The 72,089-nt window shown below is 38.8% G+C and overlaps 1 protein-coding gene and 1 pseudogene across 2 annotated transcripts; one reads left to right on the forward strand and one right to left on the reverse strand.

The window, feature by feature from the left end:
* Positions 1 to 31,000: 31,000 nt before the first annotated feature.
* On the reverse strand, positions 31,001 to 33,206 carry LOC148013972 (uncharacterized; annotated as a pseudogene).
* An 18,628-nt stretch (positions 33,207 to 51,834) lies between these two features.
* LOC148013973 (polypyrimidine tract-binding-like protein) lies at positions 51,835 to 55,246 on the forward strand. Of its 2 annotated transcripts, XM_087666831.1 has the most exons (5): positions 51,835 to 52,137; positions 52,409 to 52,707; positions 52,789 to 52,907; positions 53,455 to 53,700; positions 54,374 to 55,246. In XM_087666831.1, exons 2-5 carry the CDS (start codon positions 52,551 to 52,553, stop codon positions 54,674 to 54,676), a joined length of 825 nt encoding a protein of 274 aa, XP_087522957.1. In that variant the 5' UTR covers positions 51,835 to 52,137; positions 52,409 to 52,550; the 3' UTR covers positions 54,677 to 55,246. The 2 variants fall into 2 exon arrangements, with proteins under 2 accessions (XP_087522957.1, XP_087522956.1); XM_087666830.1 differs by having other exon boundaries at positions 52,409 to 52,907.
* Positions 55,247 to 72,089: the final 16,843 nt, after the last annotated feature.

The following is a 72,089-nucleotide window of genomic DNA, read 5'->3' on the forward strand; positions in this document are numbered from 1 at the left end:
AAAGTAAAGAAGTGCAAGAGGAAATCTAAATGAAAATCCAAATCTCAGGTCAAAAACATTGGAGTGACTAAGCCCCTCATGATTGAAATCACGAAACCAAACATGACAATTCGAAAGGTAGATCCTCAACCTAGTGTGCTTAACAAGCGGAAATCAGATGTAACTGTCAAGTGTGCACAAAGACCACTAGTGCCCAAGGAGCCTTTGACTTCTCAAGAGGATAATGAGCACCATAGGCGTAATGTTGGTCATGATAAGGCTGATTTCTCAACAAAGCAAACGACAGAATTGTCTAGTAGTCACCATTAGCAAATCTTCCAATCAATGCCTTGTCGACCTAGGAGTCCCAAATCTCCTACATACTCTTTCCCTAAATGGACACATGAAGCACAACAGCAGTCGTCACAAGTGCAGCTGCTCAATCCCAATCTCTATCTCCATCTGAGCTTCCAAATGTCCAAGGTGCAAGACATGACACCACCCCTTATTCTTGGCCTAAGGATATGCATGTGTAGTCCACCATGATTAGCTCGATTTGCACAAGTGAATGTGCAAAGGGCAACAAAAGACATGACCACTTTTGATATGCTTAAGGACTTGACACCCGCCATAGTCTACCAATAGTAGCTAGTCCACTAAACTAGCTGCTACTACCAATCAAGAATCACATCAATCACAGCCTTTGGCCGTAATGATGCCCCTTGTGGAACGTGTACTTAGCAATTCACCTACGGAAGAGGTGTCATAACCAACATCCTTGACACCTCTAGCACTTCTAAGCACCTGAAGCCTAGGCTTGAGAAGAAATCTCTAAAAGATTTGGCCAAAGAGATGGCACAACTGACTAATGAACCAGATATGAAGTGCTTGATGAAGCTTGATCACAAGCTAACACCCGTCACACGTGCATACATCCATGTGGACATTGGAAGGCCAACACCAGAGCACATAAATCTCATAGCTGCACCCGTGACTTGGGACAAGCAACAACATGTTTACTCCTACTATGTAGTTGTCACATTGAAGAAGTCGTAAAGGACATCCCAAAAGCCAGAGCTAGAGAATTGTGCTTAATACCCTCACTCTATATTGCTCAATGTGAAACAAGGAAAGGAAAATCTTGAAGCAATCAAATGAAAAGGGAAAGGACAAGGTAACTTTGTGTAGAAATGGTACTCCAACCAAAGTTTGGCAGCCAAAATTGGCCACCAACTAATGACACAGACTGAGCAAAGGAAAGTCATTCGGACATCAATACATGATCCCACGTACGTTGCTCCGACCTCATAAAGAGTGTTGGCAACAATCCATGAGGTCCAACTTTTTGCCACTACTGTCCAAAAACATCCCTTGTATGATAAACTACTTCTAGAAGAAGATCTACACGTGGCTAGCATGCTAGGAGTAGGGATCATGGTACTTGATGTTCGCGCATATGTCTTCTACCTTACTCAAGATCCTGCAATCCTATATCTCTATACTTCCCATCAATACAACCCTAACTTCTTCAACTGCTTTTGTCCAAGTCTACATGAAAGAAGCCCTAAACCGTCTCTTGGTTCTACACTAGAGTCACTTGAACCTCCTAAGCAAGAGAAAAACAGCTCGAAACACAACACTCGCTCTGATAAGAAGCAATGGAGGCATGTTCCAATGGGTAATAATAAGAGTCTAGAGCGAACGCCCTGACCATGGGCAACCACCAATGCAATCGGATGAGGGACTAAATAGAGGGGAATTAGTTGAAGAGCTAGACTCTCCAAAAAGAGAGGTAGTTGTACCCTCGCAACCTAGTGAGGCTATTCAGCAAGCCATGGCTACGTCCCATGAGGACACACCAAAAATAGAGAATGTTGAGGCCCAACCAAGCACATCAACGGGCTTCCTAGTTCAGAGTTTTGAGTCTTTAAAGGATACACCTAGATTGTTTAAGAAAAAGAGGAGAAAACAACAAAAACAATGGCAATTGCAAGTGGTTGTAGACGCCAAGAAGATTGAGACCAAGAGTGCTGAAGAGCTGAGGAATAAAGGATCGAGTCTACCGACGAATGAACCCATTGCTATCTCTCCTAAGATTGGTGAAATCTCAAACACATCTATGTATTTTGATAAATCAAAGCAACCATTACCATCAATGGTTTCTTAAAACACTCAATCCACTAACAACAGAACTTACATTGACCAATCAAGAGTGGATACAACACTATCATAACACGTTGACGAAACTATACCAGTCAAATTCGAGGATAATCATGACACAATAGCAACAAAGCCTCAGGAGAAATAGAAAAACCCCAACGACATAAGCAATCCTAGCATTGACCAATCTTCCTCATCTAGACCTGAGCCCCTAGCTATGCTAAAGCTTAGGGAAACTTCCAAAACCTTGCATGAGATAGCAATCGAGCAAGCCCTCACAGAACATAGAAGTGTCACAGAGTGCTTGACCAATTTGGATGCTAGACTCAAATTATTTGCATGTGCCTACGTCCTTGTGGACATGGACACATTCCCTAGGGAGCAGCTTGAGGAATATTTGTCATATCTGCTATCCTAAGAAGAGTAAGAGTATCTTGACAAGCACTATGATAAGCTCATACATGAACACATGCAACTCATCTCTGACGAGGAAGCTGACTGTAGCATTCCAAAGAACACTAAAAAACAAGTACAACTCACCCAAAAGCACCAAAGGGAGCACACATGGGAAGTGCAAAAGCCATGGAAATTGCAACAACAAGGCACAGAGATAGAATGAAAAGAGAAGTACTTTGCTTCCAAGAGGAGGAGGAAGAAAAGATGCAAGAAGACACACAACTCTCTCCAAAAGAGAGAAGAGCCATGCACTTCCTACAACCACTTTTTCCTATGAACCTCCAAAAATAGCCACTTCAAGTTATTCATATACTAAGGCTCATACATTGCTTCATATGTAAGGCTCAAGAGACCCTTATTTTAATGCCTACAAAAGGAAAGAAAGTCCTACTTCTCTTTGACTTGCAAAAGGATGTTTAAATTGTGAATGACATTTACAACTTGCAGACCCGCTAAAATATGCCACCACTTACAAATTATGACATTCGACATTCTACAAAGATGTGTATGCCATAAATTTTGGATAAAAGGAAATATTTTGTCGATGAAGAACCACATTCTTTTAGCCTTTTTGGTGACAAAATTGGAGGCCATCATTCCTCCCATGAACAATGGTGAAGCATCCTCGCAAACCAAAGAAGAGCATTGAACTCCATCATCAATGTGAACCACTAAATACAACATCATCTTTATCTCACTAACTCCACTCTTTTTATTTATCTTTTCCCGTCTCTAAACTCCATCACCAATTTTATTCTCTTCTTCCATCTATTACTCTTAATACCCCACCATTGACCATGGAATTTTCAACTCATCAATGAAACACGAGGATACCCACTTCTCATCCATGAAAGAAAATGACAACTCCGCATTCAACACCAAATGTAAACCCATCATTAGAATATACATTTGTGTGCAACCTCAACTTAAGATCTTTGACTTGAAGACCTCCACCCACATCATCGATATGCAAATCAAAAGACGAAAAGTTTTTATTGTTGATGAGAAGGATTAAAACGGGAACCCTTGAGCTTTATTTGTAATCCCACATGTATGAGAGCTTGTAGGGATAATTTGCAAAGAGAGGAAATTTTGCATTTTTTGTATCTTGCAAGTCTTTAGATCAAAAGGAAGAAAATCTAAAGGTTATCTTCCACAGATAAAGATATAATGGTTTTTTTCTTTAAAAACATGTGGTGGATAGGGCAGTCGTTTCTTCCCTCTCTCGAATGAGATTGCCACTAGTTGTTGAGTAAATGTCAATCTCCCCCTCATTTCATAACCTAGCTCTCAACTAAATTAATTTGGCACCATGAAGCAAAAGAGGATGAAGGAGGTGCATATGTTGTTGACGTTGTCTTCTTCTTCTTTGATAATTTTTTCACTTGTTGCTAAATCATCTTCCCCTTCAAGCACAGAACCTAGGTGACTTCTACTTTTTCTTCAGCTTCTTTGTCTTCATCTTCGTTCTCCATCTTCAATACATCCACATTTGTTTATTTCTCCTAAGTAAGATTGAGGTTGAATTCAAGCTCCCTGCTGAAGCACCTTTTCTTGGAAAATGATGCGTTTTGTGATGGATTGTGTCTCTTCAACAAGTGCCATGTTTTCCTTCAAGAATAGCATTCAGAATGGAATGGATGCTTCATAAAATGTGATATTTAATAAATCATAAGACTCCTTCACATGGTATTACAACAAATTTATATGTGGCCTAATTGCAACCTTGTTTATCTTGATAATACGCTCTCACACCACAGAAAATTCGACCTCCTCTCTAATGAAATTAGCACACACAAAACCTATCAGTTATGCATGCAACCTTCATCATCTAGTGGTTCATCTTCTTCTCCTTCTCCATCTTTCATTGCAATAGCCATGACTTCCTCCAAAAAATGATGGCCCCCTAGAAAGCCCCCAGATACGTAGGCAAAATGGTTATCTGTAAAGCCATTGTATTAATTAAGGTTTAAGGTGGATATTTATATATTCTTCATCTTTAAATTATCAGCATAAAAGTCATATTATCCTCTTTCTTAGTATTCCAACTAATAACCCTCTTCGCATAGTTATAATCCACTAAACATCACTTTTTAACTTTCATTTTGAACTACAACCTATAATATATAAATTCCATTATCTTCAAGATTTCTACCAAAGAAAGAACGTACTTAAAAACTCTTAATCCATACTTAATTTCTACTAATACCTTAATACTATCACTAATATTTACTAGTTACTATTTCAACCATGAACTATATTTTACAAAGAAATTACATACAAATGAAGTCCATTCTTAGTAAAATTTTATGATCGGATTCTAAACAAAAGATAAACTATACTCTCTTTTCAATATTCCTTCTAAATCACTCATTATCAAAAGTTATTGATTTTTCATTACTACGACCTAAAAAAATAAAAATGTTAATAATAATTACACCTTATCATAATACATCAAACCCTATTAACCAAACTGCAACAAACATGCAAGGAACACAAAGGAAACAAGTATATGCCAACAAACAATAATTTATGCCTTCTACAAGTGAGAACTAACTATATGTGACAATAAAACCAATCCCCAAACCACTATGTCCACTAACGTAGCATGACATGGTGATTCCCAAGCAAGAATCCAACCAAAAAGAAAACCATAAGAGCTGATAAGAAACAAAAAACCTCTCAAAGCAAAGAAATGATGTGCTACTCTCCTTCTAGATATCCATAACAAAGACTTTGCTTACTCTTGCAAGACCAACTGTAGACCTTAGCAAAACTAATATAGGACACTCCACAATATAGAGTCTCTACGGCATAAGTGCTAACCTGCCATGAAAGAAGAGATAATGCGTCTAGCTACTAACTGGTTGCAATAGATAATATAAGTATTAGTACACCTCTATCTCCTTTTATCAGAGGGTTTTTTTTTCAAATACTTGTTATCAGCCATGCTCAAAAGGTTCCATCCCAAAGAGATACAAGGCATTGGATGTAGGGAACCCGTAAAGGAAATCCCTATAGCCTACCCGGACCTCCAAGATGATGGATATCTTCTTTTGAGAGTTTTTTTCTTTATTTCTTTCTTTATTTCTTGTCATGGCTTTGTTGGCTTTTTTTTTTAAGTTTTAATGTAGGGGGTTAAATATATAAGAATGTTGTTTGTTTGTTTGTTTTTTTAACAATACTTACACATTCACTCTGCAACATTGAATCTTCAAACATTTTAGCTCAACAAACCTCCTCGAGAAACTTAATCAAGAAAGATATACTAACCACTCAGCTAACAACTATGCTAATCTCACAAGACTCAACAAAAGTAACATCATCACGGACAAGAAACTAGTCAAAATTTCACGAAGAGAGAGTTTGTGACTCAACAAATCCAATCAAGAAATGAAACAAATCCATAGGTGATATACTCTAGTGAGTTTCTAGTTAGCCAGTTCAAACTAGAAAATACATAGTCATAAATGAGTCATAAATCATCACAATCCCATAAATCCTCTAAAACAAACACTAAACGTAACCCGAAATCATCTAAACTGTCAACATAAAATTTATCAAGCAAATCACAACATATAGGATGATCTTGAATAATCCCTAGCACCCTCACATCAAATATATCAGAAACATCATCAGACACATCACTAGAATTCTCCATCATCTCATGGAGAGGAGCACCAGCTACCAAATTGCAAGGTGGAATAGGTGCCATAGGCAAATTTCCTAAGGTAATACCCTCAACCAAATCCATTAGAGCACAAATATAATCCCAGTATGGACAACTATCCTCCAACTCAAGATCAAGATAAGAAGGAGTTAAATGATAAATAGCAGCCTGATAACAAGAAAACTCCTGCTGCTCTCTATCCACCCTATGCTGGGCCACACCACACTCAAGAGAAAATATACTAGCATAATCATGGTGCTAATAAGTGTACCCAATAGCTTCCTGCATGGCAATGTTACCATAACATTGGAAATAAGTGTGACACTGCCAAATAGTGCCTGGGCGTGCACATAAAGATGTCATTAGCAAGGCCGACAACTAAACTGAGGATGGTACTGTAAACAAAAGAGAACAACAAAAGATGTACCACAACATGCCTCACCTTTTGGAGCATACAAAAACCTGTCATGTGTTTGAAAACACGGAATGCTATAAGGTCATGTATGCATAGGGTCAGGACTATCATCATCAAGATGAGTTGTGAGGGCATCCATCCACAAAATCTCCATACCTATATCCCATAAAGAAAAAATTTCCCTAACAAACAAAAAAAAACCAAAATAAGCAAGAATAACATTTTAATAATTTATCTACACCATTCAACCCAAACTTCTCAACTAAGTCACAAAAGGTTTCAAATGAAGATCATTAACTTGAAAAGATTCATGCACAGCCTCTAAGTCTTGAATTTCCACAGAACCATTATCATAAACTTCTCTAACTTGAAATGGACCCAACCATTGAATACAAAGTTTCCTTAGAAATTTATAATAATAGCTATCATACAATAGAACTAAATCATTCTTTTGGAAATCCTTAAGCTTCAAACGTCTATCATGCCAATCTTTGCATAATGAGCTTCAATATATTGTAAAGAAAACATACAATCTTCATCAAGCTTAACTAACTCACACAAGCAATTGGTAAGATATTCCTGCTCTCTAAGGCGATTAGACAATGCAACACGCAAAGTGGGAACCTCCAACTCAATAGGAAATACATCGTCAGTCCCATAAACCAAACTAAAAGGTGTATTATTAGTCGTCACTTGTAGGTGGACGGTCCAATACGCCCAAAGGACCTCTAGCAAATGCTTGTCCCAATCACGTATATTCTCAACTATTGTCTTGGTTAGAATCATCATCACAATACGATTAGTAACTTCTACAACACAGTTGGCTTGTGGATAATAAGGAGTAGACTTCCGATGTTTAATTTTATAAAGATCCATCAATTTCCAAATTAAATTATTCAAGAAATGATATCCATAATCACTAACCAACTCTAGGGGACAGCCAAAGTGAGTAATAATATTCTCATAAAGAAATACAGCAACATCCTTGCCTCGATCAATTTTAAGCAATTTAGCCTCTACCCATTTAGTTACATAATCAGTGCACACTAAAATATATCTATTAGAACAATACCATGTAGGTGGATCGATTGGACCAAAAAAATCTATACCCCATTTCTCAAAAGGTGCCAATGCCAATACAAGAGTTAATGGCATTTCAAAGCACTTTGTCGGTCTCCTAGTACGCTGGCATCTATCACACTTTCTACAGTGTTCATATGCATCCTTGTATAAAGTAGGCCACCGATAACCAGCAAACAATACTTTCTTCACTGTCAAATCTCCTGCAAAATGGGCACCACAAGGTTCATCATGTAGTGTAGTTAAGATCAATGGTACCTCATCTTCTCAAACACACCTTCAATAAATTTCCTCATGAGAAAAATATTTATATAAATAACATTACGTCAAAACATGACTTTGACTATAATAAAATAGGACGGCATTCGTGCTTTGGTGCAGTTGGTAGATATTTAGCCATGCTAAGAAAAATAGCAATCTCAACATACCATGGTATTGTAATAGAAACTTCAAACAATTGAGCATCAGGTAGGTCATCATCTACACCTTTCTCTATATCATTAGTAATTAATCGAGACATATGGTCCACAAGAAGAACATGTGATCGACCTGCACGAGTAATTACTTTAAAATCAAATTCTTGAAAAAGCAACATCCATCTAGTAACTCGGACACTAAGTTCAAGTTTATTTAATAAATATTTTAATGCTTCATGATCCACATAAAAAATAAACTTGTTGCCCAAAAAATCATGTCTAAACTTAGTAATAGCAAACACCATCGATAAACACTCCTTCTCAGTTGTTGTATAATTTTTCTCAGTGTCACTTAAATTATGACTAGCATAATACATCGGATGATCTATATTCTTATCATCTTCCTGACGTAGAACAACTCCCATTGTATCCATAGAAGCATCAACATGCATATGAAACTCTTTAGCCTAATAAGGTGAAACCAAAATTGGACCTTCAACCAACTTAGCTTTCAATTTCTCAAATGTAGCTTGGCATACTGAATTCCAATCATAAGGTCGATTCTTCTTAAGTAAAGCAATTAGAGGGAAAGCTACCGCTGCAAATGACTCAATAAAGTGTTGATAAAAATTTAGATGGCCAAGGAACCCCCTAATTGTTTCAAATTTTATGGTGAAGGTAAATCATCAATTTTCTATACTTTTGCCATGTCCATTGCAATACCATCAGATGAAACTACATGGCCTAATAATATTTCACGTGGTACTCCAAAAACACACTTCTCAGGGTTTAAAGAAACACCTATACTCTCACAATGTTGGAATACCTCTTCCGATCGATTAGTCATATTATCCTCATCACCATGCACACAAAAGTCATCAAAGAAAACTTCCATCCATTTAATCAAAAAATCTTGAAAATTTACCATCATTGCTCTTTGAAAAGTAGCCAGGGCATTACACAAACCAGATGGCATTACCTTATAGGCAAAGGTCCCCCACTCTGTAGTGAAAGTAATTTTGGGTTGATCATCAAGGTTAATTAGAATTTGATTATAGCCACTAAAACCATCCATAAAATAATATAGTTGATGTCGTGCCACATGATCTAGTAGAAAGGAAAAGGAAAATGATCCTTATGAGTATGCTTATTCAATGCATAATAATCCACACATATGCGAACTTTATTGGAATTATTCTTAGGAACAATGACTATAGGTGAAACCCAATCACTATACACAACAAGATAAATGAAACCCACATCTAATAATTTAGTAATTTTAGCATGTACTTTATATGTATAGTTAGGATTTGTATACTATTAACGTTGGCATATAGGACTAACACCTAGTTCAATATCAATATAATGTTGGCACAATTCAAGTTTCATGCCTTTCAAATCCGCATAGCTTCAAGCAAACACATGAGAATATTTCTTTAAAACATTATGTAACTTCTCCAAAGCAACACCTTGCAACTGACTGCCCAATAATAGAAATTTATTAGGTGCACTTCAAAACATGTTGTTTCAATTTCTGAATTTCGCACATAAGCTATTTGAACCCTATTAGATTTAATAGCTGGTACATCGGTGGATTTCATCATTGGTACATGACATAGCCGATTACCCACTCCCACATTTTTCCCATCATTAACTTCAAATCATGGATCATGAGATGGTGATTTGCAAGATGTTTGATACACAACTAATACACTAAAAGGTTCCTCTGGTGGAGAACACTCAGTGATTTCAACCATATAATGATCCAACACATCTTGCTTCCCCATTAAAGCTTGCAAGTCCTTTGAATAATACCCTGTACTTTTGTTTTTATTGTTACTTTGATCACGTAAACCTTGATGATAACGTCACAAAATATGATTATGAAACTCAAGGCAATGTTGATCCTGAAAAGTCCACTTCCATCTCTTACGTTTCAACTTAAGTATCAACAAATAAATATTTTCATTTTCTTCTCCTTGTATGCAATAGCTTAAATAGTGAATAATTATCTTTAGCTCTATAAAATTTGTTGGAGCCACTGGTTCATGCCATGAGAGGTGTGGTTCAATCCCATCACCATAAGCTGTAAATTCCATAATCCTTTCGACGAGATATGGTAAAATATTTCCCTTTCCACACTCGTCACTTACACGTGAAAATAAATTCCCCATCCTATATCTGAAAGACACTCCCCCTTTTGGATGATCTATTCGACGTAGTTGATGATAGAGCCAAGGACATTTGTAGCCCCTTGGCCCATACTAGACACTAAGACCCTTTCACTTTTTCTCTTTGAAGACAAGTTGTTATTACGAGATATCGAGCTAGCCTCTGCTTGCAAAACGTTGATGGTTGCATCCCCCCTCATAGTTAACTATTCCATCAATTGAACTTGTACTTCTTCTATATGTTGCTTCTCCCCTAACACCTGCTCGGCAAAATTCTCAGTTTGACTTACAATCTCCTCTAGATAATTTATCTCCACTCTATAATATAATTGTAAAGATTGAGCCAATTTCTTATTCTTCAATTCTTCATGCTCTGCAATAGCTTTATCTATTTGTAGTTGAGTGATTTTATTCAGCAATGGTTGAATGAGATCACTATCATCTGCTACCTCCTCTTTATTACATAAAATTTCCTCCTCCGATGCATCCTTAGAGTAAAATGCATTCCCTTGAGGCATCTCCATAGCTTTGCTGTGATAATTGAGCGCACACTTCTCTTCCCAATCTATCATGGTAACATAACAGGAGACAACTCCACTATCGAGAGAATCATTGTCATCTTCTTTACAAGATAGAGATTGGAAACTCAGGGAAGTTACTATATGTATATCCTCTACATCATGTGAGTTCAAGGCCTATTTATAAATATCCTTTTGTGTGAATTTTTCCCGAATAAAACATAGCCCTTTTCTATTTAATATGTAAATAATCCCTTTATATTTTACCCTTCTATATGTAAAAAAGGTATAAAAATGGCATTTTAAAATTACCTTAATTTGAACCCATGTGATGCACACATATATTCATCATGAGTAACTTAACTGAGACTGAAAAGACCTACAACTTCCATTACCATGAGATTCTTGTATTATTTTTCACCATGAATAATGGAAGTAAAACTGTTGAATAGACAAAGGTAATTGGTCAAACCCAAATGAAGTAGCTCCTTGGATAGGTTGCACTACCAGAAAACTAATGCTAAAGTTCCAATCCTACAATCACAGTTGGAATTTGATGTAAGAAACCTAAGGGAGTCATTTTTCGTTGATCGGCTAATCGTAGATTAATACTTGTATTCTCCTTCTTATCATGTAACCCTAATTTAAGCATTGTCTCTTCTATCATTAAATTCATTGCTACTCTACCATCCAACTGAGCCCCAAATATCATGTGCTTCATCATCTCCATGTCTACCAATGGAACTCCAAGATCCAAGAATAAATCAATGATTCTTATAAATCGAACACCCGTATTTTTAGTATCACTTCTTGCATTAGGCAAAACAGTCGTGGGATTGCTCCTTTTAGCCCTTCGTCATATTAATCTACGATATATGTCTCTTCTACAAGTAGGAGCAATTTTAAGTAATTGTCTCAAACTAATAGACAAGTGTAAACTTTCCAATTCATCCCATACATCAAAGGATTTTCCTTTATCCTTGTCATTGTCTTTAGTCGCTCTCGATCCACTAAATCTTTGAGGAAATGGAGCCACTCGTTCCTTTATCTTTGGAGAACTTAAAGGAATGGGCAAAACAGGTTGATCTTCCGAATAGGGTGGCGATTTTGTCACTTTTTTTTCGACATCGTGATCTTCTGAATGTTTTGATAAAGATGTTCCTTGTTCTAAAGTTTCACCCTTGGCACTAATAGTTTCATTTATCCCCATAACTTGTTCATTCTCCAAAATAATTGTTGGATTATGAACATGTGGTGTCCCCAATCATTACATCCTAGTTAAAAGTGACATGTTTTTTCTTAATTGGTCTCACCTCCAAATCCTCTATGATTTCTACTAAGTTCACTGCTGAGTCAACAATGCCTTTACCCTTTTATTGGCTTTGTGAAGATGTACTTTCTCCTAGACAATCCTTTTCATAATGACCCTCACAATCACACTTGGCACACAAAGGGACATAATCCTTCCTCTTTTTCTCATTTGGGCAAAATCTAGTCACATGTCCAGGTTGCTCACATCTCCAACAAATGATGACACCAAAAGAAGCATAAAAACAAGGCACAAATATGTCTATGCATACATCACATTTCTAGTTTTTGTTAAGGGAATAATATTCATTTTGTTGCAAAAGCACGAAAATACACCCTTGCACATGAGGGGGCCACATCCACATCCATCATTAATAAACAATGTACATAAAAGTATGCGTGCATGCATTTGCAAATCATTAGAAAGAATTGAAATGTTGTTAAAGCCTTACAAATACAAATGTATCAAAACAATCAAAGAAATAATAAAAATATAAAGGGTTGTGTGTCTTTTGGGGAAAAGGTGGGTGGAGTGCACAGCTTATTGTATGCCTCTTTCTCTCCTTTCTTCCAAGATACACATATTCTCCTTTTGGATGGTGCCAATCTTTCTCTCTCCTCTCTCCTCTGTCTTTTGTGCAGAAATTTCTATTTTTCCTTTTGCTCTTTCTTTTGTGCATAATGGTTGAAGCTATGGATAAAGATGATGAAGATGACAAATTTGTTCATTATTAATATATAGATTTATGGTTTCCTTTCAGTTTTGAGAACAATGGCAGAGCCATACACATAGATTTTGTGTGCTTTGTTGGTGTGCAAATCGGATGCTAGATGCATACGTAGCGAGAAACAGAAGGTCCCCAAGAACAAAGAACTCTACTAAAACTCATAAAAAACAAGAAGAGAGTTTGCTCAACATGAGGCAAAAAGACAAATTGGATACAATCTCCCCCCATGCCTTGTTTGAGCGCTTCACAAGTCATGTATTTATAAATTTATTCATCTCAAAGCTCAAAAATAGCCCAATGTTACAATAAGCATGCTTTTGCTTTTGTGTTTGCCTTTGTCCAAATAAAGAATAAAGCGATTGGGCATCCCAAAAGTTGGGTTGTGCCCAAATACAATGTCCAATAATAAAATATTTAAACCGTGCGCCCATGCGCATATAAAATAATAAATATTTGTCAAGCACTTTAATAAATAAGCACACCTAAATAAATATTAGCACCACATCTTTAATGATAAGACATTCAACCATAAAAAATGATAATTTCTTCTAGGTAATTTGAATACACGCTATCGCCCAGTGCTTCCCAACGCCATCGCCACCTGCTCTACACATCAACTGAAGCATTCACAATTGTTAGAAAACAATAAAAGTAACTGACAAAAGTGAATACATAGCAATCTTCAACTACAAAATAAATAAATAGGTTTAAACTCTATCATCCCAACCTTAATTTAATACGAGTGTACTCTAAACTCATAAACATCCATTAATTTAAATATTTATTTTGTGGAATCATCCATATGCACATTAAATTAACATGACACTCGAAAAGGATAGGCTCCCTGCCAACTTTTCACACAAGGAATCCACCTTGTGTACGAGCCCCGGCAAATAAATATAGTTTTACGAAAACCACCGAAAAACCTCACGGAATCCACTCTGGTCTCACAAAATCCACCGTAGAATATCCCTCCTGGCATTATACCCCTGGGGTGGGATAGTAATTGTCCTCAATTGCTATTAGCTCAATGTGGAGCAAGTAGTGAGAGATAAGCACTTAGGTCGTGGGAGTGCATCCATTGGGCCTCTTCAACATGATGATTTTTAAACTTAACCAAACATCTAGAGTATCTACGGCCAGTTCTAGTGGTCATAAAGTCAGTGTCTAAAATAGTTTCAGATTCAAGGATTTCAGATTTTTCTTCTAACAAATGAGGGTTTTCATAGATAGGGTGAACATGCAATTGGCCTCTAAAAGGTCGTAACAAACTGATATGAAAAGTATTGTAATTTTTTCATTGTTAGAGTAGTTCTAATTTAAATGCATTGTTATTGATTTTGTGAATGATCTTGAAAGGTCCATAAAATCTAGGGGCTAAATTAACAACAAGGTATTTCTCAACACTTTGTTATCTTCTCTTTTCAATGTGCAACCAAACATAATCATCAACTTTTAAACTCATAGCTTTCTTTTCTTGTTAGCTTTTTTAGTGTATGATTGTTGGGCTTTCGCAATCATGTCTTTAACTTAAGCAAAAATAATAGCATGCATATTGGCAATATCATCAGCAGCTTTAACTTTGTTTGACAATGATATAGCATGTGTAAGCAATCTATATCCATAAATGATTTCAAAAGGTGCTTTCTGTGTAGTTGTATGTGGTGTATTATTGTATGAAAATTGAAGTAAATGCAAATATGTATCCCATGTTTGTGGTTTTAAAATTGTGTATGCACGCAAACGATCTAAAATTGTACTGTTAATAGCTTATGTTTGCCCATTAGTTTCAGGATGAAATGTAAATGAGAAATCAATATTTGTACCTAAATTAGCAAACAAAGTAGTCCAAAAGTTATTGCAAAATCTAGAATCATGATCTGAAATGATAACTTTTGGTAAACCATGGTTTGTGAAACAGTTCTAAAAAACAATTGTGTAGCTTGAGATGCAGTTAATGTTTTCTTGCATGGAATGAAATATGCTTGTTTGCTAAATCGATCTACAATGGTTCAAATCATTTCATGATTAGCTTGGGTGTTAGGAAAACCAGTTATAAAATCCATTGAAATATGTTCCCATGGTCGTTCAAGAATTGGTAAAGGCATTAACAAACCATATTGATTACCATGGTGTCACTTAACTCTTTGACAAATTAAACACTCAAATACGAAGTTAGAAACATCAAATTCCATCTATGGCCAATAAAAATCTTCAACCGATGTACGCAAAGTAGAAATAATACCTATATGGCCTTAATATGGGGGACAATGAGTTTCGTGCAACACAAATAGTCTAAATGGAATAGTTACACATAACTTTTTCTCATAAAACATAAATACATCAGAATAAGAAAATGAATCTATTGGAATCCAACTATTTGCAACTAATTTAGTCTAATCATCTTGGAAATTGGGGACTTGGTCATAGATATCTTTCATAGGAATAAGGGAATCAAAAGATATAACGGAGATATTATGGATACTTGGTCTCCTACTTAAGGCATCGACAACAATATTTTCTTTTTCAGGTTGATATTGGATAAATGGATGAAAACATTGAAAATTTTTAGTTATGAGGTCAGAGATTTGTGGCTTACTAAGGAGATGTTTGATACTTTTTTGGTCAGTTTTGATCATGAATTCAGATCCCATTAAATACTGTTTCCATTGACGTAAAGCTTGTACTATAGCTAGCAATTCCTTATCATAGGTAGAATACTTGAGCTCAGATGGTTTAAATTTGTAGCTACAATAGGCTATGGGATGTGAATCTTGCATAAGGACAGATCATATGCCAGATCCACTAGCATTAGCGACTACTAGGAAGAATGGTCTATTAAAGTCAGGTAAATGCAATACAGGTACATGTGTTAAAGCATGTTTTAATAAATCAAAAGACTTTTGTTGATTATCAAACCAATGATATACAATACCTTTCTTTAATCATTTTATTAAAGGTAATGCAACCAATGAAAAATTTCTCACAAATTTTTTGTAAAAGCTTGCAAGACTTAAGAAAGAACGTAATTCATGCACATTTTTAGAGATCGGCCAATTCAAAATTGCTTCTATCTTTTTAGGATCAACTTGAATACCATCAGAAGAAACAATATGTCCTAAGTATTCAATGTGAATTTGGAAAAATTCACTCTTTTTAGGGTTAGCATATAATTGATTCTCTTTCAATAATTTGAAAACCAAATATAAATGTTCATAATGCTCGTTCTCATTCTTACTGAAAATCAATATTTCATCAAAGAAAACAATTACACAATGTTGATGCTTCAAAAATATGCGATTCATCATACAACTGAATGTGGCTGATGCATTAGTCAAACCAAAAGGCATAACAAGGAATTCTTATAGACCAAATTAAGTTCTAGATGTAGTTTTGAAAATATCAGGTGTATCCAGTCGTACTTGATAATATCCAGATTTGAGATCTATCTTACTAAATATTGTGGCCCCTTGTAGTTTATCCATGAGATCATCTACCCTAGGGATTGGATATCTATTTTTAACAATGATCTTGTTTAGGGCATGATAATCAATGCACATCCTATAGGTATTATTTTTCTTCTTGACTAATAAGACAGGTGCACCAAAAGGAGAACTATTGGGCATAATGAGTCCTCGGGTTAACAGTTCTTCAACTTGGACTTGGATTTATTTCTGTTTAATTTGATTGTGTCTATAAGGTGCTTTACATGGTGGTTGAGAACCAAGAATGAAGTCTATTTTATGATCTTCAGGATGTGTGGATGGTAAACTAGGTGGTAAGTCAGTAGCAAAAAAAACTTCAAATTGTGAAAGAAATTGTGTGTGCCTAGGATTCATCTGATTTTCCTTAGCTTCAATTTCATTCACCCATACTAAGTATGATTTGCTACATTTTCTTAATGCACATTTGGCCTGTGTGTGACTAAGCAATGGAAATTTATTTAAAGTGTGTATACCATGTAATGGGATTTGTTTTCCATTATTAGAATGAATCTTCATTGAATGCGTGGAATAATCTATATTGGGATTATATTTATGACGCCAAGGCATTCCTAAAATAATGTCACTAGATTGCAAAGGCACAACAAAGATATTTCTACGCTCAACATAATCACCCATTTTAATTTCTAAATCATGAACTTCTTGTGTACCATTTTATCTAGTGCCTAAGAATGCAGCCTTTATGCGATAATGAGTTCGAATAGTATGTAAATTCAATTCTTTGACCAATTTTGTAGAAATAAAATCATGTATGCTCCCATCATCATGCAAAACAATCTTTTCGTGACCATGCACAAAACATTTCATCGTTAATAAAGAATGAGGATTTAGCATACCTGGTAAAGCATCTAAAGTAGTACTAATATCGTCATCATCTTCCGTGAAATCTGGCATTTCTTCATGGTCTTCATCTTCAGTTGCTCCCAAGTAGTTTATCTAGCATTTCTTCATGGTCTTCATCTTGATCAGTTGCTCCCAAGTAGTTAATCTGAACAATTGGCTTTTTGGATTGACAATTCACCGCTACATGTCCAAGTTGGTGGCACTTGTAGCAAACTATAGGCTTGGCTTTGGAAACATTATTGGTAATGGCTGGGAGTTTAGGTATGTTGAGATTTGGTTGGAAAGATGGCTTAGGATTTGAATTTTTGTTTGATATGGCGTATAACATCTTCGGGTTGCGGTCCACCTTGATTGACAATAGATTGTTGAAGAGTAGCCAATTGAGCTTGCAAAGTTTGACATGCTCTTCATTCCTTTTAAAGCTGCATCATAATTAGGTTCAATTTTTGCTCCACCCTTGGTTCTGGTAAATCACATTCGGCCATAAAATCTTCCATATTTTGATCGGACATCTTGCAAAATTTCAAACAACCTTACACACTCGAAATCTTGTTAGTAGAATGAGCATAGCTCAAGGTTGGGTTTACAAGGCTTGCTTCCTTTTTTTTTAAATGGCTTTTGCGATCTTTCTTCTTTTGCGGGTACGGTAATTGATGAATGTCTTTCTCAAGTGGGAAATAAATTGTGCATGTCAGTTTGTTTGTTGGAAATTGTCTCTCTCATCCAAGTGCAGGTACGAATAGGGGCTTGCTAGAGTTGTAAAATCAGTTCGAGATTGATTTGGAGAAGAACTCAGTTTGAACACCCACTAAGAGGGAAATTTAAAGATATGAATCTTTAAGCTTTAGTAAGCTTTTAAGCCTTACGCTTTATTAAGGCTTAAGGAAATTTTTTGAAATCAACGAGGACAAGAGGATGTCGACGGTAGATTTGACACCTGTCAGCACATACTAATGCAGCGGACGTTGAGATTAAGAGGTTAAGGTCTTTTTTAATATTTTTTAAAGCTTAAATATTAATGTTAATGAAGTTTTTCTTCTCTATGTCTTCAAAAAAAAAGTCTTGCAAAGGAACTTCCTAGGTGGTCCTCCATGAACAGAGAGTGGTCCTTCGTGATGCAATAGCACAACAGAAGATTCTTCAATGCCAAGAACACACTGGTAGTGACGGATTGTTGTGAAACTGACTGTAGAGCCCATTTGTTCCATGAGCTTTGCCTTTGTGTGAGATGGTAAGCGATTGGAAACCCTTGATCTCAGCTTTGCTCTGATACCACTGTGCACAAATCGGATACTAGATGCATATGTAGCGAGCGTCAGAAGGTCCACAAGAACAAAGAACTCTACTAAAACTCATAAAAAACAAGAAGAGAATTTGCATGACATGAGGCAAAAAGACAAATTGGGTACAATCTCTCCCCATGCCTTGTGTGAGCACTTCACAAGGCATGTTTTTATAAATTTATTCATCTCAAAGCTCCAAAATAGCCCAGTTTTACAATAAGCATGCTTTAGCTTTTATGTTTGCTTTTGTCCAAATAAAGAATAAAGCAGTTGGGCACCCCAAAAGTTGAGATGTACCCAAATACAATGTCCAATAATGAAATATTTCAACCGGGCATCCATGCACATACAAAATAATAAATATCTATCAATTTTTTCAATAAATAAGTGTGCCTAAATAAATATTAGCGTCACGTCTTTAATGATAAGACGCGCACCCATTAAAAATAATAATTTCTTCTAGGTAATTTGAATATACGCTATCACCCAGTGCTTCTCAACGCCACCGCTGCTTGCTCTACACATCAACTGAAACATTCACAATTGTTAGAAAATAATAAAATTAAATTGACAAAAGTGAATACCTAGTAGTCTTCAGCTACAAAATAAATAAATAGGTTGGAACTCTGTTCTAACCTTAATTTAATACAAGTACACTCTAAACTCATAAACGTCTATTAATTTAAAAATGTATTTTGCGGAATCACCTGCCATGGAATCACCCATATGTACATTAAATTAACATGATGCCTGAAAAGGATAGGCGTCCCCGTCAACTTCTCGCACAAGGAATCCACCTTGTGTACGAACCTCGGCAAATAAATATAGTTTTACGGAATCCACCCCAAAACCTCACGAAATCCACCGTGGAATATGCCTCCTGGCATCATTTGTCCTCAGTTTTTTGATTGTTTCTGTTCATGGGAGGGTTGCTTTCATTTTGGTGTACAACCAAGGAAACAAGTTGATCTCAAAACTGAGTTGGGATATTAAGGAGGTAATTGCTACTATGATTTTGTGGTTTTGATTATAACACATACTACCTGCACAAAGATCTTTCCCTATAGCCAAGGGAGAAAAGGTTCTCTTAATCATGCTGCTCTAGCGTGCTATGAACCTTGAGCAATGACCACACCATAAAAAAGAACAAGAGCATGAAGTGGAAAGAAAGTCAAGAAACCCAATGAACACAATATTAGTGAGTTTGGGAATCTCCCAATTCCCATTTTTTGAATACTAAAAAGGTGGCACCCTGATAACATACCCATAAGTTTCTCAAAACCATATGATGTGACCTATCATTTGAAAGCTCTTGAAAAATGAAATCTATTGAGCTATAGAGCGCTCCATTTGGAGTTATAGTGATCAAGTTATGACAAATCCAAAGATATGACCACGTGTCCCAAACTTATGGGAAATTCCCATATTCCCCAATATGGTGTTAATGGTATTTCTAGTCCACAGTTGCACCTTGCAATTGAGAGCAAGAGAGAGATAGTTGGAGGCACAAATGAAAGGAATGTAGATATGGTCACAACTATCCTTGCTGGGGGGCACAACAAAGGCAGATATTGTTCAATGGTCATAGAAGAGGATGGTTGGAAAAAGAAGAAATTTATGAGGTTGCATTTTGTCTCATTTAGTGTTGTGACATTGGATCTAGGTCACCACTCGTACAGCATGATATCATGGGCTACACATCAGCACCACATCAATCCATGTTATTAGAAGAAGAAGAAGAAGAAGAAGAAGAAGAAAGGAGGGGAAACGAGATGAGAGAGAGAGAGAGAGAGAGAGGATGGCATCCCCTGGGCAGTGAAGGGATATGATGGAGGACATGGTACCATGAAGGGATGAAAGAAGAAAAGAAGAGAAAACAATTCAGGCTTTTTGGAGCAGGAGACACGTCTTTTCTGAAGAAGAAGATGTTGAAGAATAGGTGTCGCATCCCTTCAATGACCACTCTCTCTCCTGGTCCATGGTATCTTGTCAGCTTCCTTAATGTCCTTCTCCCCTCCATCGACACCCTACATCAGCAAACTACACTTGTTCCTATGTTATTATTCCTTGTTAAATTAGGATTTCTATATGGTGAGGGACTCCTCTCATTCCCTAAATATCCTTCTTGTCCTTGATTCCTTAGAACAGGAGGTGTCCCTTGAGTTAGCATGCCTCTTGGCATAGATGGCATGTTAGGAGGTCCTATTGGATAAGTCACATTTTGACTATCCATATAATTATAATTTTTTTGCATTTAGGTTTCTTGCTATCATAGATGAGCTTTCTTAACCTAGCACTGATTCTCCACGTGATTGTTTCTCAAACAATACCCCCACAAAACAAATTTCTCACTTGATTAGGAACTACTCTACTTGGTGTGGGGCATTCTATTGCTAAATGACTGAAACCATGGCATTTTCCATACTAGGTATTAGATCTTGGTGGTGTGGGATTCCTTTGACTAGATACTGGAGTTGGTCATGTTGTATTAGTAGGCTGGCTAACATTATAAACACCCTTCACATTGCAGTTTACTTCAGTCAGGATCTATTTCTTCATATCTCCAGGGATTTGGCTACTATCAGCTCAACCACCTTAAAATCATCTAAACTCTATACTATAGATGCAATTATTATCGATGGTGGTGGACATATAGGCGGTACTAGATACAAATTTAATCCTGAGTATGGCATTGACGATGGTGCTACGCCTACATTTGTAAGAAGCTTGAGGAGCTACTAGGGCTCCTACCTATGGAGTACTAGCCACCATGGATAGTGACATACTTGAGGGAACTAATCCAGGGTTACTGTATAACCCCTTCCTTCTCAATTGTCCTAATTGTACCTCTTCCCACCATCATGCTTCTATCTTTGCATCTGCTAAATTAGCTAATCGCTTCAGGCTCACATGTTCCCTCACTATTTCATGCAATCCTTCAACAAATTTTTGTTTTTGCATATCCTCTGAGGGAGCATTTTGTCCCATCTTTCTAATTAATGTCTCCATCTTCTCAATGTAAGGTTCCACAGTTTCTCCTGGGTTTTGCATTAAATAGTCAAATTCCAATCCCAAACGACCCTCCAACCCTTGCCACCTAAACTTCATTAAAATGCCTCTCTTAAAACTATATAAACTGCCCTTATGGTAGCAAGAAGGTTCCCATGCCACAAGGCTACTTCATCCTTCAAAGTTGTTGGAAATATAATATGAATTTTTTGGTCATCATCTATGATCTCATTTGCTATGCATGTAACCATAAACCACTGGATATGCATGTCAGGATCATCATCCCAACGACCAGAGTATCGTGAAATCTGTAAGTCACACATGTGCTCTCACAGCCATATAGAATATTCTTAAGGTTTCCTCTAAATCTTTGAAGATTGGAACTTGCCCTTTTGGGTCAACAAATAATCTACTAAGACCCCAATATTCAGTAAACCTGTCTATTTTGTTATCTTCTATCATATGACCAACAAGAGTGTTATCTGTTCTATGTCCTACCATTACCATGGAAGTGTTATCAGAACCCACAAAATCGTCACTATTTTGACCCTCTTCCTTTGTGTCTTTTTCCTTTTTCTTATTAGCAGTTGACCCCTTCTTTGAGCTACCCTTATTGGTAGCACTCGTTCCCTGGAACTTCTTGCTTGCCTCTCCCAATTGTAATCTAACTCAGTTTCAACAGAATATATGTCTCTAGTGACTTTTCTGGTTTCTAATGACAAATCTCACCCACCTTGCAAGGTAATTTGCAATTCAACATTCAATTGTTCTAATTGCTTCACTATTCACTCAGTTTTATTTTTCAACCTTCTTCTAGCTCTCTCTTCCCGTGCCAACTTTTGGCTTTCACTCATTCACTATAGCATGCAATGATTTTCCCTATCAAACACATCCTTCTATGAGTCTCTACTATAAGAGACCCTATTTGTGTAAACTCAACTTCCAAAGAATGTCTGGTAGTTCCTTATCCTCATCACCATATGGTATGTCCTCACTAAGTTCTTCTACTAAACCTAAAATTTCAGCCACTTCCCGTGCTTCCTTTATATCAAACATTACCTTAACTCCCTTTGTTATTACTACCCACTGAGACACTTGAGCTTAGTGTATTCTCCTAAAAGTCTTATATGACTCTCTAGAAAACCAATCATAATGGTGGTGCACACTAATGGTATTAAGTTGAATTTCATCGACTAACTTAAAATGTGAAGCTAACAGGACAATCCCCTTTGCTTCACCTTAAAACATCCAATGCCAAGTGCATAATTGCTCAACATCAACCCACAGTTGAAGTCTAAAATGCTTAGCCCCATCCACCAAATCTATGTCTCGTGCCTTATTGACAATAATGCATTGTATATCCTTTGGAAATTTAGGAAAGAAACTTTGCAGGAAAGCTTCTTTGTATCAGTACATCAGAATCTTGTTAGGTTGGATCAAAAATTCGTTGGGTAGGTCTCACAATCACAAGTTAAATTCCATGGCAAGGTCAAATAGGAGTAAGATTCTAATCCTAGGCTCTATAGCTTATCCCCATCTCTCAGGAACGACTCCTTATATGTTGCTCCTACCATACTTGTGGCGGTTTATTATGTGCCCCTTTCGGGATGTTGAACTTTTGAAGAGAATGTGATTTTCAAGTGATTGAAAGATCTAGTAGATATATTCTCCCCATTTTTGTTCCTTGTTAATATCTTATCTCCAACTTAAACTTTATTTCCTTTTTAGCTTATGTCCACATTTAATACTAGCCAAAACCACGCCTGCTTCTCTTTAATTAATATGCTTGCCTCTCCTAGCAAAACTCACCAAAAAATGATGCCCCCTAGAAAGCCCTCAGATACGTAGGCAAAATGGCTATTTGTAAAGCCATTGTATTAATTAAGGTTTCAGGTGGATATTTATATATCCTTAATCTTTAAATAATCAACATAAAATTCATATTATCCTCTTTCTTAGTAGTCCAACTAATAACCCTATTCGCATACTTACAATTCACTAAACATCACTTTTTAACTTTCATTTTGAACTACAACCTGTAATATATAAATTCTATTATCTTCAAGATTTCTACCAAAGAAAGAAATTTTTTAAAAACTCTTAACCCATACTTAATTTCTTCTAATACCTTAATACTAACACTAATATTTACTAATTACTATTTCAACCCTAAACTATATTTAATAAAAAAAGTACGTACAAATGAAGTCCATTCTTAGTAAAATTTATGACCCAATTTCCAATAAAAAATAAACTATAGTATTTTTTCAATATTCCTTCTAAATCACTCATTATCAATAGTTATTGATTTTTCATTACTATTATCTAGAAAAATAAAAATATTAATAATCATTACACCTGATCATAATACATCAAACCCTATTAACAAAACATTCCTTATATTGAATGTAGGTTCAATACCAATTTTCATCTATAAAATTTTCCATTACTCTTAATATTTACTCATTACTACCCAAAAACACTCGAAAATTGTTATTTTCACCATTAAAATTCAATAACTGTAATTTTAGAAGTCCATTTAAGTTAATATTTAGTAGATAAGTCCATCATGACCTAATTTAACTCTTTTTTTATTTTAATCCTTAATCTTTTACTAATACTCTCAATTATCACTAATTACAATTAAAAACTTTTATTTTTATACTAAAATACATATAACTTTTAGTAGATTCATCTCCAACATATAAAACTTTGTTTTTAGGTTCCTTTGAATGCATTCTACCTCTTTTTTTATTTACTTATTATCGACATTATATAAAACTTTTAATTTTTTCTAATTATGGCCTAAAAATACAATTTTTACTCTAATTTCAGCCATTTCTCTAGCAATTCAATCATTATAATGCAAAAACTTTAATTTTAGGGATCATTAAATGGATGCATACAACCATAAGTCATACATTCTATCCATTTATTATTCACTTTTCAATGAAAATGTTCAAACCTGATTAAGAAGATGATTAAGGATGATCCACCATATTTGAGAGTGCCGATGCTTCCTTCTCTTCTTTCTTCACTTCCAATAATCTTCAGAATCCTTAATCTTTCACTTTTTCCTCTAATACGCACTAATATCTCCTTAATCTTGCTAAAAACCTGATGATGATGATTTGGTGTCGTCTACCTTGGGTGGACTTAATAATGAAAAGGCTTGGAAGTCTTTTGTAACTTTTGTATATGTCAGAAAGCCATTTCCAGATTTCGATGAGTTGGTCTCCCTTATGATCACTGAAGAGATCAATATACAGAGTGAGACATCTGAAAAAAGTGGTGAGCAAGTCCAAGCTTTCTACTCTGGTTCAGGAAGGGGACGTGGCAGATCCTCTTCAAGAGGCCGTGGTAGTGAAAACCAGCAAAACAGATTAAATCAGCAATTTGGCGATATGCAGGTTTCAAGAGGTCATGGTAACTTTGGAGGCAGGGGGAGCTTTAGAGGAAGAGGTGGATGGCAGAATAGAGGTTCTAACAACTCTGGTATTGTGTGTCACTAATGTGGCAAAACAGGTCATATTGCAGCCCAATGTTATGTTAAGAAAGATGATATTCGCAGTGGTAAGTTGCAGCAAGGAAACTATGCATCATCTTCACGACAGAATGAAGACAGAAATGAACGTTTGTTTGTTATGTAGCATATGCTGAATGCTGTTACAGGAAAGGGAACACATGATGATGTTTGGTATATTGATTCAAGTGCATCCAATCATATGACCAGCCATGCAGAATGGTTTGGAGAGATGCAGGATTTACAAAATACAAGTTATGTGCAGACGGGTGATGATTCATGCCACCCAATCTCACACATTGAAAAAGTTTCCTTGTCCTTGCATGATGGTAAGACAAAGAATCTTTTAGATGTATTACATGTGCCATCTATTACAAAGAACTTGGTGTCAGTCGGGGGTCAGTTGGTAGAGCAAGGGCTGCAAGTCAGATTTAATGCAAGGGCTACTTTGTAGAAGACTTCAATGACAAGTGCAGGTTGGTTGCAAAGGGAAGTAGAGTTGGGCGTATGTTTACTCTTGATGTTGGAATTCCTACTATGAGTGTTGCTATGTATGCTAAAGGAAAAGGTGTTGTTGCAGATATTGAAATTTGGCACAAACGCATTGGACATGCAAATGTACAAATGCTGAAATTAATGCAATCCAAAGGGTTGGTTACAGGTTTGCCTACATTTAGAATTGCAAAATTTCATAAGGTATGCAAAGCATGTCAGTTTGGTAAGCAGGCAAGACAACCCTTTTCACATGACAAAGATGTAAGCAGAAATACCCTTGATTTTGTGCATACAGATATTTGGGGGCCTACACAAAATGTATCTCTTGGAGGCAGTTTATACTTTGTCACATTCATTGATGATTGTTCTAGAAAGGTATGTGTATATTTTATGAAGGAAAAGAGTGAAGAATTTGAGCGTTTTAGAACTTTCAAGGCTGCAATTGAAAGAGAAACAAGCTTGAAAGTAAAGTGCTTGAGGTCAGATGGAGGGGGAGAGTACCTCTCGAATGAGTCCAGTGATTTTTTAAGGTCTCATGGAATAAAGAGATAGTTCACATGCAGGTATACCCCACAACAAAATGGTGTTGCAGAAAGAAAAAACAGGCATATTGCAGAAGTTGCACGGGCATTAATGGCTGAAAAGAATATGCTCAAATATTTTTGGTCTGAGGCTATCCATACTGATGTCTACATTATGAATAGAACTCCCATAGCTGCAGTTCATTGGATGACTCCTGAAGAATGCTTTACTAGCAAGAAGCCTGATGTATCGCACTTGAAGGTATTTGGCTGTGTTGCATATGTTCATGTGCCAAATGAGCTACGGAAGAAGCTTGATCCAAAGGCAGAAAAATGTGCCTTTATTGGATACTCTTTAGAGCAAAAAGGTATCGATGTTATAACCCTATCACATGTAAGTTCAGAGTGAGCAGGGATGTCGTCTTTGATGAAATGAGCAGTTGGTATGCATCTAGTGGTGATGCATTGGATGATGATGATGATCATGACACTCATGTGCAGGCTGAAAAGCAAGAATCACGGACTCTTAGTGGACCAAAGACATCATCTGGTAGTCCTTGGTTTGGGAGACTGAGTAGCTCTACATCTTCAGGTGCATCTAGTAGCACTACAGGTAAAGACAAAGAAAATAATAAAGTGTCAGATGGCATTGATGCAGTTCTTGATGGAGACTCCAGTGGTTCAGAGAGCTTGGATGATGAGCTTGGTATTCCTTCTATCAGGACACTAGGTGTACAGAGAGCTCATAGTAATGTAAAGGCTTCATTGAGTGATCCAATGGTACGCAGATCTAGCAGGGTCAGATACCCTGTTAAAAGATTTGGTTTTGAAGGTTATGCAGCTCACCATTATGCTTATATGGTGAAACTAGTTGAGGATGTTAAGCCCACTTGTTTTGAGGATGCTGATGGTCATACTCATTGGGATGCAACAATGGATGAGGAGATGGCTGCATTAGAGGCTAATAAGACTTGGGATCTAGTATCATTGCCAAAGGGCAAGAAAGCTATTGGATGTAAGTGGGTTTATAAGATTAAGCACAATGCAAATGGTTCTATTAGTAGGTACAAAGCTAGGCTGGTTGCAAAAGGCTGTGCCCAGACATATGGCATAGATTATGAAGAAACCTTCAATCCAGTTGCTAGGATGGCAAGGGTCAGATGTGTGATTGCTTTGGCAGTAGCCAAAGATTGGAGGTTGTAGCGAATGGATGTGAAGAATGCCTTCTTGAATTTGATTTGCAGGAAGAAGTGTATATGGATCAGCCAGTAGGTTATGAAGATTTAGAGCATCCCACATATGTGAGCAGGTTGAAGAAGGCACTCTATGGGCTCAAACAAGCACCTAGAGCATGGTCTGACAAGATCAGAGAGTATCTTGTCAATATTGGCTTTTATGTTTCTGATGCTGATCACTCACTTTATGTGAGAAAGGGAGATGCAGGTTTGGTCATCATAGTCATCTATGTGGGTTGACTTGATTATTATAGGTGATAGTGATAGTGGGATTGCTGAAGTCAAGGATTTTTTGAAGAAGAAATTTGAGATGAAGGATTTAGGCGAGCTAAGGTACTTCCTTGGAATTGAGGTGATCAGATGCGATGATGGTATATGGCTGTCCCAAAGACAATATGGCTTGGATATGTTATCCAAGTATGGTATGAGAGCATGCAAACCACTTTCAGTCCCGTTAAAGCAGAATGTAAAGTTGAGTGCTGATGTTGGGGATGAGATAGAAGACCCTACTATGTTTAGGAGGATAGTGGGGAGTTTGATCTACATGACCATTACAAGGCTAGACCCTACTATGTTTAGGAGCAGCAAAAAGCAATCTACAGTTGCTTTGTCAAGTACAGAGGCTGAGTATAGAGGTGTTGTTGTTGCAGCATGTGAGGTAGTATGGCTGCAAAAGTTATTGCCTGATTTAGATGTACAGGTGGAAGGTCCAATTGTCATTTATTGTGACAACATGAGTAGTATACAGTTGGCTAGGAACCCTGTGTTCCATGCCACGACAAAACATATTGAGGTACACTACCACTTTGTGAGAGAGAAGGTACTAGCAGGTGAGATTGACTTGGTGTATGTCAGCACACAAGATCAGATAGCTGACATCTTCACAAAGACATTGGATATAGAGAAGCTTCAAAAGTTTCGAAGCTTACTTGGAGTTGTAGAGATGCAATTGAGATTGAGGGGGAGTGTTGAGATGACAAGCTCAACACATGCGTACATTAATAATGGACCACCTGGTTAGATGGGTCCACATGTCTACACTTAGTGTGTCAGTAGTCATTATGACTCTCACATGGCCACTGACTCATTACTATTATATTCAGGTTGTTACACCTATTTACAACTGGCATAGTTATAGCGCCAATCGACTAGTGTAGTCAGTTATGCATTGTTTGACTTAGTAGGCCACTTTCCTTTATGTTGTATCTTCTATATACTTTGTGTACATTGTAAATTGTGCAGAAGAGGAAAAAGAAACCAGCAAGAAAACGTTTTGGCCTCCATCTCTCTTCTTGTCTCTTGAGTGAGCTTCTCCTTGTGCATTCTGTGTGAGTTCGGTGCAGCATCTTGAGCAAGTCCCCCCACCATGCAATTCATGACAGGCTATGTGAGAGGTCGCCATTAGTGCTCATCTTGAAACGCCTGAAAGAATAAGCGGTATGTGGGTCTTGGCAGTTGAGAGCTTGAGCTCGCCTCTACAAGGTCAAAGTTAATTTGCACCAGCAAATCAAAACCAAGACTATCAATTTCTCCATCAAAAACCATCATCCTTATTGTTGCAAACATTCTTTGATATTGGGATAGATCCCAGATCCATCTTGCCCCCTTTTTCATGTCCTAAATTTGAACATATATGTAAACCTATCAAGTGATATTACCTAGCCACAAAGTAGAAATGTCTTTGAGCTTTGAACTAAGATGATGCACCATCTGACCATACCTAGTGACACTGTAAAGAATGGACTTTCTATTTTAGCCACTCATCTCATGGAGAAGAAAACAATGTTGTACAAAGAGAGCATCATACAACTTATCATCGTGTGTGTGTGTGTGTGTGTCTGTGTGTGTGTGTGTGTGTGTGTGTGTGTGTGGTCTCTTTTCTATAGAATCTCATGTGTTCTTGACATAAGTTATGTGAACAAGTATCGTAACTTGATTAGACTACCAATGCATGAATTATATCTCATTATATATCTTAAATGAGTAATTCTTTGCAAAATCAATAGCTAAAACAACAACATTATGTGGAAACTTCATCGATCACTCTTTAAACTATTGTGCTTGCCATTGAAGAATGAAGTTGTGATTGATGAAGCATGTAAGATGAGAGGCGTCACTAAATTGATTGCTTATTATGCATTCTCTATTTAATAAATTCATGTCAATAAATTAATGACTCACCTTTTTTTAAGTGTTAATGATGCTCTAGCATGGCCATGAGACCATTTAGAGACCAATATTCCTAGTGCATCATTTTAATGGGGTGATTAGAGCACTGTGATGGGGATATCTGGTACAGGCAGTACAAGTTATGAAGGGGAAAAGAAGTGTCTGCCAAGTGTAAGAGTGTATACAAGAACCAAGGAGTTACACATAAATGAAGATGGATTGAGTTCTAAGAAGAGGAAGTGCATTAGCATTGCGTATATGTATTTATGTGTGCATGCAGGGACTCCTAGGAATGTTTTACTTATGCGTAATGAACATTGCATTCATTTGGGGTCATCCTCTCCCCTACAAGTTAAGGTTTAAGGTATTTTCTTTCATTAAGAAAGAGGAGAGAGAAAATTCTCTCACTAAGAAAAACGAGAGACGTTATCCTCTGGAAGTGAGGAGAGAAGTGATTTTCCCTTTCTAAGGTCTAAAATGACACAAGCTTTTGTGTGGAATTCAATCTTAAGGTTGAGGCCCAAGGCAATCTAATGAACTCTCCTTATCTATGACTCAAGGTGATTGCATGGACCACAAGTTAAGAGTACAGTTTAAAAAACTGTTTTTTAGAAAATCCATTTTTAAAATATCTCGCAATAGAAAAACGATCTCTAAAAATGGGCGGCGAGAGTTATTGGAAATAGCGAGATCTACAACTTTTGTGTTGGAAGTTTTTTCATCCAAACAATGCACAAAGAGATATCTTGAAATTAGTGCTACAGAGTGGAACAATCACATCTTGCATGAAGATCAACTCAACTCTCTCTCCAAGAAGAGAAGCTCTTGAAAGCCTGTAAAAAAGGAGGCTCTCCTTGGGTGTAAGGAAGGGGTGAAGGAAGCATCACTTTGCATATATCCAAGAGGAAAAGAGAAGGTGCAAGTGCTGCAGAAGCCCTGCTGAAGGTAGGGGTGAAGGAAGCATCACTTTGCATGTATCCAAGAGGAAAAGAGAAGGTGCAAGAGGAAAAGAGAAGGTGCAAGTGCTGCAAAAGCCCTACTGAAATCAAGTGCTACGGAAGCTCTGCTGAAATCAAGTTCCAAGAGGAGAAGAGAAGGTGCAAGTGATGCAGAAGCTCTCCTGAAATCAAGTTCCAAAAGAGGAGAGCCCTACACATATTTTGTAGGAGAGAAGGAGACTTAAGAAGGATCAAAAGGTGCCAACTTCCAAGTTCTGCAAGTGTTAGCCGGTTGTATACCGTGCAAGGAACCGTGATCTTGTTTCCAAGATCTACAAGTAAGAACTGGCTTGTGTGTAATGGACGAGCTTGCGCCTTGTCAATAATATAACTCCACAAGGGGGGGACTGGCCCATCTTCCAGTCTCTCGTGTGTTGCCAATTTTTCTACCTCTCTCTCTACATCTTTCTTTTCTCTCATCTATTCTCCCTCTATGCCAACATAATATTTGCCATATATATTTTAAGTACATAAGAAAGTCGAGCATGTATCTCAGATTCTATAACAAGAGGAGAACATGTCAATAAAGGTAGATCTTCTCATTTGTTGCACCCAAGTCCTTTCTTTTGTTCTTAATCCCACATGCATCCAATTGCCTTATTGAGACATTTGTGAATATCCTCATAGTCATGTTCCTACTGTCCACTAAAGTCTTAGTAGGACACATTGTCAACCTCTTAACTCTACATCTACCATAATCCCCAAATAAGAATTTTTTTGCATGCTATTCTAAATCATGAGGCTTTGAACACATTAATGATTGCCATATATCGGTGATGCTATGATATACTGATTGGTTTGCCATATACTAACCTAGATCATCATTTGTGCCATAAATAAAGCGTGTGTAGGCATGATCCTTTCCATGGTACTCAAACTTGTTTTGTCTCATCAAATTGAATGCCTCCTTAAAATATATCATTTGAACATGATATAGACAATAGGTGTACTTCTCCTTCAATGTCCAAACAAAGCAAGGATTTAATGCCTCAAAGCATATAAGAGATATTTGTACTTCTAGACGGGCTCTTTTGAATCTTTGGTACAACTCAACCTATGACCTTAAATATCCAAACTTATGAGGTTAGCTTTTCATTTTTAAAATCATTGGTACTAAGATCAAACATCTTGCTACCCTTATCTAGTACTACTTAGTATAGATTTGGCAATCCATAGTACAATTTTGGTACTATATAGTCTCAATTTAAGTTTTTAGATCAAAATTTTGGTACTAGGAAATATGACAAAGTAATAGATCGATTTTATAACCCCTTTTGGTTTTACACCAATTTGGTAATTTCCAAATATGGTTTGATACCATGGTAGAAAAAATAGTTAAGTACTGGACATAGTTGGTACCCCTTTTGTTTTTATGTCGACCCAAATGGATACTGTACAAAACCAATTTGATACTTTACATAAGAATTTTTGGTGATATGCTATGAAATATAATAGAGTACTTGATCCATTTGGAACTACAAAGTACCAAATTTGACTTTCACATAATTATTTGGTACTATTATAAGAAACATAAGAGTATTTTAGCCATTTGATACCCATGTTTGGTATTGTGCTATACCAATTAGAATCTTTATAGTACCCTTTTGGTACTATTCTAGGAAATGTATTGGAGTAATAGATCTTTTTAATAATGTACAGTAGCAACTTGGTACTTCATAGAAGCATTTTCTATTTCAAAGTACCCCTTTGGTACTATACCATGAAATGTACTAATATACTATATCCATTTGTGCTATATATTTTCAATTTGGTACTTCAAAGAAGCATTTGGTATTCCAAAGTATCCTTTTGGTACTATCATAAGAAATGTACTAGAATACTACATCAATTTATATGATATATTTTCAATTTCGTTCTTCACAAAAGCATTTGGTATTTCAAAGTACCCTTTTGGTATCTACTAGGGAATGTACTAGAGTACAAATTTGAAATTTCACAAAAACATTCTTGGTACTATATTATGAGATACAATAAACTAGTGGAGCCATTTTGTCACCCCATTTGGAAAATTACAATATCATCATGGTGCTACAAAGTACCAAATTGGTATGATGTTAGCAATGTGCTAGTACCCAAACTAGATGGAACACTCTAAGGATGTCAATTATATGAAAGTAAAGAGTAGATGGAATTTGGAGATTATGAATTGGTGCTCCAATTAGATGAAAAGAACTATTGAGTACCTAACATGGAAGCATAGGGTGATACAAGCTACAAATCGAACACCCTCATGTCAATATAGGTTCTCCCTACACCAAGAAACAAATGATGTGCTATAAGTCTGGTATAAGGAATGTAACAGATAGAATGACATGTACTACATGTAGATACAAGACACCTAACACAAAATAGAGGAACAAAAGATGATAGAAATCATTCAAACTAACTTGAAAGTCATTGAAAAGATGCACAAGATGCTTCACGACACTTTTTTGTTCAATGTGCTTCTAACATCTATTCTTTCTGTTATGTGAAACTTAAGTCTTTGTACTCCAAAGGGCATATACTAGATCTCTTACTTCAGCTATGATGACGTTGCATTGAGGTGCTTGTCTTTGAAAAGCACTAAATGGTAAAACTTCCTCATCATTTTTAATATCAATATGAGAATCAGTTGCATCAATGTTTCCCTCATGAATACCCAAAATACCTACTATTCTTATATGTTTCATTTTTTTTGTGCCATTAGCAATATTTAGCATCATCATCAAATATGATATCTTTAAGAAAATATCATGTATCAAGTGGGGCACCTTGAGTTGGTTGAGTGTGTTATAGATTTTGATAGAGAAGTACTCTTAGCATTACCTCTTAATGATTTCAAATCCTAAAATGTCAAATGAAGTAGAAGCTATTTGAATAACTCTCTCTGGGCACTTATTATAAGTCCTAGTATTTGCTTGTACCAAAAATTTTCAATAGGTGAACATATCTAATTTCTTTTATTTGTTTCATCCATTGAAGATAGATCATCCAACCTACTACTTTGTTTTTCTTTTTGTCTCTATTCTCTTTTCTTAGCAGACCAACAACATAGAAGTGTCTTGCTAGGACATTGTTCCATTCTAGGAATATTTGCATTCCTCTCCATAGTCCAATCTATGGATGCAATGCCTTGGATGATATCAATGCTGGAAACACCTTCCATATTCTCACTTGGCTAATTTGTTTGAAATGAGAAGCTACCATGTAGATTGTCCATGTTAAATTAATTAAGCTATTACAAACCAAATGTTGTTTAAAATAAGGAAAAAGAGTTCCCATATAAGCCTAAACAATAAATCAATTTTGAGGTGTGCTCTAACAAAAAGAGGTAATGTCCATGACAATCGATATTGTATCACCAACCCATGCTTTCAACTCCTACAATCTTCTCAATGCCATCTTAACTAACCATATATTTCAAAATAAGCAAATAAGTGCATAGTAGAGTGATCTTAAATCACTTGTCATTTTCTTCAGCTTGAGTGTAAATCACCACAAGCCCCACGCATGTTTGGCTCAAAAAACTACAATGTGGATCAATAACAAAAGAAAAAGCACAAAAAAAACATTTTATAACTTTTTTTCATTTAAACATGGAATACAAGAGTTAGTACTGACCATGGAAATTAGCCAGTCTAAAATAAGTCCATGCCATTGTTTGAGGAATAGGAGTCCACTTGCATAGATTAAGATGATTCGATTACACCTTCCATAGCTTTTGATACGTTAATCTTGCAACTGATCCCATCGTGTAGCATGTGTTGTGAGATAGCATTTCTTAGTGAAGGATATAGATTCAAATTCACTACAAGGAAATGCATGTATAGCCACGGTGGGTAGCGACACAGGAATACCGACGTCACTATTTGCGTCGCAAATGCGAAGAGGGCCAAAACCTGAGCGCGTTTCATTTCGTACATTCATGAGACATTTCGAGAGGGAGAGCGAGAGAGAGAGTGACCGTTTTGCATAGAGGGTGAGAGAGGGAGAGGAAGAAGGCTTGCCGCCACTACCGTCACCGCCGCCGTTCACGAAGGAGAGGACGAGCCGGCGTCGCGAAGAGGAGCCACCAAACCCTCACCAAATCTTTACGGTGAGTCCATTCTCTCTCTCTTTTACTTGTTTAGGGTTTAATTTGTGTATATTGAGAGAGAGAGAGAGAGAGAGAGAGAGAGAGAGAGAGAGAGAGAGAGAGAGAGAGAGAGAGAGAGAGGCGTCGCGAAGAGGGAGAGGGAGAGGGAGGGAGAGAAAGAGAAAGAGAGGGGAAGAGAAAGAGAAAGAGAGGGAGGGGGAGGGGGAGGAAATGAGAGAGGGGGAGGGAGGGAGAGGGAGGAAATGAGAGAGGGAGAGGGAGGGAGAGTGCATTCTCTCTCTCTTTTACTTTTTTTAATATAATTTGTGTATATATATTGAGAGAGGGAGAGGAAATGAGAGAGAAAGAGAGGGAGAGGGAGGAAATGGGAGAGGGAGGGGGAGGGAGGGAGAGAGAGAGAAAGAGAGGGAGAGGGAGGAAATGAGAGAGGGAGAGGGAGAGAAAGAGAGGGAGAGGGAGAGGGAGGAAATGGAAGAGGCAGGGGGATGCAATGAGAAAACGAGAGGGAGGGAGAGTGTATTCTCTCTCTTTTTTTTTTTTGTATAATTTATGTATAATGAGAGAGGGACAGGAAATGCGAGAGAAGGAGAGGGAGAGGGAGAGGGAGAGATAGAAAGAGAGGGAAATTAAAGAGAGGGAGAGCGAGGAAATGGGAGAGGGAGGGGGAGGAAATGAGAGAGGGAGAGGGAGGAAGAGAGAGAGAAAGAAAGGGAGAGGGGGAGGAAATAGGAAAGAAAGAGGGAGGGAGAGAGAAAGAGAGGGGGAGGGAGAGGGAGGGAGGGAGAGGAAATGAGAGAGGGAGAGAGAGAGGGAGAGGGAGGGAGAGAGAGAAAAAGAGAGGGAGAGGGAGAGGGAGAGGGAGAGGGGGAGGAAATGGGAAAGGGAGAGGGAGGGAGAGAGGGAGGGAGAGAGAGAGGGAGGGAGAGGAAATGAGAGAGGGAGAGGGAGACATTAAACATAATAGAGAAATGAGAGAGGGAGAGGGAGAAAGAGGAAGGGAGACATTAAACATAATAGGAAAATGAGAGAGGGAGAGGAAATCAGAGAGGGAGAGGGAGAGGGGGGAAAACGAAAACATAATAGGGAAATGAGAGAGGGAGAGGGAGGGAGAAGAAATGAGAGGAGAGGAAGAGAGAAAAAGGAAATAAGAGAGGGAGAGGAGAGAGAAAAAAGAGAGAATGAGAGGAGAGAGAAAAAGAGATAAGATGTTAAACATAATAGGAAAAGAGAGAACGAGAGGGTGTGGGTGAGGGTGAGGGCGAGGGAGGGAGAGGAAGAGAGAAAAGGAAATGAGAGAGGGAGAGGAGAGAGAAAAAGAAATGAGAGAGAGAGGAGAGAGAAAAAGAGAGAAATATCATTAAACCTAATGGGAAAAGAGAGAAAAAGAGGGTCAATGTGAGGGAGGGAGAGGAAATGAGAGAGGGAGAGAAAGAAATTAAGAAAGGGAAATGAGAGAGGGAGAGGAGAGAGAAAAAGAGAAAAAAATCATTAAATCTAATAGAGAAAGAGAGAAAGAGAGGGTCAGGGTGAGGGAAGGAGAGAAAGAGAGAAAGGTAAATGAGAGAGGGAGAGGAGAGAGAAAAAATGAGAGAGAGAGAGAGAAGAGAGAGAAAAAGAGAGAAAAATCATTAAACCTTATAGGAAAAGAGAGAAAGAGAGGGTTAGGGTGAGGGAGGGAGAGGAAATGAGAGAGGGAGAGGAGAGAGAAAAAGAAATGTGAGAGAGAGGAGAGAGAAAAAGAGAAAAATCATTAAACCTAATAGGGAAAGATAGAAATAGAGGGTCAGGGTGAGGGAGGGAGAGGAAATGATAGAGGGGGAGAAATAGAGAAAGGGAAATGAGAGAGGGAGAGGAGAGAGAAAAAATGAGAGAGGGAGAGGATAGAGAAAAAGAGAAAAAAATCATTAAACCTAATAGAGAAAGAGAGGGAGAGGAAATGAGAGAAGGAGAAAGAGAGAAAGAGAGAAAGGGAAATGAGAGATGGAGAGGAGAGAGAAAAATAAATAAGAGAGAGAGAGAGGAGAGAGAAAAATAGAGAAAAATCATTAAACCTAATAGGGAAAGAGAGAAAGAGAGGGTCAGCGTGAGGGAGGGAGAGGAAATGAGAGAGGGAAAGAAAGAGAGAAAATTAAATAGGACCTTACAATTAGCTTAGGGTACTATGATAGTGTGTACTAAGAATGAGTCCACCTCACTAAGAATAGGATTGGCGATTCACCTCACTAAGAATGAGTCCATGTACCTAGCACATACCATCATAGTACCCTCTTAGCATCATCCCCATAGCCTCATAGTATCCTAGAATCAAGCCTCCACTTGTGTCAGCACAAGGGTACCATCGTATTATAATATCATAGTACCCATATACCGTACCCATAGATGCTATTATACCCACATAGTGTACTCTTTTTGTGGGTACAACAGCAATTGTGGATACAATATCTAGTACCTTCTACCTATTACATAATATCATGGTATCCTAATATTTACTATCTATTCAATATTATCATGCTAGCGAAGTATTTACTATCTATTGCATAATATCATGCTAGCCAAGTATTTACTATCTATTATATAGTATCATAGTATCCTAGTATGTACTACCTTGTACCTATTACATACTATCATAGTACCCTATTATTTAGCACCTAGTATCTAATACATAGTATCATAGAATCCTAAATCTACTACCCACTATTGAGTACCTTTTAGTACAGAAATATTTGGTACTTAGCACATAGAATGCTAGTACCCTAGTATCGATTACCAAGTATCTGGTCCTAGCACATAGTATCCTAGTACCCTAGTATCGATTACCAAGTGTTTACACTAGTATCATAATACCCTAGTATCTAGTCGTAAGTACCTAGCACATAGTATCATAGTACCCTATTATCTAGTCGCAATTACCTATTACTTAGCACAAAGCACTTAGTACCCTAGCACCTATTACCTAGTAGCAAAGTACCCTAGTAGCTAGTACCTAGTGCCCTATATCTAGTACACACTCTCATAGTAGCCTTTTCTTTAGTACCTAGTGCCTAGTACCTAGCACATGGTGTGATATTATCTTAGTCTCTAGGAACTAGTACCATAGAACCTCACATCTACTGCATAATGCTTAAGGTACCCTATCACTTGCTACATAGTATCATAGTACTGGGTACTTGGCACTATGATACTAGAGTACTAGGTGCTAGATACTAAGATACTATGATATTATGTGCTAGGTACTAAGTACTAGGTACTAAATACTAGTATTCTATGATACTATATGATAGATACTAGGTACTAGATACTAGGGTACTATGATATTTTTGTATTCGTAGTCGTAGTCGTAGTCGTAGTCGTGGTCGTGGTCGTGGTCGTGGTCGTAGAAACAGAGAGAGATGGAAGGAGAGGATAACAATCTAAGAAAAAAAAGAATGATAACAAAAACAAATTGTTTGTTGTAACGTAGACAAAATGGAAAACGATGAAGGTCCTGTTGTTCAAGATCGCGAGGCGTATCTTAATTAGCGTGTCCCATGTCCTTGCTCTCAATGCAAGCTTACAATTAGACAAAAACGCCGATTGTCTATAGAACACGTACGATGATTTGGTGAGTTTCAATCAGAGATCATTGATCAGGCGATTGCGGATTTTCAGCAAATGGTAAGAAAAGTTAATATCAATCATGCATTGTACTCCCAAGCTAATTGAATACCATATACAATAAGATTGGATCTGGCTGGCAAATTTTCTATCCAAGGAGGTGACATCTCGTCCCAAGGAGGAGTGAACCCTTTGCGACCAATTAGAAGAGTTCGTGGCCGTGCGATGGATGGAGTGTATGAGCCAATCCATCACTTGCAAGGCCAATCGATACCATCAATGCCAGAGGAGACATGCAGCCTTCCAGACCTACCTACAATCTTGGAGCCTGAGATGGAGGCAATGATCGACACATTGATTCCCATGGATGTCGAGACTTCTGATCCACTTAGAGAGGAAGCATCCATACCATAATATGATGGGTACCGAGTATCTCGCCTGAAGACACTGCTTGCACTCTTAAGTGTGCAAGCAAAATACGGGTGGAGCGATATGAGTGTGACCGAGTTGTTCAGGTACCTTGTACATACGCTTCGTTGAATATTTTTTTTCAGCATTATTATTAAAAAAATTTGTGCTTTTTCAAGGTGTTTATGATTTTTTTCAGGTTATTGAAATATCATATATTACAACCTGCAAATACCATGCCTGAGTCTCGTGATGATGCATGACATGTTTTACGAAAGCTTGCCATGGACTACAATAATATCCATGCATGTATCAACAATTGCATACTGTTTTGAGGAGAATAGGAGACTATGGAGACATGTCCAAAGTGTGGTGCTCACAGGTATCGACAGGACTTGCAAGGGCAAACCATCCCTCAAAAAGTTCTCAGATACTTTCTGCTTATCCCCCGCATAAACCACATGTTTCGTATGTCCGGCATGGTGAGCTTGACAATGTGGCATGCTCATGATACAAATCCACCTTCTTGTGCATCTTATAGATGAAGTGGAGATTGCTGGACCTGTCCATACGCGATGGATGTTCTTCTTGGAGCTCTTCATGAAAACCCTGAAAGGCTTTATGCAACAACGAGCTTGGCCAAAAGGTAGCATGGCTGAAGGTTGGTTGGTATTTGAGGTGCTAGTGCATATTTCATAATGGCTACCAACGGTGGATCCAGACAACGAAATACTATGGTCGCTGAAGGACGATGATAGACTGGCTAGAGATGTGGTGGTTGAAAATGGGGTAGAAAAAAGAATGGAGGCCTCAATGGAGGAGAATGTGAATCGCTTTTGTATGTTGCACCATGCCTCTATGGAGACGTGGCTTGCCAAGTACCAGATCGCTAGGCAAGATCGAGAGGAAGCGCGAACTGAATTCTGACGTAGTTTGCATCATCGACCGATTCAATATCCCGAGGGCATGGAGGAGATGCTGCGGTTCATGTCAATGCAATGGTTGCATGGAGCTTTGATCGCAGCGTCTTGCGAAGGTACAGAGGTCTCAATGGACGAGTGGGAATTCTCGAGGGGATGTAATCCAAAGGTGATGAGGGGTTTAGGATTTTTCGTATCTAAATTTTATATGCGGCATCTAATTTGAGTGTTTCAATGTACAATACAAAATATATAGTGCAGCGTGGTTACGTGGACGGCATTTTCGCATGGAGCGTATTGACAAAATGCGCTCCACAATGGACTGTGGTATCATGGCAAGGTTCAAGCAAGAGAGCCAACAACAAGCAATGGATCCAAACATGGTTGTGGATGAGATGGAGTATTTTGGGAACTTGCAAAGTATTGTTACGGTGGATTACCGTAGCTTCTCTATGATATTATATTTGATGTGCAATGGTTCAAAGTGGTACTTGGAGGAGCTAGAGCAATAGTTCGACGAGGTCCATTTGGATTTCTCAAAATACATTCCGAAAAAAAATGGATGGATTTGCGCGACACCTTTGTGTTGTCAGCCCATTGTGAACAGGTGCATGGACTCATTTGTTTGCTAATTGTATTAATACATGGTTTATGTCATAATTGTTTGAACTCTTTTGTACGTGTTTGTGAATAGGTAATCTTCTATCCAAACCCCCGACAACCTCAATGGTGGTATGTTATACCTTCAACTCCCCGAGGTGTGAGAGTATATGATCAAGCAATGTTCCGAGCATAGATGAAGATAATATGCAAAAAGAGGGGTCAATATTGCAAGGGGTGGAGGCCACCAAAAGCTTGGAGCCAGCATCGACTAACAATGATAGAAATACAAGAGTCAGATAATCCTTTGAGAATGAGGTGGACTCATCCTTTTGTGGTGACATGTCTATCAACCTTCTAGTATATGCGGAGTTGTGTCAGGAGATTAACATGGGACCATAGGATACTTCATACTTGGAGCATCCACTTACTCAATTCGTTGACCAATCGCTTATAAGGGTACATAAGATATGCATTTTAAGTGAGATCTTTTTTTTTGGATTTATATTATTGTGCTTTGTTAGATTTAAATTGATTATTCTAACATCATTTTTTGTCTGTGCAGGTGACATTTTCAAAATGAGTCGAGGGATGAGCGATGAGGAGTTACAGGATATCTTCACACGCATGTCTCCAGACCAGATCGCGAGATTCAAAGATATGGCAGACCAAAAGCTGTCTCGGTCTTTGTCACGGCGCTCTACTAGATCTACTTTAGCGCGATCGGATACTTCTTTGAGCAGACAAGCTCGACGCTCCAGACTTGGGCCAGAGGGAGGGAGTACTTCGGGGTCAGGGGAATGCTGCAGAGATACGGATGCAGTGAGCCCGCGGTCGACACGGGATACAAGTGCGACTCCTCGCTCTCGTGGCCCTTCCAGGGAGCATGGCTCAGGCTTAGGTCGATGCTATGAAGGCACGGACGCAGTGTCTCCGTCTCGTCGTTCAGCTGGAGTTGCGTCACCTCAGGGATTTGTCACACTTGTGGGGATGTCTACTCCAGTTACTCTGACTTTTGCTCAGCCATCAGCAGGTGGCACCCCTATGGGTGCCACTCCGAGAGATATTACCCCAATCGGTACACCGACTGCACAAGGGTCTCCTGGAAATGCCCAGGAGCGTGGATGCAAATGGGAGAGGACCCATCTTAGGCAGACTCTAGGGGGATATGGATATCTAGTCAATGATAGGTCAAGAGCCATCATCATGAATGATGAGGGGAGGAGGGTGATGGCTCGCATGAGAGAGTTCTGCCAACAAGTTTTTCAGCACAACGTCTTAGATCATTGGAAGAACATACTGGAGGGGAGCAAGGACTACATAGTAGCATCCTTGCATGAGGAGTTTCCGGTTCTAGCCTCAGTAGATAGATTTTCTACAGGCTGGATGATGGATTGCATGCATGCATATATGTCACACATACGATCTGACACACGCAAGGCAATCAAGAGTGGGGCTGCAAAGCCCGAGTGGTTAGATGCAAACGACTGGCACCGACTGAAGGAGGAGGCTACAGATTCTCTAGGACATTGGAGTCAGCAACACGAGGCAGCGAGGGCACGACTCGAGGCCGGAGTAGTCCATCATCTTGGGAGTGGCGGCCACAGGACATATTTGGAGGACTTTGTAAGTTTTTCTTTTGTTTTGCTTGTTTATTTTCTTGCAATATCCTTTGTACTAACAATCATGTTTCTAACAGTTAGCATTTTATTTTCTTTGCAGTACTCCATTACAAATCGCGATCCCCAACCGGCCTTGAGACTCGATATGCAGAGAGGCACGGTCTCACTTCATTGATCGACCGATTGTATAGACGCAGCAGCCCTGTAAGTCACTCATCTTTCTTGTCTGTAGTTACCATGTTTAATTAGAATGCATTATTATATAGTGGACTAATGTGTTGTTTCTTTTTTTACAGAGTCTGTTCGATGCTCCTTTGCGGCGGGACGAGCTTTCAGAGGGCAAGGATATGTAGCTCGCCCTTGGATCCCTGGAGCTCACACACCTTTATTTTTGGGTCGCCTGATCTATGTAGACATTTTCTATATATTAATGATATCTTATCATGATTGTACCAATCGCTTATTATGCGATCATGTATTCATTTCATGTATCGGTGTTATGATTTCAATATACTTTTTTTTTTTTGCAAGCGCATTGTACAAAGTGCAGAAACTATTTTGTATGGCTCTAATAAGCACAGAGTGCTATGCCACAAAAAAAAAATCCATGTTACCGTCGCTATTAGCGTCGTAAATTTTACTACTTGCATCATTATTGGCATCATTATTTTCATCGCAAACTGTCGCTATCAGCATCGGTATTGGCGTCGGTATCAGCGTCGCATTGCGATGCTGATACCGACGCCAATACCGACGCTGATAGCGACACTGATACTTACCGACTATTCTATAGCGTCGTCAATAACGACGCTTTTTGTGACGACAGGGGAAAATTTTATTATTTGCATTTTCGTCGCTTTTAACATCTATATAAGGTCTATATCTTGTAGTGATTACATGTTTTAGTGAATGATATACACACAAATAAGACATCATAGTCCATCTATATGCATACACAATGTTGCCATTACAATTTTGTGCCATGTAACATGCCATGTTTCTATTAGCAGTATTGTCAGATCATGAGTGAGTCTAGGCATTTAGACTAGGCTAGGCATTTTACTAATCAAATGCTTGTCAACTAGCATTTAATGGTGTTCAACCTAGCTACATTTTGTGCATGCTTTTGTCCTATATATTCAAGGGATCCCTCCTCTAGTTGTATCATTCAAAATGGCCAAAATTCAAAATGTTACAATATCGAGTGACATTTTTTGGCTAGTTTATTATAGATTTTTGTGATTTCAACCTTATGTTTTAGTGATCAGCTTGTGTACATTGTGTGAACTCCAAGATTCATGCTATAAGAATCAACAAACACCAAGGAGAAGTATCTATTTTTGTTTTAAGCATGCTTTTCAAAGAGTGAATTATTCAAATTTTCCCTCTCACACTCCCTCTATCACAAGACTAGTGATAGCTAGCACTATACATAGCACACTGATCTCGCAAAGATCCCCACCATCATTCTCGATGTCTTGACTTCTCTTGCCTCCATATGGATCCATGAAACACTTTAGAGTTTCCTAATGGTCTTCCACAAGCTCACGTTGACTATGAACACCCAAAGGGTAGTTCCTAGAGCATCGAAGGGTAGCACCTACTTCTTGCCATTGGTTGCTCAATCATCGATACTTGTAATGGCCATGCAAGAAAACCTCCTATTGAAAATTTTGTGGATACATTTCAAAATTTCCAAGGTAACAAAGTTAAATGGCCCCAACAAGTAGGGGTTTTGTATGCTTTTAATATCTCTAATCACAGATACACTACTATGTGCACAATCTAGGTATCAGTTTGCTCAGTTAGAGTAAGGGAGAGCTCACGATGCAGCATAGTTGTGGTAGATCGATTGCCTAAAATGGAGTCCATCAAAACTAAAACAACAATGAAAAGCCAGGAATTGATTATTCTTATTAATGAGTGATGATTGTATAGTGATGTGGTTGCTTGAAGAGACCTGACCAACAAACCATCTATGCTAATCATCTTGTCAAGGGTGTGCTACATGCAAACATCCCTTTCCATCAATCTAATTGGGATGTTCCCTAAGGTGTTCTTATTTTTAACAAGAAACTGACCCTTTTTCCCATTGGGCTTCAAAACACAAAGCCAAGAGGATAGCTAAAACTTGAGTATTGGTACAACAATGAGAAATAATTACATCCACTTTTGTAGCTTGACCACTTGCCATGCTCCCATGTTCAAACTTGGCTCAAATGCATCTTGAGTGACTTACACCTTTTCTCTTAGATTGAATCATGTGCATGTATATCACTTACCTTGAGTGGTACACATACTTGTCATTCTCACACCTACCCTAGGTGATCACCCACCTTGGTTGGCATGCACGCATTAGGAGGCCTTATTATCTAAAATTTTTAAAAGTTGAATACCTCTAGTTGTCAAGCTTCTAAAAGAACTATTGTGTCACATCTATAGCAATCTTTGCTCAATAAATAGGGCCTTTATGTTGACTTTCATGAATGGTGCTTGAATCATTGTTCTTAGCTCCTCCTTGGCATAAGTTTAATTGGTGTCCCTTGTCTAAAGGAGCAATTGTGTCACATATTGGCATAAGTTGAATCATTGTTCTTAGCTCCTCCTTGGCATAATTTTAATTGGTTTCCCTTGTCTAAAGGAGCAATTGTGTCACATCTATAGTAGTCTTTGCTTAATAAATAGGGCCTTTACATTGACTTGCATGAATAGTTCTTCAAGCATTATTCTTAGCTCCTCCTTGGCATTGGTTTAATATATTTTAGGAAGACTACACCAAAGCTAATCATGAGAGTGAGGCTATCCACCCAAACTTAATGGTAGCTTCTCAATTTTTCTGATGAATGCCAATTCACTCATACAAATATGTTATTGTATAAGGCAATTGCAATCAATGCCTAAACTACTTGTGATTGTTAGTTGTAGTTGATTGGCATTTCAAATTTCTCCTTGGGAGGAAGGGAGGAATTTTAGAATACTAGCTTGATGTCAAGATAGCACTAATTAGGATACTTGAGAAAGCACAATGGTTTTTGTATCCACCATTCGACCCACCTAAAAAATCATATCACATGAACTATAGGCTATTGTAGCAAATTGTGCATATATGTGAGAGAGGGAGGCAACTTACCTGGCACTCTAGCTACTGAATTCATTGCAAGCAACCCGTCTCCAATCTATCCACACAAATTGCAACAATCTCCTAGTCCCACTCCCTCTCTTTGCCAACTTCGTGGGGTAAGGTGACCTCCCCCCATAACATTTTGTTTTTTTTTTTTGCATTTTCAATTTGTAAGCATCGATAGGAGGGTCATTAAAATTATTCTTTTTGTGATGCAAAAACTATTATTTTTACAATGCATCACATAAGCAATAGATAGCAATCGCTTATGCGACACCTATAACTTTCCCCCACATCACTAAGCCCCCCTTTTTCTTTTAGTGATTGAATGTGGGGAATAGGTTGGAAATTGGAAGATTTGATGATGAAGTTGAGGATTCTAATTTGTTGCTTGAGGAGACTAATATAGTTGACTATGGTAGTTAGTGAGCTTCTAGATGTAGAAGCTACTTCAATGGCTATTGAGGTTCAGGATTCTAACCCTTTGTGTGATGTTCTTGTTGTTTTTGGCTTTATTGAATCTTTTTTGGTTGCTTGCGAGTTGGTTGATGATAGATTTCCTTGTGAGCAGAAACCTGGAGAGGCTCCCACTGATTTGTAAAAGTAATGTTGGTTGTCTTTTGAGTTTTGGAGTGAGTCATGTTGGTATTGTTGAAATGAGTAGACATAAGAGTTCCCTCCTTCATGCAAAGGTCCACAAGCTTCTTCAACCAATACAATATCTTTTTCCATAAATCATATGCACCACTATCAACTGAAACAACATTGAAGTACACCTGTTTGAACAAAGATAGTATGATAGTATACTTTATATTTAAAAGTATAATCAAGAAAGTATATGTCAAACCTTATGTCTTTTATTAAGAAGAATTTTGTAGAGTTAAGTATTTAGTAAATGTTATTTTTTTTCTCATATATTTTCTTAAAAAATAAACCTAAGGTTAGTCTAAACTTTAGGATCATGTATAAATTTCTTGATTTTAGGATATGATATGTTCATTATTATTTTATTTAGGTACATTCCTATTTTTTATTTAAAATCCCAAACATCCAAGCCTAATAAGGTTTTTTAAATACAACCATACTTAAAAGAAGTCACTTAAGTACTCTATTATTAAAACCATCTTGATTAAGTGGATTTTTTTTTAAATTAAATTCTAGAATCGTACTATACAACTGAGCCTCTAACCTTTCATTCTCATTGAAGGTTGGAGATTATCCATTTGCTATAGATAAAGGTCTTGAAATATTGATATATCACCATGGGTCCATCATTAGCTTTGACTTGGATTATGAACTTATTAGGATATTAGATTCAATATGTCTTAACATCATAGGAGTCTTTGTAAACCCCACAAAAAACAAATTTTGGATCAACTAGGTTTAGAACTTACTTGAAAAGAAAAAGAAATTGTTAGTCTCAAAAACTTACTAATTATACATCTTATAAACAAATATGCTAAGCAATTGATTTTATGGTCCTTTTATATGAACAACTACTTGGAAGGCTTAAAATGAAGCCTTAGTTTAAGGCTTTATGTGAGCCTTAGGAAATGTTTAGCATGAGGAAGGCTCAATTAAATAAGTCATTTGCAAGTATTATTTGAGTGAATGTGCACATGTCATTTTATTGTATTAATAATTTGAGAAACTTAAATAGCAAGCTTTTAAGGTGACTATAAAAAGTGTAGTTTTCTTAACAAAAAATTCTAAGCCATTGATGGTGGCATTAATTGTATAGTGGTAGCACCTTTCAATCCATGGCTTCTTATTTGAATCTCCCTCACTATATCTCAAAACCGCTTCTTCCAAGATAGGGTCTAGAAAACCATCTTTTGCTCCCTTTCTCTAGTGAATAGCCCTCCCTCTTAGGTTTCTTCAATGCTCATCCCTTTTTTATCAAGCCTACTAATGGTATGGCCACTCTCTAGGTGTTGTGACTTTTAACCTTAGCACCTTTTACAATAAAAAGTAAGCCTCTCCCTATCAAATAGAATGAAACAATGCCAGAGCTATAGATGAATCCACATTATCTGTGAGGATGAGATGGCAAAGGAAGATGGACACACTTGATCAACGTGGTTTTGGTAGGTGAGTGGATGGTAGTTGTGGCAATAGGCATCCCAAACTAGATTATAACATTGCCCCCTTCCCCCTTTCTTTAAAAAGAAACATTATTACAAGCCATTAAAAGAAAATGAGCGTTGGCTTTAGCTAGCTTAAGCTTTCAAACAATTAAGCATTCATTTTCAAAAAGGTAGGCTATCAAAATGAAAACGATGGAGGTGTGTTGTGATAGAACTATCCAATTTGCGAATTGCAAGACTAGTGGAAATGCTCTAAATAGAAAGTGGATTGGAAGTTTCGATTCTAACATGACTTGATATGTACTCTCACATCGAATTTCCCATCCCTTGTGTTCTAAAAGGACTTTTGAGGCCACAGAACACAAGATAAATCTTTTTTCCAATAGATAATAGATGGAGAATTGAAGTATTAATAGAGATGTCTTCATGGATGGATGTATGGCTTCCTTCTTGTTTGATGTTGATGCATAGACCAATCACCTTACTCTATTGCCAATGTTAAGGGGCCTTCATCATACAATTGCACCAATTGATTAAATTTTAAAAAGAACAAAAATTACAAGAAGGAAGAGAAATAGAGAAAGCATGCACAACACAAGATTGGGTACGATCTTCTACCATGTATGGGTGAGCGCCTCCTTCATGCATGTAGTTATGGATTTATATTAAGATTTTGTCCTAAAAAATAATTGAAAATCGTCCCTTTTTTTGTCTTTTTTCTTTCTTTACATGAAAATATTGCTTTTGTCCCAATATTTTTTAACTTCTATTCTAATAAACCTATTCTAAGTTGGGGGGCCTACATTGGAGACACTAACATGTTCACATTTTAGTAATACTTATTCGGATTGGGGGGCCTACATTGGAGACACTAACATTTGGAAAAAAAAAATGTGTGTATTTTCATCTTAAATTTCATCAGTGTACACACCATTTGTTTAGTAATTCTACATTTCTCCCTAACCCTAAACATTTCTACATAAATAATAAATTCATGAATTAAATTTTTTTTTATTCTCTAAGTTTTCTTATAAAAATATTTCAATATTTTTCAATTCATATTAAAATATTATAAATTTTATAAAAGTCCATTAAACTAAATTAATTAATTATAGAACTTATTACAACTTACACACACACACCCCCCTTTACCTTCATAATCCCTTGGTTATAAAGACTAGTCAACCATGGCATACAAAACATCATTTTGTACCCAAAAAAAAACCCACTAATCATCTTCTTAATCTAATATGGTAACTACCATTTTTTCTTGAAATTTTCACATATTATACTCGGTATTTTTAGGTCTCATCATATAATAGTATCATATTTTTTTAATTATACAAATCCCATATTTGTATTATTTCAACCTAGATTATATGATAATCAAGACTCCCTCATGATGCTAGGGATGTGAAAGAAACTTTGTGATGTTGTTATGGTTAAATCATTTTGAAGGATTATTGTTGGATTTCAAACTCTTAGCCAATAGTGACTAAGCCTTTTAAACATCTTAGTGCAAAAGTCAACCAAGGACACAATGATCTTGTAGACTTTAATTTTATTGCTTACACCCAATTAACTTTATCCCATCATAAAAATAGATATTTTATTATTTATATATTAATTTACTTCAAATAACCAAAGTTCTTTTGCCAAAGGTTGTTTATATTTTCTTGATTTTCATTCTCGTCATTCTCTATTCTATTTCAAGACTCCTTTCTCACATTAGGTAATCAATATCTATAGCCATTTAGTTCCTCTATTACAATGTTAGCTTCATAGTTTGAAAAGCATACCTACTCCTCTTATCATTGTGATCCCCTATATTATAAACATGCAAGCTATGTCAACTCATACCCATCTTTCCTAATATTTTTAGCACCTTAAATTAGCTATACTTAGATCACCCTCCTATTCAATTTCCTAGCGAAATTTTGGTACCATTGGCCATAATTTATTTTGCTTTTGCAAGCACATATACCAAAAAGCCGTAAGCTTTTTCCTAGTCATTTCATAATGTCTAATCTATTGCTGAAATTTGGCATTGCGATGTAGCATAGGAAGCATAAGGAAAAGCATAATTGCATTCTTAGTCTCTACCTTTTGTAGAGAATTGGCACTAAATTGACTTGTTCAGGGCTCATTATTATTAATGGTGGGATGTGGTGCAAAAAATCAGACTAATTATACATTACTTTCAACAACAAATTAGGTGGTATAATGGCTTGTTCATGCCCCACCAAGAATTCTATGGGAGATAGATTAAGAAAAATGTATTTTATTTGACAAGTATAATAGATTTCTTAGAAATTAGGCACTAAAACAACTTGCTCCTAGCTCATTTCAATTGTTAAGAAGCACATTTTTAAGAATTTAGTTATTACTTTAAAGACCTAGCATATCTAGGTGTAGCATGACAAGTTGGAAGCTTAGTGGTTTTCAAAAAGGGCAATCTAACAACTTGCTCATGGCCCATTACTAATTTTTATAGACTATCAATGGAGAAAGATGATCCTCAAGAGATGGATTAAGATGTTAAGCCAATACTTTCCTTTTAGCTCATTATACGAATTTTCCAAAATTAAATATTCTACTATTTAAGATCTCACTTGAATTTTAGACTACTTTTTTAGATTTTCTAACTAGTTATAATTGTCTTGTTGGTTTTGCCTTTACTTTGAATAATTGATTTAAGATCAATTTGATCAAATTGACCTTAATTGAATTATTTCACAAATAACGTTATTGTTTAGGTATAGAGTTAAATTGCTTTAGCGTGCTTGTACCTTTAAAGTTAGCATATAAGCAAATAAGACACGTGTTCCTTTAGAAATGTAAGAACTTGAAAAACAAAGCTAAGATCTTGGAAAAGCTTAGATGAAGCAAATGGAGCAGTTGTGTAGACTTCAATTTTTGAGCTTGAAAGGCACCAATCTTCACAAGAAACCACCGTGACCAAAATGAATTGTCACTTTGACTATGAAAGGAAAGACTTTGACTTTGAAAAGTAGGGATATTACACTTTTAGATTTTCCTTGGTTATTGACAACACGTGTTGTGTTTGATGTGCACTTGATGTTGTGAGGGCCTCCCTTCATGCCATTCATCGTTAACATGGTGAGATGCCCTTTAAACCTTGGTCTTTAGTATTCACATGTTGTATGTGTTGTGTATGTGTGGAGATATCCTTGAACCGTTGTCTTTAGTGGTTGTGTATTGTGTATGTTGTGTATGTGTGTGTCATCTTTGTTCTAAATGAGGAGAGAGGATACTTTTTTTCCTAGGGTTTAATATCTTCTTACCATGTTGTTTAGGTCACAAATATACAACCTGTGTTGAAATGTGCGAGCATATTATTTATTTTGCTAAAATCTATATGTTTCTATCATGTCGCTTAGGTCACATGTAGGGAGTTGAAAATTCAAACAGCATCCTTAATTTAGGTTATGGATGAATGAGTGGAGTTTCTTTTCACCCATGTTTCTTTATTCTTTTGCCCCATGTAGCATATGATGTGTTACATAAAGTTTGTTATATTTTCAAATAGCTTATTTTGCGTCTCAATGTTCAATCTAGATGCTAGAGAGGATGCATGTAGTAGAGAGATGTTGGTTTATGGAGGATGAGTTTCGTAGAGAGAAGCTTATAAAATCCCTAACCAAATCTAGCATCTCTAATATGTATGACATGGTGAAAACTCTATTCGATCCTCCTTCCAAATATCAATGAAGCATCCCAAGTTTTAAGATAAGAAAAATGATGAGAAAGAGGCTTGGGCACCTCCCTTCTATTTGTGAAAATATGATTGTCCATTCCATGGTAGTGGATGTATTGTATTTGAGTCTTTCATTGGATTGGCACTCTCGTACCCTCTTTGTCCTATTAAGGAGAGATCAAAGATCCTAAAAGAAAAGGTATACAACAGCTTCAAATAGCTATAGATAAGGAGATTGATGCCAAAAGCCATTAATATTGCTAAGCTCAAAGATATTACAATGATAAAATATGCCAAGCAAAGTTGTTGTTGAGATCATTGACTCTCTTGATCTCCTCATAGAGTCGCCAACCTCTTCACTAGCTAGCAAGGAATATGTACTAAACGGTACTCATACATGTAAGAATTTGATGGACTTTATATGAGAATAATTTCCTAGCCATATTAGGGAGAGGAGCTTGTTGACAACCCCCTTGATAGAATTCACTCAAATTTTGGACATTGATATAGCAAACTTCATCAAGGATCCACAATCACTTGGATAAAACAAAAATCAACTCCCATCTAATATGGCATTTGGACACACAGAAAAGGTTCTGTTTTTAAATGTGACCATATTGAATTATTTGTGATTGGGATTCATTCCAATCTTTGCATCCCTAAGGGTAAAGGCATGGCAAAGGCTCTCAATCATAGGGCACGTATGTTACCCCTAAGCATAAGGCGTGGAAGAGCCCCTCAAGCACAGGTTTTGATCTCTCGACTCCCATTACCACTCACACACAAATCCACCTACCAACTGAGCTGCCACTCATTGGTCGTGCAAAAGAAAAGCTACGATGATTAAAGAGTCCCCAAGGTCCAAATTACATGCAATTTACGTAATAAAGCGGCCATTAATATGCATATGATCAAAGAGGCAAAGATAAAAACAAGGTCTATTAGACAAGGCTGTGACTCGAGGGTCGACCCGATTAGCCCCTCGTCCATCCATCCATCCATCCATATATGGAAATATATATGGAAAATTAATCATTTTGCTTATATCGAATTTAGCAAGTGAGCTTCACTGCTTGCATGCGCGTCGCCAAGTGGACAAATCTGGTACGTTAACCCACTAATAAATCAGCAATTATCAACTAAACATTCTATCATACAAGATATTTTCCATTAATGATCAGCAATTATCAGCCAAATTTATGTAATTATATACAAGAGTTTCTACCTGTCTATTATCTTCCAGCGTTAATAGTGCATTTGTCTTCACTATCACGATGATGATCATTATCGACGCATGATCATTCCAGAAACCGAGAAATTTGGGTCGTTATTAAGACCCATTTGCTTCAATTATTGTGTGGTTTTCTTCTTTACGCAAACAAGTCTGTGTGTGCATGAGATCGATAATATTGTCACACAAGTCAGGGTTCTATAAATTAATCATCTTGCTGCATGACCAGCCTTCAGCTTTTTCCATGATTGAGTCTGGTGAGTTTTTTGGTTTCTGATCATCCACATTAATCAATCAATAGTACTTTTGAACATTCATCCCTGGCTGAATTATTAGCCCATAATTTACCCCATAATTGTCATGTTCTACAAGCTTTTCTGCATCAATGATACTTCATTGTCATGGTTTGTCAGGTTTTCTGGAGATATGATACTCAGCATAATATATTGTAGAAGAATCTGCAATTTTAGAGGTTCAATCTGGTTAGATTCAGAGAAAATCTAATTTTAGTCTAAATTGTGTGGTCAGATGGTTCTGCAACTGCTATTTGGTAAACTATCCTAGCTACCTTGCAAACACCAAATATTGCTGCACTCGAATACACCTGCGACTGCAAGTAATTGCGCAGCTCGAATCAAAACCCTGCCAGCTCTCCTTGCACTCAAAGGAGATGGTGAAGCTCGTCTCCGTAAGACCCACGAGATTGTACGGCCCACGCGACAATGAAGCAGCATTTGAATTCCTGAATGCCCTTACTTACATGGTTGCTACGGCACTTCTGCTTGCGGGCTTCATATTACTGCTTCCTGGGTTCAACCATCGTGCAGGTCTCATCGTGTTGAGCATTGCCCTTATCCTGATCATATTGGTGAATCTGCATGATCTTTATGCACAGCTGGCTGGCATAGACTTCAGGTTGGGATTGCTGGTCGATGATGTGCAGCTCGCACTTGTCGAAATGGGAGCACCTCTGGCAAATATCATCGGTGGGATCCTGTTCCTGATTGCAGTCATTACTACAATCAAGGTCTGACATTTTTTTTCGTTGAATTCTTGTCCTATTCAATTGTTGATCTTGTAACTGTGCACATACTCCCATTTTTATCATGCAAAAATTCATCGTTGCTTGCATACAGATTTCATACGTGTATGCACTCGTATATTCTTTATACTGCACATCTGCTTTGAGATATTATAGCTCATCCTGCATTAGAGATTGTTGTTAGCTTGCGGTTTTGCTTGCTGGCATTTCTGTTGTGATTCAACGCTGCGCGCAACCTTCAAGGACAGTACGCCTGTGAATAATTGTTTAACCACATGCAACTAGATTCTAAGGTATCATAGCTGATCCTGCATGATATTTATTTTGCTTCGTTCATCCTGAAAGCCATTGCAATGTATTCGTGGTGTTCCTCTGACGTTTTTTGTTGCAATCTAGTGAATATCATGCGCAAGCCTATCAGCACTCCATGCAATATACGTTGCATAATTAATATGAAATGAAATGCGTACTCGTGAGTGTTGCAGTCTGTATCATGCAGTCTTCTTTTGATAGCTTATTCTTGTGAACACAGATCGAAACTCCTGGGCTAGGCAGGAGACAGCTTGCTGCCCTTCATCTTCTGATAGCTGGTGCTGCGTTCTGGCTGCTTGGATCATTGCATAATGCATGCCAGGTGTACGAGAGAATGGACGCAAGGATGCAGGTGTACCAGAATGCGGTGTATTTACCTCTGGTGATAGCTAGCACTCTGTATCTTATAAGCAGTGTATTATGGATGAAGAGCTGGCCCCATTTTGTGGCAGCCAGGAAGGCACAGGCAAGAACTCGTTCTAGCAAATTAGATTTCAGCTTGATTCACAGATTCTGTTCCTGCATGATAGTTTGAGATTAGCTTCTAGCCGATCCCTCAGTTGAATGTGGATATGATTAGTCTGGTAATGGTTTTCATTCATGTGGTATCATACCCATCATGTCAATCGTAGTCTGTAATTAGGTTATAGGCTCATCACATTCACTATGAAGGGTCTTCATTCAGGCTCCGTTCACGTTGTTTGCTTGCATGAAGTATGAAATTTGGTAATGGATGTTTAAATAAAACCCGGACTGGTGATTGCGTATGACTGAAATGATTTAGACCATTGACTAAAATGATTTAGATCAAAATGCTGGTCTGGTTCAACCTACTTTAGTATTATGCGATGTCCATACCCTACTAACACTGATCTTAGTTAGCCAAAGGCCTAAGCTGATTAATCTCATGTAACGCTGATCGTAGTTAGCTCAAAAGCCTAAGCTGATCAATTTAATATTGTTATAAACTTCTTAAAATGGATGTGTCTTCAGATTCATGAGCATGCATGCGGTTTTTGCTTTGATAATGGCTGTAGCTTGCAATAGCACAGAACGGTTTTGGGCACTAATTTACCATGGTTATACAATTTAGCTCTTAATTTTCTTTGTGGTTGTACACATGTTCGTGGATTTCATAGTATGCTGCTGCAACTTTGGCCATCATCGGCTGTGTGCTCTTGGTCATTGGGTCGGTGGCAAATATAAATAGAATAGTGTACATGAGGCGGCTGGCAGCCCAGGCCACTTCACCGGCTGCACAAACCCGGGACAAACTGAGAGGTGCCAGCGGAGAGGAGCATTTGAGGCAGCCCTTCTTAGGGGAACATGGTACCACAGCAGCAGCGGCGGCAGCAGCAGCAGCTACAGCACAGCCAGGAACTGCAACATCCATTGAACCAGAGGAAGGTCATCCTGCATATAAGGAGGTAGTGCTCCGGTGATGGCAAGATGGAACACTGTAAAGTAGCAGCAGCACAGCAGCCTTCTGAAAGCTCTGCTCATAGCCTTGTGTTAGGAAGGAGAACTCTGCTTTTTGTTCATGAGATGAGATTACTTTTCTTGAGATTTAACTTCTTTCAAGGAGTTTTGTAGTTTTCTGAAAAAGCTTTTACTTGAGATTGGCTGCCAAGGAGTTTCAATGACATGGTTTTTGAAGAAACTAAGAGTGTAACTCTGACGGAAAAATGTAAAGAGAATTTACTGAAACTTTTTTAAATGGGAAATGCTGTGCTCTGGAGTCTGGAGTGTTAAATCTGAAGGTCCTAATCTCTGCCAATCTTATCTTCATCGGAAGATAAAATTATTTGTAATCCTAGAGATCATCTTTTGTACAATGCATTCATGCCAAGGTTTGTGGTCAGCCTGTATTAGAAAGGAGAATTCTGCTGAGGAGAGGAGAGGACTTGCCTTTGTAAATTTTGAGAGAGTTGTTTTTGAAGCAATGCTTAACAGTACTGTATTTTCCAGAGAAATTAGCTAACAGGGTACAATTCAGATGAAATCGAATGAGAAATTACTTAAATTTCTAAGATGAGAATGATGTCCTCGAAGGAGTTAAAAATAATCTGAATGCCATTTCTGCTAATTAATTATCCTTATCTGGATATCTAGACTATCTTTGTCCAATGCAAACATATTCATGAACATATGTTTCTGGAAATTGTTCTGCTTAAATGTGCTGAGAACCTGCAGCTGAGTCGAGATCACCTGTGGATGTGTTGATAATGCTAGTATGCTGGAGAATCTGGAGGTCCCAACAAATATATGAACTTTTTTCTTTGGAATGCATTCTTTTGCGGTATTGCAAGACGGATCATCAAACGCAAGCTTCAAAAATCTGATTCATATGCACTTGAAAATGGTGGTCTGCAGTCTGATATGTAAGACCCAAGGTTTGAGCTCACGTCAATGCAAATAGAAATGCTAGCTAGCCTGGGAGGTTTTCTGTCCATACTTGTCAGTGCAAAAATACTAAATATTTGGTATTGAATATGTTGATAACATTTGGGCTTGTCATGGATGCGACCTCGTACATTCTATTCCCGAGCCGACCAATCAGAACCCGAGCCTATCAATGGGAATGTGCATCAATATCTTTTTTGATGCAAAAACAGTTAGTTTGTGTGAATTCTATGGTGTTTTTGAGAAATCTGCATCGATGTGAGCTGTTCACGAATTAGTGCCAAGCAAAATACTTGCTGTGTTCTGTGGAACTCCTCAATGGGAGGCACTCTTACGACAAATACTTTTGAAGTACTATATGTGAACTCTTTACTGGGCACTACTGTTGCCTAGTGACAGCAGCTAGTACATGTGGGTTCTTGCTACTTAGTTCTCGGCTCCAACACTTCCATGTCACAGCTGGATCATTTTTGAAGGTGAGAATGTGCAGGTTCAACTTAGCAGCAGCAGCAGCAGCAGCGGTACATGTGAATTCTGACATTTTCAGCTTGCGGTACATTCTGTTTTCATGTGACACTCTGAAAACTATTAAATCTAGTGACAGTGATGCCGTTCAGTTCGTATTGGGTACCGATGTGAGAGCTCAGTAGTACTTGCAACAAGTGAGAATACATTTTACTACTAGTAATTCACTTATTCTACTTGCAGTACTTGGTTCTTTGATGCAGGACCTGTACATTTTTACTGGCTTTGCTAATATTTGTATCCACTGTCTGGACAAGCGAAAGTACCTCTGAAGTTGTTGACATCGATACAGTATATTTCATGTTCGGAATCGATGGATGTGAGCGGAGAATACTTCGCAGATATACTTCCTGTGCTGTGAATACTTTTTCTGCGTGCAGGACTGGTTCTTCGATGCAGATACATACTTGCTATATATGGTTTTGGTGCTTGTTCATGTGTGATACTCAATACTAGCACTCCTCGAGTGCTGCACGCGCGGAATGCTAGTTCATAATATATGCTTTGTTGGGCATGCACGGAACGCTAGTTCATATATATATATATGTGTGCTTTGTTCGGTACGTGTGGGAACGCTAGTTCTCATATATATGTGCTTTGTTGGGTACTCATATTTAATGACCTTATGGTCACCTAGATTGGAATCTCCTCTATAAGGCCTATGCAATGATGTATAACATCACATTGACAATTTTTCTTGTTGATAAGCTAAATCCCAGCCTCAATTATTGTTTTGACACAATCGCTCTCAAGTCTTCATTAAGATTTCTATTTGGGACAAGCTTTAGAATTTCACCTTGTTTATGAACTGCTCCTACATCTTCAAATACCTTGAAGCATTTTTCATGTGTCCCTATGTTATTGTTGAAACTTTTGTTTATGTCCCTATGTTACTGTTGGGCCTTGTTCTGATGTATGTCCATTGGGACCCCTTATGCAACAAGGGTAAAAATTATGTGCTAACATTAGTTTATGCTCTGTGTGCGCGCATTGCACGTGTGCGGTGGGTGCAAGGAAGAGAATACAAAGCAATGCTTACGTAGTGAGATGACAATTTGCATAAAAAACCTATCATACCCAAATGGTGCTTCTCTAGGTAGTGTGAACATTTTGCATACAAACCTGTCATACCCAATTGGCCCTTCTTCCTAAGAACCCTACACAAATAAAACATATCAGTACCCAATGGCCTTTCTCCCAAAAAGCCAAAACAAACAAAACATAACACAATGCATAAATAAAGCATACAAAATTTGTATTAAAGAGAAATGCAAATATATAAAATATTGAAGAGATTAAACTGTACCAAGCTTGCCACATGTGAGTTGTCAACCTCCTCAATGCTAAGAAGGAACAAAACATTCAACGCATATATGTATAATACTCTACATTGGGCATGCCCCCTATAGTATGGCGAATCTAATTTGGGAGTTTTCTACCTTCTCAAATATAAGCTCCGCCCAATGCCCTATAATATGGCAAACCTAATTTGGAAGTTTCCTACCTTCTCAAATATAAGCTCATCTTCATCTACTCAATCAACACTATAGCACCAACTTACGAGACCAATCAATACAATTGTGAGTTTTGATTCAAATGGAACTCAAAATCTCAATCAACATTCCCCCATGAACTTAATTCTCTAATTTTTCATCTTGAAACTTAAGACCACTATTTCCTTGCTTGCTTCTATCGAAGGTCCTTACTTACTTCTCCTAAAACATAAATTTTACATCACTTCTTTGTAGATGCTTCAATAAGGCTATATTAGTGCACAACCATGCTTTGTGGACCTACTAAATTGCCATTTAAGGTGACTTCCCCCAAACCACAATTGTGGACCTTCTAAATTGCCATGAGGTGACTTCCTCCAAGCCTTTGGGGAAAATCAATCTTCTCTTAATCTCTCAATCTTTTCCAACTTGAAACCTTGTGAAGCTCTTAATCTTTTCCAACTTGAAACCTTGTCAAGCATGTGTTATTTTTCTCCAACTAAAACCTTGTCAAGCCTAAACACACAAAGATACCCAAGCAAATCTCTCTATTTCTCTACTTTCTTTAGGAAGTCAATTCTCTTAATATTTTCCAATTTGAAACCTTGTCAAGCCTAAACAAACAAAGATGCCCAAGAAAATCTCTCTAATTCTCTAATTTTTATCGGACTAATCTACATGACATCCATATAGGAGAGGGTCAATTCTTTTAATGTATTCCAACTTGAAACCTTGTCAAGCCTAAACAAGAGAAGACACCCAAGAAAATTGCTCTAATTCTCTAATTTCTATAGGACTAATCTACATTACTTATCCATAGGGCACAATTCTCTTAATCTTTTCCAACTTGAAACCTTGTCAAGTCTAAACACATGGACACCCATGAAAATCTCTCTGATTCTCTAATTTCTACATGACTTATCCATAGGGCACAGTCAATTCTCTTAATCTTTTCCAACTTGAAACCTTGTCAAGCCTAAACACACGAAGTTACCCAAGAAAATCTCTCATTCTCTAATTTTTACATGACTTATCCATAGGCTAGGGTATTTAAAACTAATTTTCAAGAGGAATTTTCATCTTAAGAGAAGACCAAATGACCGAACAAGAAAAGAGTCCCAATTCCTAGATTGATTGAGCTTATTTCATCGCACCAACCTAAGGGAACCCAAGTACCGATTGCAATGTGATAGGTGCAATCTGAACTAGAACACTTCCAAGGAAAATATCCCAACTATTAGTTGTAATGAACGAGGATCACGGGAACATGGCATGGGAACATACCAGTCACACTAACGGTATATAAGGTGTAAGAGGGTATTTTGAGGCATCACAGAAATTATTAAGAAACTCTCTTTTCACCTTCTCAAGCTTCCATGGCTTCTTCTTCTTCTTCCCTTTTCCCTCTTTCTCTCTCTTCTTCTTGCCTTTCTCTCTCATCTCCCTCTTCTCCTGCAGTCCTTCTCTCTCTCCTTCCCCTTAGTTAGGACAGTTAGGTCTCTTTCATTACAAGTGGTATCAGAGCTTTGTCCTTGATCCTTCTCTTTTCCCATAGATTTAGGGCTCTCACAGTTTCCCACAGTTGGAAAACTCCAGTTACATCTCTTTCACATGTACACAGGAGTACTCAGGCAGGCTGTCAGTCCTCTTGAAGACTATGGCAGCCTTTCTTGGATCTTTCCTAAGAACCATGGACACATCTGGAGGCAGGCAGACAAATTTGACAGGTCGTCACTAATTTTCATGCAAGTTTCTTGAGGGTTTTGGGCAAAAAGGAGGGTAGCACAGTTAGAGAAGGCCAAAAGCTCAATTACTTTTCAAGAAGACCTTCTCTCTCCTCCTTCCACAAGCTGCCTGCAAGCTCCCATGGAGGAAACCAGCCCCAAATCTTGCTCTCCCCCTTATTCCATGAAGCATCAGCCTTACCCCTTCATCTTCTGAAGCTCAAGAGCCACTGAGCAAGCAGGGCTAAGTTGGGTGGCCATCCCCAACCCTCCAGGAGCAGCCCCAAAATTTGCGACGCAAAAAATGAGCTGCTTTCTGGCCTACTAGACAGCCCCCCCAGCCCTCCTCTCCTCCCTGATCTCACTCCTGGCCCTTGGCAAGTCTCTTGGGTAGCATTGAAGGCTTCCTCCTCAGCTCTTGGACTCCCCTTTCCACTTCAAGAAACATTGATCTGATGCAGTCCATGGCAGCCATGGAAGCTCGGCATCAAGCTCAAAAATCTTGAAGATTTTGGTCTTTTCTTGGTCCCGGGAGTCCTCTTCAAGCCTAGGATTTTAGCCATCAAGAAGCACGAGAAGAAGATTAGAAGCAAGATTTGAAGACATGCACTTGTGGGCAGCCATGGCTCTGGGAGTAGAGCTTCAATTTCAGCAAGAGCTCTTCATGGGAAGGTCCTCAGCCATCCTTCCCCAAGCTTGACTTCACCCTTTCTTGACGGAGCACAACCATTTTGGAGCTATGGAGCATGCGGGATCAAATTGGAGCTCTCATGAAGGACTGAACTGGTATTAGTGGCTGCCTTCTTCTCCAAAAGACTCAAGGTAACCGATTCTTGGCTCTCATTCTCTCCGTTTAAGCCTCTTGTTGAAGCCTATCTACTTGTTTGAGAGAATGTACGAGTCCAAGTAGATAATAGGATTCCCAGACATTGTATGCATGCTGAATATTAATCCGAGTCATTTCCCTTTGATCGTATGGCATTGGAATGGATTTTACTCATGCTGAAGCTTCATTGAGATTATATTTTTGGTTACCCATATCCGTTTGGCTTCTTGTGAATTGGCTGAGCCAAGAATTAATAAAAAAATCCATTGTATAAGGGTGAGTAGGCAGTGAGCCACTGCCGGTAAGCTCTCTATACCTATTTCACATTCCAATTCCATGCACTTCATGAAAAGCCCAAAATTTTGATTCCTGAAATGCATCTCACACTGGGTGTTTAATTAATAAATGTCTACCATGTATATTTCGGGTGAGGAAAAGCCCAATGCCAGGTGAGGTGGCAAGACAAAAGAGGGTTGACCCCCCCCCCCCCGCCATCAAAGACTCTGAAGGGGTGCACAACCCGGCCCGGGGGGAACTTTGCCCACCTCCCGGTGATCCAGAGCCCAAAGAATTATTGCAAGTGCAAGTACATTTGATGGAATAGCCCGAGCCCTGATCATTTGAGTCTACAGCCCCTACATGCATTGGTAATGTCATGAATCACTTGGTAATGTATGGTGGATGCATGCAACAAGGGCAAGGTATGCAGTTATGATAATGGTCTTAGCAATGAACTAAGGATGCAAAGGATGTATGGCTCTATGTGGCATTGAGAGCCACTGTTGAGGCCTTGGATGTTTGGGATAAGACCCTCACCATTGGGATGAGGTATACTCCTTGAGGGAGTCTTTGCTAGGTATTGCAGACAGTCAATCCTACACAATCAACCCGCAAAAGTTGATTGCATCAAAGCCTTATTGTGCGCTCAACAATCAGCCCGCAAAAGTTGATTGCATCAAAGGCTTATTGTGTGACTGAGCGCAGGCTCATAGCTTGATTCGAAGAGGGCATCCTCTCCTTCGATCTGAACTAAAAATCTCCCCATTCTGCCTTACGATTTGGGAGATACACTCAGTTTTGTGCTCAGAGGTACTGTGGGACAAGCAGTAGTCCTACACAGTCAGCCCACAAAAGTTGATTACATCAAAGCCTTCTTGTGTGATTGGGTGTAGGATCTATAGCTTGATTCGAAGAGGGCATCCTCCCCTTCAATCTGAACTAAAAATCTCCCCATTCCGCCCTACGGTTTGGGAGATACACTCTATTTTGTGCCCAGAGGTATTGTGGGACACGCAGTAGTCCTATATCACAGTCAGCCCACAAAAAGTGATTACAGCAAAGCCCTGATCATTTATTATCAGAGATATTTTTACATAGCCTCGTAGAGGGGATCAAGAGCTTTCATTTGAATCAAAAATTTTGGCAATGGAAGCTTTCTAGCTCAAGATATCGACATTTCTGTAACAAGGGGTCTGGTGGACTGCACTTGGGATGGCATGCCACAAGGGTAAAACAAAGGCCCAGGAGGACTTTCAGCGTGAAACAAGGGACTCCCGTGCCTCAATGAACGATCCTAGCTCAGCCCAGGAGGATTGTGAAGACATATTTGAAGAGGGTGCCCCCGAGATAGACCGCTTATCTATGCTCAACCAAACCTTATGCCAACATGAGACCCGTCATGCTGAACGACATCGAGAGATGGAGCAACGCCACAGGGAGATGGAAGCCCGCCAGGATCAGCGTCATTCCAAGATGATGGCCAAGATGGACTTACTCATAAAGTGCATGGGCGCCCTCATTCCCGCCATTGCCCCCCCCTCGGATCGACCCAAGGAGTATGTCCCTCCCCATGAGGCTAACCGCCCTCCCCCCTTGGAGACCGGGCGTAGCCCACAAGGTCTCAGTGGTACCCATGGCATTCCCCATAGCACTTATGAGGTGGGTGAGCCTTCTACCCGACATGATGAACCCCTCCTTCCCTCCCCCGTTACGAATCCTTCAAACCTATCCTTGGCACCCCAACTCCCCCGTAACGGAAGCTATTTGCACACTCAGGGGAATGGCTCCAATGCAAATCTTGGGCATCATGGAATGCATGGAGTACATGGGCAACATGCATATGGCAATGGGCAACATGCATATGGCAATGGGCAGCATGCATATGGTCATGGGCAACATGGACATTTTGGACAGCAAGGTCCTAATGGGCAATTTGGTCCTCATGTAATGCAAGGGCAACATGGCCCCCATGGAAATTTTGGACAGTCGGGGATTGGACAGCAAGGCATGTATGGGCAGCATGTAGCACATGGCATTCATGGGCAGCAAGGCCCAAATGAGCTCCGTGACAAGATTGTGTTTACTAAATTCAATAGGCAGTCCTCATCCCCAGCTGAACTAGAGGAATGGACCTCTAAATTGGAAGCTTATTTTCTCATCTATGCCCATACCAATGAGGCAAAGATTATTTTTGCCTCCCTTCATTTAGAAGGTTTTGCCCACACATGGTGGAGATTTGTTCAAAGAGAAAATTAGCAATTTCATGATTGGGAAGAGTTCAAGATGCATATAATCCAAGTTTTTGTCTCCCCGGTGGAAAAAGAATGCTTGGCTAGGCAATGGTATCAGTTTGATCAGCGAAATCTCACCGTGAGGGAGTACACCAACCAATTTATGAACCTATCCATGTATGTTGAGGCAGTCAGTGATGAGGCCAAATTGCATAAATACATTTATGGGCTAGATGCGCATCTCTCAGCTGATGTAATGGCTCAAAATCCAGCCACCCTATTTGTAGCCATAGAATTGGTTGAACGCTATGGTTGGAAATACCGTCACAATGAGGTCATGCAGCCCATTGCAGGACAGCAAAGATACCCTATCCGGCAACCCCCATATACTAATAATTATCGCAGCAACAATGCAAGGATTAGCAGCCCCAGAATCCCTACTCACCCCACTTTTAATGCTGAAAGGAAATATGGCAGTTTTGGAATAGCACCACCCTCCAAAAGTGACCCAAAGTATGCTGAAAATAAGACAAGGAATGGCTTCAGTCCTAACGGTCAAAAATTCATTCCTCCTGAAGTTGTCAAGGATAGAAAAGCCAAAGGCTTGTGCTTTAAATGTGGGGATAAGTACACGACTGATCATACATCCAAATGCTCCTTTAAGAACTCCATTGTCAAGTTTAATAGCATGTATGTGCTAGAAGATAGTGACAAGTTAGAAGAGGACTTGCATGACAACTCTCCCATGATGACACTTCCTGAAAATGCTGAATATGAAGAGGATATTGATACCGATTAGTTTTATGACTTATCGGACAGGTTCCCTTTTGACCACGATGACTGCCCCATTGATGACATGCTTGGGAATGACCCTTGGCACCCCTCATTTGCCACTATATCAGCTTGCTCGATCTCCTTGGATGCATGGACCGGCTCTAGGAGCCCGAACACCCTACAAGTACATGGTAACATTGATGGCAAGAGTGTATACGTCCTCATAGATAGTGGCAGCATGCACAGTTTTGTAAATAAATCAACTCTTGGCCGTTTGACATGTGTTCCCACTGAATTACAGCAACCTCTTCGAGTTCAAGTGGCCAACGGAAATGAGGAAGTGAGCTCCCATGTATGCACACAAGTGTCCTTTATGCTGGCCAAAAATTACACAACAAAGGTGGACTTAATTACCCTTGATATGGACGTCGTAGATGTTGTTTTGGGATGTGATTGGCTTCAGTAGTTGGGGAAAACCTCTATGGACTTCTCTCAGCTGTATATGGAGTTTGTAATGCATGGGCAGCTTGTACACTTGGAGGGAATCAAAGAAATTGCAGATTTTCAGCTTATAACAACAAGACAACTCAAAAAGTAATTCAAGAAACGCTTCCAAATCTCTGTCTTGCACTTGCATAAGGATAATGATGACCAACACACCTTGGGGAAGCAAAATGCAGCACTAAAAGTGCTTTTGGCTGAATATGAGGACCTATTTTAGCCCCCCACTATCCTTCCCCCTCGGAGATCACCCGATTGACTTGGAGCCCCATGCCAAGCCCATCAATAAACCCCCATATCGACTCTCTAAATGTGAGAGAGAGGAAGTAGCAAAGCAAGTCAAGGAGCTCACTGAAATGGGATTCATAGAGCCTAGCTCTTCCCCTTATGCCTCTCTGATTCTATTGGTTAAGAAAAAGGACGGATCCTTCTGGCTGTGCATTGACTACCGTAATCTCCGTCAAAAATAGATATCCCATCCCTCGAATTGATGACTTGCTTGATGAACTCAAGGGAGCACGCTACTTCACCAAGATTGATTTGCGATCCGGTTACCACCAAATCAGAATGAGGGTGGGTTATGAAGTCAAAACAGCCTTTTGGACTGACCGTGGCTTGTACCATTCCTTGTCATGCCATTTGGGCTCACTAATGCACCCGCCACTTTCAAAGCTTAATGAACAAAATATTGCAGCCATGGCTTTTCCAATTTGTGTTAGTATTCTTTGATGATATATTTTTGCACCAAAAACCTGTCAAACTTAGCTCTTCCAGTAGGCATAATTCATACCATCAAACTTAGTGATGTTGAAGATAACACTATTAGTAGAAGAAGATGCCATACTATAGTCCAAAATGGTGTAGACAGTTCAAAACTGCTTGTTGTTTTCTATTGTTAACAGCCAAAATACCACCGAAACCAAGGTAAAATGACCATGAACTAATAGCTAATTATGCTAACACCAAGTACCATCAAAAGTACATAAAATCAAGAGGATTTAGCATGAAAAATCCATGTCAATCCATGCATAACTGCCTGTTGTAATAAATTACAACCAGGTACAATGAGAGCAAATTATAGGCAAAATGAATGCACCAATGTGGGAGCTTTCACTCAACCGCCAAGACCCACAAACCACTTATTGTTTCAAGCGTTCCAAGCCGAGCACTAATGGCTACCTCTCACATAACCGACGCACCATCCATACCTATGGGTGTAGTGAGCTTACCTCTGTGCCATTCGAGTTACCTCCTCTCCCGCACACTCCGGTAGCTCCACGATCCAAGTGCAAGCTTCAAGCAAGCTCCATCCTCAAGCTCCACGCTCCAAGCTCCATTGCCGCGAGCAAGACAAGAGAAGAGAAGAGAAGAGAAGAAGAGAGGAGAAGATGGAGAGCTTCTCCTCCTCGGTCCCTCACCCTCACACACTCACTCCCTCACACTCTCACACTCCCTCTCTCAAGCATAAGCTCAACCAAGCAAGAACAAGAAAAAGAAGAAGAAGAGGAGAGCTACTTTTGGCCACACACAAGAATGACCTTCTCATTCACTTTTCAACTTTATATACAAAACCCTAAATCCCTTTTGGGCAGTCATCCCCTTTTTCCCTTTTTACATGGCCGGCCATAGTCTAGGCCCTTTTTCCCATTGTCCTTCTATCTTCCTAGCTTCCTTTTCACCGCCCGTCTACATTTACAAATTGCACGGGTGAGAGCCCAGCTCTCTTTTACAAGATTTTAGGGTGCACCCTTTTATTTTAAAATGTGCCTTTCCCCTTTTGCCTTTGCCTTGGACTTTTAAGGTTGCCCTTGCGCTTTTGGCATTTTCTCCCTTTCTTTCTTCAGTCAGGTTACCTTCTTTCCGCCTTTGCCCTACATCTTTTCCAGCCTTTGCCCTGCGTCTTTTCCACTTTCTTTTTCTTTCTTCGTGTTGGGGTTAACATTACCCCCCTCCTAGACGAGTGCCAGTCCCATGGCACTCACCGTCGTAGATAGCAGGCTGTAGCATACACCGAAGACGTGGGTGACAAGGATGCATGTGGGTTTCGTGGAGGAGTGTTGGTGGTGGTGTGGCAGAAGGTCCCGGGGACATGCTGGTGGCCAAGGTGGCTAGTGGAAGGTTGTTGGAGGTGGTGGTAGGGCTATGCTGTGTTGGGGTTTGCATTGATGGCCAGCACAAGTGTTGCTTTGTTGGAGATTCTGCACATGACGATTATTTGCTAGCTTGTCGGATGGTAAGGGACCAGCAATCAAAGTTGAGTGTTGATGAAGAGCAAACAACACCTTATACCTGCAATTGGAAAACCTCACATGTGATCTCTCCTTAAGGGGTAGTGCTAGGCTTCTCATCGTGCATAAGACATATTTTGATTAGTTTGGGAGACAGGTCGAACGCTAAGCAAGCCTAGAGTATTGTCCTACACTTGAGGACCCAAACTGTGGATATACTTCGATGCAAATATTATGTGAGTGCTCGTGCATACTTAGATATTACATAGTTAGAAGACCGTGGGCTAGTTTCTCATAACAATTCGTGGATGAAGCAAAGTTGTCCATGTGGAGAAGGAGTACGCGTGAAGGCATATGAGACATCCTTTGCATTGGGACTGCACGATGTGGCATAATGGAATACAAGGACATTTCACTTTCAGTAGCTGGAAACTATTGGACTTTCTTAATGAGTACGGTGTACTTTTCATGGCCAATCGTGCAGTGCTTATCACCACTGATTGCAATGGTACTAATGCAGAGTGCAAAAGAAAATTATGCAGGTGGATCAGGGTGACAGGTCTAACCCTAGGCGAGACAAGCTCCTCAGGTATGTCCTGCCCTTGATGGTATGAATTATGCCTTTCGGACTGATCGTGGCTTGTACCATTTCCTTGTCATGCCATTTGGGCTCACAAATGCACCCGCCACTTTCAAAGCTTAATGAACAAAATATTGCAGCCATGGCTTTTCCAATTTGTGTTAGTATTCTTTGATGATATATTTTAGCACCGAAAACCTGTCAAACTTAGCTCTTCCAGTAGGCATAATTCATACCATCAAACTTAGTGATGTTGAAGATAACACTATTAGTAGAAGAAGATGCCATACTATAGTCCAAAATGGTGTAGACAAATCAAAACTACTTGCTGTTTTCTATTGTTAACAGCCAAAATACCACCGAAACCAAGGTAAAATGACCACGAACTAATAGCTAATTATGCTAACACCAAGTACCATCAAAAGTACATAAAATCAAGAGGATTTAGCATGAAAAATCCATGTCAATCCATGCATAACTGCTTGCTGTAATAAATTACAACTAGGTACAATGAGAGCAAATTATAGGCAAAATGAATGCACCAATGTGGGAGCTTTCACTCAACCACCAAGACCCACAAATCGCTTATTGTTTCAAGCGTTCCAAGCCGAGCACTAATGGCTACCTCTCACATAACCGACGCGCCATCCATACCTACGGGTGTAGTGAGCTTACCTCCATGCCGTTCGAGTTACCTCCTCTCCCGCACACTCCGGTAGCTCCACGATCCAAGTGCAAGCTTCAAGCAAGCTCCATCCTCAAGCTTCACACTCCAAGCTCCATTGCCGCAAGCAAGACAAGAGAAGAAAAGAGAAGAGAAGAAGAGAGGAGAAGATGGAGAGCTTCTCCTCCTCGATCCCTCACCCTCACACACTCACTCCCTCACACTCTCACACTCCCTCTCTCAAGCACAAGCTCAAGCAAGCAAGAACAAGAAAAAGAAGAAGAAGAGGAGAGCTACTTTTGGCCACACACAAGAATGACCTTCTCATTCACTTTTCAACTTTATATACAAAACCCTAAATCCCTTTTGGGCAGTCATCCCCTTTTTCCCTTTTTACATGACCGGCCATAGTCTAGGCCCTTTTTCCCATTGTCCTTCTATCTTCCTAGCTTCCTTTTCACCGCCCGTCTACATTTACAAATTGCACGGGTGTGAGCCCGTCGCTCTTTTACAAGATTTCAAGGTGCGCCCTTTTATTTTAAAATGTGCCTTTCCCCTTTTGCCTTTGCCTTGGACTTTTAAGGTTGCCCTTGCGCTTTTGGCCTATTCTCCTTTTCTTTCTTCAGTCGGGTTACCTTTTTTCCGCCTTTGCCCTACATCTTTTCCAGCCTTTGCCCTGCGTCTTTTCCACTTTCTTTTGCTTTCTTCGTGTTGGGGTTAACATTACCCCCCTCCTAGATGAGTGCCACTCCCATGGCACTCACCGTCGTAGGTAGCAGGCTGTAGCATGCACCGAAGACGTGGGTGACAAGGATGCATGTGGGTTTCGTGGAGGAGTGTTGGTGGTGGTGTGGCAGAAGGTCCCGGGGGCATGTTGGTGGCCAAGGTGGCTGGTGGAAGGTTGTTGGAGGTGGTGGTAGGGCTATGCTGTGTTGGGGGTTGCATTGATGGCCAGCACAAGTGTTGGTTTGTTGGGGATTCTACACATTATGATTATTTGCTAGCTTGTCGGATGGTAAGGGACCAGCAATCAAAGTTGAGTGTTGATGAAGAGCAAACAACACCTTATACCTGCAATTGGAAAACCTCACATGTGATCTCTCCTTAAGGGATAGTGCTAGACTTCTCATCGTGCACAAGACATATTTTGATTAGTTTGCGAGACAGGTCGAACGCTAAGCAAGCCTAGAGTATTGTCCTGCACTTGAGGACCCAAACTGTGGATATACTTCGGTGCAAATATGATGTGAGTGCTCGTGCATACTTAGAAATTACATAGTTAGAAGACCATGGGCTAGTTTCTCATAACAATTCGTGGATGAAGCAAAGTTGTCCATGTGGAGAAGGAGTACGCGTGAAGGCATATGAGACATCCTTTGCATTGGGACTGCACGATGTGGCATAATGGAATACAAGGACATTGCACTTTTAGTAGCTGGAAACTATTGGACTTTCTTGATGAGTACGGTGTACTTTTCATGGCCAATCGTGCGGTGCTTATCACCACTGATTGCAATGGTACTAATGCAGAGTGCAAAAGAAAATTATGCAAGTGGGTCAGGGTGACAGGTCTAACCCTAGGCAAGACAAGCTCCTCAGGTATGTCCTGCCCTTGATGGTATGAATTATGCCTTTCGGAATGACCGTGGCTTGTACCATTTCCTTGTCATGCCATTTGGGCTCACTAATGCACCCGCCACTTTCAAAGCTTAATGAACAAAATATTGCAGCCATGGCTTTTCCAATTTGTGTTAGTATTCTTTGATGATATATTTTTGCACCGAAAACCTGTCAAACTTAGCTCTTCCAGTAGGCATAATTCATACCATCAAACTTAGTGATGTTGAAGATAACACTATTAGTAGAAGAAGATGCCATATTATAGTCCAAAATGGTGTAGACAGTTCAAAACTACTTGCTGTTTTCTATTGTTAATAGCCAAAATACCACCGAAACCAAGGTAAAATGACCATGAACTAATAGCTAATTATGCTAACACCAAGTACCATCAAAAGTACATAAAATCAAGAGGATTTAACATGAAAATTCCATGTCAATCCATGCATAACTGCTTGCTGTAATAAATTACAACCAGGTACATTGAGAGCAAATTATAGGCAAAATGAATGCACCAATGTGGGAGCTTTCACTCAACCGCCAAGACCCACAAACCGCTTATTGTTTCAAGCGTTCCAAGCCGAGCACTAATGGCTACCTCTCACATAACCAACGCGCCATCCATACCTACGGGTGTAGTGAGCTTACCTCCATGCCATTTGAGTTACCTCCTCTCCCGCACACTCCGGTAGCTCCACGATCCAAGTGCAAGCTTCAAGCAAGCTCCATCCTCAAGCTCCACGCTCCAAGCTCCATTGCCGCGAGCAAAACAAGAGAAGAGAAGAGAAGAGAAGAAGAGAGGAGAAGATGGAGAGCTTCTCCTCCTCGGTCCCTCACCCTCACACACTCACTCCCTCACACTCTCACACTCTCACACTCCCTCTCTCAAGCACAAGCTCAAGCAAGCAAGAACAAGAAAAAGAAGAAGAAGAGGAGAGCTACTTTTCGCCACACACAAGAATGACCTTCTCATTCACTTTTCAACTTTATATACAAAACCCTAAATCCCTTTTGGGCGGTCATCCCCTTTTTCCCTTTTTACATGGCCCGTCGGCCATAGTCTAGGCCCTTTTTCCCATTGTCCTTCTATCTTCCTAGCTTGCTTTTCACCGCCCGTCTACATTTACAAATTGCACGGGTGAGAGCCCGGCGCTCTTTTACAAGATTTCAGGGTACACCCTTTTATTTTAAAATGTGCCTTTCCCCTTTTGCCTTTGCCTTGGACTTTTAAGGTTGCCCTTGCGCTTTTGGCCTTTTCTCCTTTTCTTTCTTCAGTCGGGTTACCTTTTTTTCGCCTTTGCCCTGCGTCTTTTCCAGCCTTTTCCCTGCGTCTTTTCCACTTTCTTTTGCTTTCTTCGTGTTGGGGTTAACATTACCCCCCTCCTAGACGAGTGCCAGTCCCACGGCACTCACCGTCGTAGGTAGCAGGCTGTAGCATGCATTGAAGACGTGGGTGACAAGGATGCATGTGGGTTTCGTGGAGGAGTGTTGGTGGTGGTGTGTCAGAAGGTCCCGGGGACATGTTGGTGGCCAAGGTGGCTGGTGGAAGGTTGTTGGAGGTGGTGGTAGGGCTATGTTGTATTGGGGGTTGCATTGATGGCCAGCACAAGTGTTGGTTTGTTGGGGATTCTGCACATGACGATTATTTGCTGGCTTGTCGGATTGGAAAACCTCACATGTGATCTCTCCTTAAGGGGTAGTGCTAGACTTCTCATCGTGCACAAGACATATTTTGATTAGTTTGGGAGACAGGTCGAACGCTAAGCAAGCCTAGAGTATTGTCCTGCACTTGAGGACCCAAACTGTGGATATACTTCGGTGCAAATATTATGTGAGTGCTCGTGCATACTTAGATATTACATAGTTAGAAGACCGTGGGCTAGTTTCTCATAACAATTTGTGGATGAAGCAAAGTTGTCCATGTGGAGAAGGAGTACGCGTGAAGGCATATGAGACATCCTTTGCATTGGGACTGCACGATGTGGCATCCTCCATATCAAGGTCATAGAGGAATTATATCTACTTTGCGTATATTGACTAAAGATTTTTATTGGCCACATATGGACACTGATGCATCTAACTTTGTATTTGAATGCTTAGTTTATCAACGAGTTAAATGACACCATGGTAAACAATATGGTTTACTAATGCCATTATCTATTCCATCACGACCATGGGAACAGATTTCAATGGATTTTATTGCTAGTTTACCTAACACTAAAGCTAATCATGATATGATTTGGACTGTTGTAGACAGGTTTAGCAAACAAGCATATTTTATTCCATGCAAGAAAACTTTAACTGCATCTCAAGCTGCTCAATTTTTTTTGAAAACTATTTTCACTAACCATGGTATACCAAAAGTCATTATTTCTTACCGTGATTCGAGATTTTGCAATAATTTTTGGATTACTTTGTTTGCTAACTTAGGAACAAAGATTGATTTTTCATCTGCATTTCATCTTGAAACAAACGGTCAAACAGAAGCTACTAACAGTACTAGTTTAGATCTTTTACGTGCTAACCTCATTTCAAAAACCACACACATGGAAACACATCTACATTTACTTCAGTTTGCATATAATAATACACCACATATAGCTACAAAGAAAGCACCATTTGAAGTTATTTATGGATATCGATTGCCTACACTTGTTGCATCATTATCAAACAAAATTCAAACTACTGATGATATTGCTAACATGCATGCTACTATTTTTTATGAAGTTAAAGATATGATTGCCAAAGCCCAGCAATCATACACAAAACAAGCAAACACAAAAAGACAGGCTATGAATTTTAAAGTTGATGATTATGTTTGGTTACGAATAGAAAAACACAGATTACAAAGTGTAGATAAACACCCAGTTGTGAAATTAGTACCTAGATTTTATGGACCGTTCAAGATCATACACAAAATCAATGACAATGCATTTAAATTAGAACTACCACAACATTGAAAATTTCACAACACCTTCCATATTAGTTTATTACGACCCTTTAGAGGCCA

This window comes from Lygodium microphyllum, chromosome 25, assembly GCF_053477565.2.
Source record: "Lygodium microphyllum isolate KBCC chromosome 25, Lygodium_microphyllum_v1.1.10, whole genome shotgun sequence".
NCBI classification, from domain to species: domain Eukaryota; kingdom Viridiplantae; phylum Streptophyta; class Polypodiopsida; order Schizaeales; family Lygodiaceae; genus Lygodium; species Lygodium microphyllum.

Excerpts from the sequence above, each read along its gene's own strand:
- LOC148013973 (XM_087666830.1), top strand. The coding sequence starts at position 52,551 with ATGGTGAAGCTCGTCTCCGTAAGACCCACGAGATTGTACGGCCCACGC. Across the intron at positions 52,908-53,454 it reads CAGTCATTACTACAATCAAG|ATCGAAACTCCTGGGCTAGG; the intron begins GTCTGACATTTT and ends TTGTGAACACAG. Across the intron at positions 53,701-54,373 it reads TGGCAGCCAGGAAGGCACAG|TATGCTGCTGCAACTTTGGC; the intron begins GCAAGAACTCGT and ends TGGATTTCATAG.